The sequence below is a fragment of the Azolla caroliniana genome, unplaced genomic scaffold (genome assembly GCF_043228905.1).
Source record: "Azolla caroliniana isolate FFs.n. ecotype wild unplaced genomic scaffold, voAzoCaro1.0.p SCAF_11, whole genome shotgun sequence".
Lineage (NCBI taxonomy): Eukaryota > Viridiplantae > Streptophyta > Polypodiopsida > Salviniales > Salviniaceae > Azolla > Azolla caroliniana.
The window spans coordinates 14,525,224-14,587,433 of NW_028230446.1; the positions used below are offsets into that span (position 1 = coordinate 14,525,224).

The window sequence follows — 62,210 nt, forward strand, 5'->3', positions numbered from 1 at the left end:
CTGATCCCGGAGAATTATACTCGGTTTGGCCGCCTCACTACCCTCTTCTTGCAAAACAACTCGCTCTCGGGCACATTCCCGACCGCATTCTCCGAATTGGCCACCACTTTAGTTCGCTTCAATGTCTCCTACAACGAGGGCCTCGAGGGATCCGTCCCGGAGGCATTGCAAGAGAAGTTCGGGGCCTCGGCATTCTCCGGGACCCGAGTATGTGGGCCACCTCTATTTCCGCAATGTCCGGCCACTGCCCTGGCCCCGGCCCTGGCGCCTGGCGCTGGTGCACCGGTCCCGAAGAAGAAGAAACCCCGAAGGCTTTCGGAAGGCTACATAATCGCCATTGCGGTTGTCGGCGGGGTGATCGCCATTGCAGCTCTTGTGGCTTGCCTCCTTGTGCTTCTCGCCTGCTTCCGGAGGTCGAAGGCTCAGAGCACGGGAAAACTTGGCGGACAAAAGGGCGGACAAAACACCGAGGTACCGAAAGGAGGTGAGGGAGGGAATGGGAACGGGAATGGGGACTCCGCAAAGGATGACTTCAGTTCGGCCGCCCCCGAGATGGATCAAGCCAACAAGCTGGTCTTCTTTGACGACAACCGATACACGTTCGACTTGGAAGATCTCCTCCGAGCCTCGGCCGAGGTCCTCGGCAAGGGTAGCGTGGGGACGGCCTACAAAGCAGTCCTCGAAGATGGCGCGACCGTGGTCGTGAAAAGGCTCAAGGACGTGTCGCTACCTCGGAAGGATTTCCAACAACATATGGATGTCCTAGGGGCTTTCCGGCACCGGCATTTGCTCCCCTTACGGGCATTCTACTACTCGAAAGACGAGAAGCTCCTCCTCTTTGACTACATGCCCCTTGGAAGCCTCTCTACCGCCCTCCATGGTATGTCTACATTGATTGTTTTTGTCACTTGTTAAGTAGAACTACCCTACCGATGTGACCAAAGCTTACTGGTAAACTAATGATCGGTTCATGTCGAGACAATGTGTCTTGTCATGACCCCCTTATTATATGGATTAGGTTTGTTCACAACCCCAACCCCAACCCCAACTCCATCCCCCACTCCCCCAAAGTCAATGCCATGTGGGGAGGTTGGATCTTTCAATGGGACTACTCAACAACAAATATGGTCATATGAGATAACAGATCAACAAGAAAGAGTAGTTGTATAGCAATGAATGTTGCAATAGCACAATAGTGACACATTCATTCCTTGGGTCTAGGGCCACACCATATAGCCTCCATACTACGACTAGGTCGTAGCCGTCTCGGGTGCATTTGGTGAAATGTTGTCTAATAACTCATGCGCCTAATTTTAATAGACTAGTTTTAGTTTTAGGCTTAGTAAAATACTACTAACAAGTTTGCATGCTCTTCGAAATTAACGAAACCAATATGTTGTGTGTTTTTTAGGGAACAAAGGTGCGAACCGATCCTTACTGGATTGGGATGCCCGAGTTAAAATAGCAGCGGGGGTTGCGAAGGGAATTGCGTTCTTGCACGAGAAGGGTGGGAGCAAGTTCACACATGGGAACATCAAATCGTCGAACGTGCTCTTATCGAACGGCCACAACGCGACGGCTACTTCGGATTACAGCCTTGCCCCGATCTTCGGCTCTAGCCCAACTGCGTCTAGGATTGTCGGGTACCGTGCCCCCGAGGTCCTCCAAATGCGGAAGATCACGCAAAAGTCAGATGTGTATAGCTATGGGGTATTGCTCTTAGAGCTCCTCACTGGCAAGTCACCTACAAACACTGCGACCGGAGAAGGCATGGACTTACCGACTTGGGTCCAGTCAGTGGTTCGGGAGGAGTGGACCTCAGAAGTGTTCGATGTGGAGCTCATGCGGTACGAAAACATCGAGGAAGAGTTGGTTGAGATCTTGCAGATCGCGATGGCTTGTGTCGCTGCATCGCCAGATCAACGGCCCACGATGGCCCAAGTCGTGAAGATGATCGAGGAGGTCAAGCCATTTGAGATGTCCGATGATGATGTGACCCGAAAGTCGTCATCAGACAAGTCCAAAGATTCAAATGGGACTCCCCCTAGGGTGACCCCAATGGAGTCTTTGACTACTCCACCCGGGTCCCATTGACATGACCTCACATAGCCTCTCTTGAACGTAGATTCCAAAACATCCTCCTTGACTCTAGATTCTAATTTATGATTCCTTGACTAGGTCTAGATTCTAATGTTCATCTCAAAACCCTTTGTTTTTCTTCTTTTTTGTTGAGAAATTGTCTCCTAAGAATTGGGCTATAAAAATGAAGGGGGAAAAAAATTCACTTGTTTTTAAAATATTCAATTGAAAAACAAAGAGCTCTCAACTTTTTCTTTATTGAGGAAGCCCGATATCATTTGATCATTTTTGAGCAAACAGGTTTTATTTTGCCAAATTGACCAACTATTCAAAATCTTAGCAACTAATTGGGAATGTAAAAATCTGTCATTAATTAGGCAACATTAAAGGGGGCCCAATCAATAAATAAATGCTTCATTTATTGCAAATCAAGGGAGAGATTTGGGATGTGATCCAAGTCAATGGAGTCCATACATTCTAGTAATTACAACACATAAATGAGAAACCATTAATACCTAAGCTCTTGTTCCCAACATTTTATGGTCCATTAATTTGAAGCTAGGGTTTGTGCACACAAGCACATGTACCTACACATCTCTCTACAAAACAAATAAAGTGAGCTTCAATTGTAGTTGTCTACAGAAGATGATGCCGATGTGTCAACTCTTGCAATCTAAAACCCATGGGTGGTGCTTGCACTCTTTAAAGGATTATTAAGTGAAGGCCATAAGTTCACGTGTTCTCTCCTTTGCTCTTCAAAGAGGTGGTGGGGAGATAGATAGATTCTATTGCCGTTTTCCGAGGTCAAATATGACCTATGAGACCAAAAATATTACATTTGAAGTAATCCATGTGAAAGAGACATAGAGAGAGAGAGAGATCACTAGTTTGATATACATCAATGTTCTGTATTTTAAGAGAAGTGAATGGAAGTCAACATTTGAGGTCATGTTTTTGTATTGATAATCAAATAGCTTATGTGCAAGGTCAATACCTACTTATACCATATCATCATGCATTACACCTACACAAAGTGTTAGTAAGTAGGTGCCATTTGGAACCAAGTCGACTGGACAATGGACATTAAAATTAAACAATCTAAAAACTGGTGGGATTGTGTATAGGCAAAGCCTATCGCATAACCTTGAATTTTTCTTTGTTCTCCAAATGAGGGTTAAGTTATTTTTCAATATGGGAGTGGCTTATATGACCATAGGACTTTTTGAGTCTCATTTTAAGGTTACGGTTTTAGTCAATTAGGAGAGTATTCTTGAGGACATCATACAGATATGATAGGTACACATAAAAGCACTAATTTAAAATCCACCATAACCCATAGAAAAAGGGTTATCCATACTTGAGACCTTTTAGGTTTTACACAAGTAGGTCCCATTTGTTCAAGTATTAATGGTTCAATGTGCTCTTCAAGGGTCATACACCATAGAAAGCTAAGAAAAGCATGACTAGCTTTCTTAGATACATTTATCAAGAGAAAGATGTCTCTTTATCATGTAAGTAAAATAGCGAGCCATATATATCTGAAACTAAAGCAAATTTATAAAGAGCCTTGATTAATATGGTTCTCCCCTAGTAAGTGTACTCTTAGAGTACTCGTCGATGGAGGTATGGAATTAAATATAGCATAGCATATCAAAAGAACCGAATGAAATACAAATGATCCAAATCTATGGTGAATTTCAGTTACTTGAATGAATTTATTATCGAAGGTTCTTAAAGATGAAAGATTGGAAAAGCAAATTGAACTTTATGGCACAACAAGAAAAAGAAGTATACCAATATCTCACTAGAATCATTAATTTGATTTGATCTGGAAACTATGTTGTTGGATTGCGAGAAACATTACCTACAATGATGAGGCCATAGCTTATTATATGGAAGGGTAGTGTCAACAAAAAGAACATTTCAATTTCACCAAAGCACATTCAGCTATAAACTTACTGGAAGAGTAAATTACAAGTAAATTATGTATGGTCCATAGTCAAAAAATCAAGGAGATTAGTAATAGGTTACCATTTTGTTAACTTCATTGATCAAAGTTTCAATGCCTACACCCTTGGACATATATCATCAACCTATTCTACAAAGAAGTACTTCATCATTTGATTTATCTTCTCAAATGGAGAGAATACTTTTGGTAACATATGTTAGAAGGCAACGATTTACAAGGAGGAAGGATGTTACTTACACTAAATAATGTTGTGTAGATAAATGAGAAGTTTTTGGAGTGAGGATTGATATTGTGGCTTGTAGAGCTCAAAGAGTAATGGCTAAGTACAAAGTACCTATAGGATTGAAGATAGGCACATGGATAAAGTGTGATTTTTGTAGATCATTACAAATGTGGGAGAACTTATACGTGTGAACAAACAAGGTAAGATCAACATATATGATAACGGTTATATAAAAGACACATACAACATGTTCCCCCCCCATAAAAAGTGAGGATATAGAGCATTCACTTTAGACACTTGCATGAAAAATTACCTCGCAACAAACACTGTGCAAATTACCTTAGCAAGATACCCAATCTCCAAAAAACTGACTAGATGATTGGGTGTAGTTGTCAGATTGTAGATCTAATGGATGATGCATGTCTTTTGATTGAGTCTATTACCTAGTCTCTTGCCTTACCACCTTTATAAAATGTGAGTTCTAAACCAATAATGTAACCTACTAGGTAGTCACCAAGGAGCGTATTATTTATTTATTTTATTAAAATATCCTAAGATATGTGGGTATGCCTCTTCCCCTATACTACAAGTTAAAAAAACTTTGATTAGTTTTATGAGGTTGAAATCACAATTGTGGTATCATAGTTAGGTGGAAAGCAATAATTTCAACAATGTTTTTGTAGTGAATTAATCATTTTTCATTATGGACCATGGTATATATATGTATTTGTTCCATTCAATAATGTTAGAAGATGGTTTACAACTAGTGATCAACCCCAATACGAAACAATATATAATGATGTGGATTGAAACTTGTACAAACCCAAGACAAGGGAATTGTCCCCTAGGGGTGTGAGAGAGGTTTTTTTAATGTCATCATACAAAAAGGTTATGTATGTACCACCATCAGTAAAAAAAGAAGAGTGAGTCTGGTTTGCCATAAGAGGTTAGTTGGTGGTGGTCACCTTAGAAGTTCAACACTAATGAGAGAGTGAGAGACAAAAGAGAGTTCTATGTATTTGCATTCATTCAATACAAGTAAACAAGTCATGACTTCTATATGCGATACATGAATTATTAATTTTGTGAATAGCTAACTCTTACATGTATGAAGTTTTGTTAGGGCATTTATATCGCCTTTTTGTAGTTTAGTCTAATGGTGGTAATACTTCAAACCTTTTGAGGATTTATATGGTAGGTGAATTGTGAATTGATTTGCAGGAATCGTACAAAGGCACTTTTTCATTTATTGTAGTCTTCTATATGTATAAGTGATGAGCTATAGACTTTGCCTCTCTGTTTGCGGCTAATATCAAAACTTATGTTTGTTAATATTGAGAATATAAATTCCTCCCCTCCTAAAAAACAAAATTTAGGTAGTCTAGTTTAATGATAATCACACCATGATTATTTGTTCTCTCTCTCTCTCTCTCTCTCTCTCTCTCTCTAGGCCTCAAACGTTTCACCCTTCTCTCTTCTAGACTTAATAATTTTCCCAATTCTCTAAAATAAATAAAAAATCGCTCTTTGTATTTGCCAAAAGTTTCATAGCAAATCATGAGGACTACATGTTGATATTGTGCTGGAAAAACTGCACAAATTATGCTACATGTCCTATGTAATGGTAAAGACCATACAACTATGCAAATGATTTAGTTGTTACATTGGCTTATTTGAACAAGGGAATAAAATAAGGTAGAAAGCCTAAAGTGGGAGTCAACTACACAAATTGTAGTCATCCTATCTAATAGTATTGAAGTGTTCCCTTGATCTTGGGAACTAAATATGGTGGTACATTCTAGAAACCAAGTGATGAATTGTACCCATATCATTATTTAGTGATTATGTTAACCAATCTATAGTCAACTTCTTGCAACCATTTTGGATGTTAATGTCAATGCATGAGGGGTTGGCAAGTGGGTTTCTAGCCAAAAAAATTCTTGGAATGACCACTTCGTTACTATCAATGCAATGATGGATCCTCTTATTAGGAAGGGGGAAGCTTTATTGCAACCTTTGTGGAATTTTGCCATGATGAATAGGAAGAATTTATGTGAAAGGATGAATAACATAGGCGTATCTATGTCATTTATGTTGGTTTGAATGAGCCAAACACCCTCTTAATTGTGCTCACATAGAAAGTGGTTTAGGTAATGAATTAGGGTTAACAAACAAATGTCTTGTAGGAAATTAAGAGTGGGTTCTAAGATTAGTTGTCATTGCAAATGATTGAGTTATATATACATGTGCTCATTTAGAGGACCATATGAGTTAGATGTCTTGTTGTACCATTCCCAATCTTTAACACATTTCAATACTTTAATCAAATCCTTTTCTTCTCCATTTCTTTATTTGTTAGTGAACTAGTTGTGCATTCTCAAACTTTTACGCACCATATTGACTAGTATAAGATGCGTAGAGATATTGTGTTAAGGATACAATTAATGATGAACTAATAGACAAGCAAATAAAGAAAAGAAATGGATTAGGAAGAAACTATCACGGACACACTGAGTTCGAATCTTGACAGAAACAAAGATTGACCTTAAACACCATTGGTGTCCCATATCACCAAGTTTGTCTAATTAGATTGTACCTTGGATGCAATCAATCTAACACTTTGATTGCTAGACCCTCGATGCACCATTGGTGTCTCACAAGTCACAACGTCTCGATAGAGAATATTGTCCCATTCTCTCAATCAAGTTCGATACACATTATATAATTGCAGACACCACATGTTGCCACATGTTAGGAGTCGGGACCTTGTGTGAATTGTAAAAGACTTCTTTCAACAAAAATTGCACATATATGATAAAATTAGAAGTATATTTGTGGACTACATTTGGTATAGATGAGTGCGAGATTCTATCATATGGAAGTTGTGGCACATGCTCTTTACGGAATTTAGTTTCTTGATCTTGCAAATGATGCAATTTGACAAGCTGGTACATGACATGTGTGGATTGATTGAAGTGTTTCAGAACTGTGAGTCTCTTATGATGGGCAAGCAACATTTGAAGTCTTTACCTTACGAGGCCAATAAGTGTCCTCTAGAGTTGATCACATCAAACTAAAAGATGACAACAACAATGATGGGTAAATCGAGCCACTTCTTCCTAAAATTGCATATGATTTCAATATGATAAATGTGGGTATATTTTTTGAAAGAAATGGTTGAGGCTCTTAGGAGGTTTATAAAATGGCATTGGATGATGAGAAGCATTTAGACCTTAAAGGTGAAATAACTTTGAATTGATTGAGGAGAATTTCATTGGAATTATAAGTTTAAGGAGTACGGCTCATTTAAATTATATGTTACTTGAAGGACATGGTTAGATTTCACTTAAAGTTTGGCTATGAGATAAAGTTGGCTTAGATACTACAATTATAACTAGTCTAGACATTTGGATTTCCATAAGGTTTGAAATATTTTTGATAACATATGGGAAAAACCTTTTTTTGGTTGACATACATGTGCTTGGGGTGTTGTTGAGTCATATTTAAACACCTTTGGCCAAACCTTCACTCTTTTATGTACATATCCAAAAGAGACATTGCATTATCTAGTTTTATAATACTTTTTAAAGTGTTTGTGATAACCATTGTTGTATGCGCAAGTTTTTTCTTTATTTTTCACATGCCCACCAATGTACAACCCTTGTATCCACACACAACAACATGCCTTTAAGATTCCACAAAAGTATCTTCCTAGTGAATGGCTTCAAACATTAGGGTAGAAATCAAGGGCATCTTAATTTATCATAAGTTGTTGGATGCATGATGTATTATTCAAGTGACATGATCACATGAAAAAGTAGAGTCGTTACATGTATTTGCTTGAATATGTGGCATAATGGTATACCTTTTTGCTAATACATTTCATGTTCATATCCTCCTTCATGTTACAAACTCTATAGAGTATGCATACTTTGGTTTTGGAACTCAAGACAAGCGCCTTCATACTATTTGACCTAACAATTATGTATGTACTTGTAACTCCATCCCTTTCTAGACAACATCACAAGTGGTCAATAATCAATGCAACACATGGTGACCCTTTTAAAGTGGGTCTCTTAAAGAACCATACCCACCACAATGGTGTTGTAGCTTGAGCCACAACATTACATTCACTCGCCTTCTATCCATTCAATGTTTTCATTCCCACCTCCCATGCCCTAGTGTTATTCCTTAGTGTCACACATGCAGACAATTATATATACATTAAACCCGGCAAGTGGTTAAGATTCATCTTATCAACTAAAAACCTTACGTACTTTCTTTTCAGTGCTTTGAATTACAAACCAGATTCCCTAGAAATATGTTGATTTCAATTTGATGCTAGGGCATCTTACTCATTGTACTTGTGGATTTTTACCATCAAGTTAATCTAGGTACCCTACACTTTATGCTAAAAAAGTGATATCATACGACGTTACATGTGTATGTATTAAAAACAATAAAAATAAGAAACGAACAAAAGTTGGTTGGAAGTGACATGAGATAAAGAAGAGTACTAGGGCATCAAACACTTGTTGGGATATTAGACATTTTATCAATGGCCTGCCTAAAGGGGAGCAAAAGAGGGATTTGTAATTAGTTTTTTGCTACACGTTAGTGTTCCAATATGCATGTTAGGTTTTTTTAACCGATTAATCCTATGTTCGAGAGACCTTTTGAAGCAATAAATAACCTCTTCTGAAACCTTTTCACACAAGAAAAAATGAAAATCCCAACACCTACCTAATAAGTTCAATGGAATACCCCACGTTATCCTTAAGGTTGTTCTAGGTATTTTGAAAGACCTTTCAACCTCCAACATCTAGACAGTTTGTTAAGTTGAACGTAAGTTACCAAATATGAATGCTAGCCCTAGGAAATCATCAAGACCTCCCCTCATAAATTACATGGTAATATTGGTTCTACCTCATTATATATTATATGTAATATTGGTCCTATGGATAAAACTTGGGCTCTTACATATTGGTCCTATGGGTAACATGCTCTCTACACCTCATATATTCATGTAATATCAGTTCCACCCCTCATATTTCCAAAAACTTCACTTAATGCCCTTGATCAAAAAGTAGATATGTTCCACATGCTTAAAATTCCATTTTGAAACATTTGTTATATCACCACATGATCATGCATTAGGAGGATGTAGCAACCACGATTGTAAACTACATTTAGATCAATGTCAATAACATTGTCTGGCATTATGATTAGTACTAACAATTAGCATCATGATTAAGGTATTTTGCAATTGTAATTAGCATTAATTTCATATAGCTAGTATTTCAATTAATGTAGCATTCAGATTGTTATGACAATGCTTGTAGCTCTAATTAACTCATTAATCATAATGGCAATTCCTACATATTAAAACTAATCACTCCTAAATTACTTTGTTTTTAGCGGCAACAAATTCGAGAATATTCTTGCAATGGCGAAATGACTTTGCAAAATACTAAAAATGTGTTTCCTTAATACTTTTGAAATACAAAGGGTAGGCCCAATATTAGCCATAAGACAGAAGCAATAATATCAATATTTCCCAAATGCGCCATTACTATGTTTGTTCATTCCGCTCAAATCTTTTTTGCTCAACTCCCATGTAATTTGTCTCTCGTCTCTCTTACTACTCTAATCCTTCGTTACATTGTTCCTAACATCCGCCATCATCACAGGTACATAATATTCTTGATGATCTTTTCTTTTTTTCCAAAAAACTATTCTTGATGATCTTTGTCATTGAAGAATCTAAAATGCAAACATTGAGACCTTTCGCATTTACATACCTTTACTATAAGACTAATAAATAAAAAAGAAAACCATCTTACAATTTGCTTTAGGAATTGCTTTGTGCACAAAAAGTGATAAACTCCCATGTCAAATAATGTGTGTTGAAAAACACATTTTACGATTGGAGCCCCATCTTCATGAACCTTCAAAAATCATATAGGTACACACACACACACACACATACACATATATATATATATCGTACAAGCTATAAGAGGGTTTACATGCCCTCATGGTTGAAAACAATGCACGCACGAAGTGAACCTTGTGGCGAGGTTGGGATGAAACAAATATCTGAAGGAGAAGTTGTATGGTTGCCATTCAATACAATGAGATGCATTCTTATTTGGCTTTGATCTGATACAGTCGAGCAATGTCTCCTTTTCGTTCTTGTCATCGAGATATTGACTAAACCACCCAAGAAGGTTACTTGCTGATATTGATGCTTCTCGTATGTACCACTCTACGATCTTGGGTAGGAGGACCTTATCATTTCGGAATCCGATACTCGCTTGTAAGAACTCTTGCTTTGCGGCATCAAGTTCTTTGTGCACATCCTTTGCCGTGTACACTCTTATCTAGCAACCCAAAAACCTCACAATTACATTGTTTCATGAGATAACAAGAAAATAGCAAATATGTTCGTCACATTGAGTCCAATGTTGTCAGCCTATTAGACAGATAACGCTATACAAGAACTATGCTTTGCTAATAAAAGTACCAAAATTTACCACCATTTAATTATCAAGCATACCGCGGGATCCGATCGACCACCGCAACATAATGCGAAGCATACACGAGGCTCCTCATTCTCGATGGCATACGACCGCCTTCCATCACCAGATTTAAACTTGGGCCCCGTCGAGAACAAGTTCTGCAGCCACCAAGTTCGCGAAAACAAATTTAATGATAAACTTTGGGCCATTCAACCCAAGCTAATTATGTTCTAGTCACCAATTTCTCATGTGTATAGCTAATCATTTTACCAAGATTGTTACATATACATAGTGTTTAAGGAGTTTTGATAAGGCAAAAGGATGGCTAAGGATACAATCTAGATAGTGTTGATACATATACATATACATAGTGTTTAAGGAGTGTTGATAAGGCAAAAGGATGGCTAAGGATACAATCTAGATAGCTATGGTCTCGGCAATATCTTATGTAAGCTATATTACTGCCTCTTTTGGTTCTCGCACCTCCATCGGAAGTCCACAACATGAACCAATGGGTACAATCACTAGCCTTTAAGCTTTACAAATCAATGATTCAATATTTTGTCCTTATTCGGATCCTTTTTATGTGAATGTCGACATCATAAATGACATACCTCCCAATATAATGCGTTTACCTTCATCGGACGATGTGGCCGACATCCCAAAATAGACATTTCAATAGAATAAGCATTTACAGATCGACCCCCAATTTTATAAGCAGCCTGTATGGCAAAATATGTATTAGGATGGTGCATCACAAAGCTGCAAAAATATGTATTAGGATGGTGCAAAAATAATGCTCATCAAACAAACGGTGCATCACAAAGTTGCAAAAATAATTCTCATCAAACAAATTCATTGGCATAATAACTCATCCATAATGTGAAGTTTTCTTTTGTATATACAAATGAAGGCTTTTGACATAGAAACATGGTATCAAATTCCAAAGCAGAAAGAGAGAACAAAAGCTCTGGTTTCTTACACGTTGAAGAAGAGTCGTCCGTTTTACGTTGTTTTGAGGTATTCCATATGCTAGATATGCCTGAGAAGAATAAATTAATAAAAAACTTATCTTGAGGGTTGCATGATAAATTACAATACTTGCCATATACTTAATAGGTTTTACAACTAGAACTCATAATTTTGCATTACATGCATCAAAAGGGCGTTATAGATGTTGATCCAAAACGCCAGCTTTTCATCATGCTTGAGATGACTGGGATCCACCTTTTCCAGCTGCTCAACCATTGACCTGGAATGTTTTGCAAAATTTCTTTTTGTTCTCACTTTTGCCTTGTTATACATCGTATTTATCTATACAATGAGTTTCTTGATTCAATAACATCATTCGTCAAATCACCTGAAACCACGGAGCATATGTGCCACATAGCTTATTCTCTCCTTATCCACAGAGATCCATGGAACTTCTACCATGTGTCTATAAGTCCCTGATACTCCACTTTTACCTTTTACTTGAAAGGGGTCGACCAATGATGCGTCATACGAATATTCTCCTTTCTTGTGTCCAGGTGACCATCCATCACTAAGAATGCCGAGTATCGAAGACAAGGTTGTTGATGAGGATCTAGTGGACGATGGGGACTCTGGTGCTCCAAGATGTTCCAATGGGGGGTCCGAAAGTGTGCAATAGATAGTCACCATGCACCGAATCAACTCTTCTGACAGCTTGTTCGGTGTTTGATATAAATAGTCTCTCAATGGACGGGGCTCTTTCTCATTAAGGGAGTTTGTGTTCTTCATAGTGAAGGTCTGCAAGAAGAATCACATTTCGTAATTTTTCTTTTCTTTTCAGAGGGTTTACAATACAATTTTGATTTCTATTAACTCAATAACTACTGACGGCCAAAGATAATAGAAGAACTTAACCTGACCTATGGCTCTTCAGACAAGGACCCTGAACCCCAATCAGAACAAATTTTCCAGCTCTAATCAATTGCAATAAAATTCATTTGCATGAGAAGATACGTTTACCCTTATGGAAATCCTTCTATGAAGAAGAGAAGGTTCAATCTCCAGCCTATTTATTTGTGTAAGAGTTAATGCATATGCTCAGAACATGACTTAACACTACCTTGGAGTGCATCTGATTCCGGGTGCTAGAAAGCTCGACCATACTCACTGCTTCGCTGACTTTAATTCCATAACCTAATTTTTCTTGGATGATGAAAGAAGAAGCTTCAAGAGCATCAGCTTCAGGTACATTGCCTCGATATCCTTGTATTGGTTTTTGCTCACTACTTGATTTTCTCGTCTTGCTCAGGTCCATCTGAGATTTGCAATATTGCTTATGATGAGCCTCATCATACGTTATGATTTGACTCTGACATTCATTAGTTTCCCGACCATTAAAGACCGAAGAGACCAAGGAGCACGAGAAGAAGCGAGTGAAAAACTGCCTGTAAAGGGCAAGAAGTTGGTGCTCGAGATCACCCACCTCTTCCTCGAGGGCATTTATCTCGTTTAAAAGCTCTTTGGTCTAAACAAAAGACAATCAAGTCCAGGAATAGGTTTAATAAATCTTGCCTTGTTTTAGTGAGTTATTAATCCAGCAGTGGACTTGATTATAAGAGTTACTTTGTTTCTTCACCTGAGGCATAAGGTGCTGACATCCAGTGGAAATAGATGGTGTACACCGGCCCACCACAGCTGTTTCAAGAGTATGCCTCGTAGCTACTTCACTCTCAAGCTGACTTTGAAGCTCTGAAACCTAAGTGCAAGCATATACATATGTGCAGTGCCATTAACATCTTGATGGCCCACATGACATTATATGTAAAGCACCAATTTTATGCTGGTAAGTGTACAGTATAATCATTCACATTGATGTAGTCCCTTAGATTTAACTGAGTCCAGTAATGTACGATTGTATGTATGATCATAACAAACCCTACAGCATAAACCCACAAAACTTTGCATACATTTTTATTGTTAAGAGAAACCCTCAATATGCTCACTTAACTTTTGTTGTCTAGAGTGCCCCACCCGATACGATACAAAAAAATTGCCTATATTTTGTCCTAGGTAAACCCTTAAAAAACATTTCACTTACAATTTTCGCTCTAGAGAAACACACACAAGAAGATATTTGCTCACATTTTGTTCTAGAGAAGCTCTCCGATCTCGTAAACGGCAATGGGGCCTCTCTATATGCCCCTCATTTTGCAACGAGGATAGCTGAAAGGAAATATGGCATCATCAGTGTATGTCAAAAGGGGTTTAAGTTCAGGAAAACTTTCATTTTTTCATGATATCCACACTAACCTTCATATGTCGGAAGCCTAGGTTGGATGATAAACCCCCCTCCTCAGGAGCACTATTGAAAAACACAGAGAAAAGTGCAATCTACTATAACATCATTTACCATTGCAAAGTATTAAGGAAAGGGTGACTTAATAAGAGAATATGATATATTACAATGACATAATTACAATTGGAAAAAGACCATGCTACTTCGAATACAGAAGCGTTTTAACATAGAAAAGGGCAGTCATTATATAATACCACTTGCCATTGCAAACGAAGACAATGGCCTTCATTCTAATATAACATCATTTTCCATTGCTGGAAAAAAGTGCTTGACAGTCTATTATAACACCATTTTCAATAGCAAAACACAGAAAAAATCAAGTGTTTCTCAGCATAGAGACTAACAATTCCTATAGGAAGATAGACAATAGAAAAAGACGAAGAAAACGTGAAAGAAAATGATCAAACAATGCCTGCTAATTACTCGAGCCAAACACAAACATTATACTGAAAATGATTACACGTAGGAAAGGGCAAACTATGATACAATTTCCATCGCAAAGACCCAAAACCAGAAGAAAAAAGTGAAAGCTAACGGAAAACAATGAATCCGACGATGGGCACTAATATAGCTCATGTTTACTTCATAAATCGAAAAGGGCAGACTAGGGTACAAATTCCATTGCAAAAATTCAAAACGGAACAGAAGTGAAAGTAAAAAGAGAAACTGAACCAAACCATGGTTACTAATACTGCAAATCAAACATCATCCATCCTATGAGACAGTCTCCATCGCCAAAACAAAGAGATGAATGAATCAATCAAGAGAGGCTTAAAGAAAATTAGCGTTCTTTGTTTTTTCCTTTCTTTTTTACTTTTGCATAAAGAAAATATGAAAAGATTAAATTTTTAAAAAAAAAACTAAATCAACAATTCTACCTTTTGGATCTAGAATGCTTTGCAGGAAGTGGTTGTGGGTGTCCATAAAGCATCCTTTAAAACCATACAATGAGAGAGATGATGATAATGATGATGATGATGATGATGAAGAGGAGGAAACAGGGGAGGGAAACAGAGTAGAAGAAGAAGAAGAAGATGATGATGAAGATGAAAGCCCCAAGCAACAGGGGATTGAAGAAGCAAAGAAGATAAGTTGGGCTTCTTCTCTGAGAGGAGGAGGAGGAGGGCCAGAGAAGGAGTAGAGATGGAGAGAGAGAGATTGTTTGCTTTCAAGCATTAAATGGTGATGGAAAGGAGAGCTACTGTATGTATGTATGTATGTATGTATGTATGTATGTATCTAACCAGGTTTTCTATGGAAGTGGCAAAACAGAGAGGATCAAAAGAGCTACTATAGAGCTAGAGAGAGAGAGAGAGAGAGAGAGAGACTGAGGAGAGGAAAGGAGGAGTCAGGGATCCCCGAGGGCCGGGCCCGGCACGGCATGGCCACCATTCAGAGTGGGCGGGCTAATGACCATGGGCCACGGGATGGACGAAGTCGCAATGTGTTCTTCTAGGCCTGTCTCCTCCGACCCATAAGTTGTCCTCAATTCTTCGATACATCTCTCTCCGACACTTTTGACACTTCGCCCTAGTGCCAATCCAATCTTCCCTTTCGTGATCTCTCTCTCTCTCCTCCACGAACCTTTTACCCCATCATTTTCCAAGCCCCGTAACATCATCTTACGGATCAGACCTCTTTTAGGAGACCCATGGCTTGGCTTTTCTTCTTCTTCTTCTTCTTTCTTTTACTACCAAGTTTTTGTAATAGGTTGGCTTGCTTCATCTTCTTGTTCTTTGTTTTTATGCCGCTAGCTTTTTGTGTGTGTGTATATCCTCCAGAGGCTTTGTGTGTGTGTGTGTGTGTATCCTCCAGAATTTGGGCACTCGGCAATTCCGATGAATGTTGCGCACGGTAAATTTTGTGAGAACCTTCATGTTTGCGGGAGACAGGGAGAAAGCCAAAATAAGGATCATCTAGACATTGCATTTAGCATTAATTCAAGTGAACTCGCATTTTGACATAGGATATAGAGTAAAGAGAGATGGTTGGTGCATTGAACTTGATTTTGAGAGAGAGAGAGAGAGAGAGAGAGAGAGAGAGAGAGAGAGAGAGGGTGCATGGTGGTGGTGGCTTTTACTTTTGTCTTTTTTGTTGACAGAGAATTTTGCAGGATTGTGTTTAATTATTGAGTGTGCTTTAGTGGGGCTTGTACCTTGTACCACCCCACCCCATATTGTCAACTTGTCATGTGATTAAGGGAATGTATGGCCTCCTTTATGTACATACATACATATTATACCTCTTTTACTAGTCTCTCTTTCACCACCTTCATTCGCACATCACATCACAATTGATCGGGGAAGTAAATCAAAATGCACCAACCGGTGGGGATGTATTGTTGTATAAACGTCTTTTAGTAGACAAACTTGGCCTATCGGATCCCACCCATGAGGTTACAATCGGAAAGTGTTCTTTATCAACGTTTCTTCTAGATACATATATAGAATTTACTACCGTGCTATGAGGTCAAATATGATCTATGGGAGCAAAAGTTACACACGTTCGCATAGTATGTTTGGCATCGAGTCGTGTATCTTTGATGTTGTGATTGAGAGTGCACATTATGATTTCTGGGGGAAATGCATGCATGGATTGAACCTAATTAACAACATACGTAAAGCAAACTTAAATATGGTCGAAGATGGAGCCTTGTATCAAAGTGTGATAATCGAACTCACAAATTCTTTGGCTGAAAACTTGCATAGTTAACACCTCACCTCAACATTGAAGATAATGTGAGCTAAGCCAAATTGAAGCAATGGCAAGGATGGAGAAGAAAGGAGTGATAGGCTTTAATATCTATGGATGAGTATGGTTTCCGTTTTCAAAGACAAATATGGTCTTGTCATTTGGGGCAACATATAGTGTAAAATGTGTGCATCTACATATCTCGGCAAGTTGTGATACATTGGCATTGCAAAAAAACCTATTCATTGAGGGATCTATTGACAAACCAGGAAACAAGTTGTGGGTTTCCATTTCTAGACCATTTCTTCACACTTACTTCCATCCGAAACTCAAATTTTTGCTTTTACATGTGTTTTGGAATATTTTCACTTGTTTCCCACATGATACATCTACGGAGCCAATAGGGAAGGGTCTTTTCTCAACATATATGCATGCCTTCAACCACACTTTCAATGCCCATAATCTCAAAGGGATCTAGTCTCAAGACGTTGTTTTTGGCCGTAAGATGTTCAACTACATTGGGCATTGTGTCATTCTTGAATCGAAGTAGACATGTTAATCAACTTTGAGATCTCCATTAGTCTAAGGTTTGATAATATGTCGACCCACCTTGCTAGAATAGTGAAATGAGTCCATTGGGCTCATGACCCATGCATAGTTTTTCAAAAACTCATTGTGATGAGGGTTGATCATTACAACAATTTTGAGCTTCAACAAGAAATTGCAACCATTGTCTATGAAGGCAAGGAGTAATCTCACTTGTAATTTAGTTTTCATTTGAGGAAAATGATCTCGAGCTTTCACATGAAAATGATCTCGACCTTTTATCTTCTACAAGTGGGCGGAAAAAACATTTTTTCTCTTGCATTCCTATTCATGCGACCTCATTCAAAAACGAAACCATCAACATTATCATTTGAACCAATGCTCAATGCAGTAAGCAAATTTCATGAAGTTCCTTTGATGCCAAAAATCCAAACTTGGCTAAGGGGGAGATGGGTATAACCACTCCTTGTCTTATGACGAGCTCTTAATGTGTCATTGTGCAACCATAGAAGTTAAAGTATACACAAGTAAATTGGGCATTTTAAATGACCTAAAGACAATTTAGTATCTATTAATTGAAGTGTTGAGATTTTTTCGGGATTTAGCTTTGGTGTTCCACATGTGCATATCTTGAGATTGGAAGATGCGATGACCCTAATGAAGAAGCCAACGAGCTTCCACTTTGTAATTGAAAACCCTTTGTAGCCCATTGGTTTGTTATAGTAACCAATACATGTGCATGATATCTTATTCACAATCTTTTTCTTAATAATTCTATGAGCATATTAACTATGGATAGTGGCTTGGCATATCCACCATAACCTGCATTAAATATGTAAAACTTAAACAAATTGCCCATCTTTGCATCCAGATCTCGAGGAGTTAAAGCACAATTCGTGTGGGACATTGTAAAAAAGAGCTCTCAATGTTGGAGTGTCTAATATCCATTGGGATGAAATGCGATGGCATTTTTGGGCCATGGATCTTTTAGGTGGATAAGTTATAAATGCAATGAGCACCATTTTTAATTATGCCATATAGGTCACGTAGCGAGGACATCTCCTATGGCTCTTTATCATTTGAGCAAGGGGAAGTAGTAAAATGATGTAAACAAAGTTGTTGATAACGAGGTTACATTGTGAGGTAAATGTTTGGCATCATAGGCAATTGGTTGGATCTTGGATCAATATAAGTGAGTGCTGCTTTGATCTATATGCAAGTAATGTTGTAATTGTTAGGTTGGTAACCCATGGTTTTTGTAGTTCAAATTGACTCAAATTGAACAAGTGTTGATTGCCAAATATCATCCAAAATATGTGAGAGAAGGAACCTCATCTTGTATATATTTTGGAAATAATGTTGCTACTTAACGTTAAAACACAATATTAATCCATCGTAATTTAAAGAAGTGAAGTTTATCCACTTAAATTACAAGGTTAATCCATACATATTAATTCACATTGTACTACATAAAATATCTTCCTATTTAACTATTGTGATGGGGGTTTACCTCATCAAATTGCCATCGAGGAGTTCATGTGGTTTCTTCATGCATTTTCAAAGAAGTAATTAAGCCACTTTAGCGAGCCTTTTAATACTATCCACTCTCCTATCCTTAAGTCTTAGTTAATGTAAATGAAACAAGGCAATGTCATCATTTACACTAATCCATGAAAAACACAAAAACAATTAAAAAACCACCACACTTTATTATCATGAGAGGTTTGAAATGCACTCAATACAAGAGGAACTTGAGAGGAATGTCTAAGGTTCAACCCCTTGTAATACATAAGTAGCATTGTAATGCGGAAAAGTTCATACAATATCCAAGACGGAAGTAATTATGAACTACCTATCATGTGTTGATCTGGCTCCTTTCTCTCTAGTATCTCGACTCTCAATGTGTTTAATTTTGTAACAAAACATATTTGATATTGACATTTTATATTAGATGTTAATACACCTAGGATGAAATAGTGGGAGTTGTTTGGAATCAACATGATTAATTGCATCATTATTGAATTACTCTTTATGATTAGGTCTCATGTTACCTTCACTTGTATGTTTGAGAATGTTGATACATAATGTGTGCAATTATGAAAATAATCGTTGAAAGAGTAGGATTCATCAAGTTGATGGCAAAGATTTATCAAGATGAAACATTCACATCGCAAAATATATATTAGAGGGACGATGAGCCTCTCAACCAATATTATAACATTTACTTTGACTTCTCCAAGTGAATCATATAATGAGGGAGAGATTCATCTCAATTTTAAATTCGATCTTATAGCAACACATTAGTACGACCAACTTTCATACTCTATGTTTGAAAAGAGAGGCTTGAATATGATGATGTGGAGCACCATCAAAATGGTGATTTGGACACTATGCCACTTTATAATACGAGCACACAATTGGTCAATTTGGCGTATATATACATACATATACACATATACGTATACATATACATACACACACACACACACACATGTATATCGATCGGGCCTTGGCTGACCATCTTTTCAATGATCGATAGATACTTAAGCCAATCTCAGGAGAGGTGTGTCACGAGTCCATACACGAGAGACTGATAGGTAACCAAGCAGAGTGTGAGAGCAAGTCATGGTGTGAAGAGAGAGAGAGAGAGAGAGAGAGAGAGAGAGAGAGAGAGAGAGAGATTAACGTCTTCTAAGGCCAAAATTGGCCCATGAGACAATTGGTGTACAACAAAATGGAGTTTTTATCCAATCATCAGAACTGATAATAATAATAATAATAAATAAAGTAAAATAAAATTAGTACTTAAGTTAAGAGAGTTCTAGTATTGACTTTGCACTAAGCCTAATTTCATTTCCACCCAAGCCTCTCGAAAAAAAGTGGGAGGTCAAAGGGTTTCAGTGTGGGTGTGACTTGTAGTTCCGGTGTAGAGAGGGCCCTAGCCATGGCTTCTAGGCGGTGTAGCTCACGTTCCCTTATTTTCTTAATTGCTTCTACACCACGTCGAGTTGCTTTGAAACTTGGCATTCAAGGGCATTTGGTTCTTCTTTGGTTTTCTGCTTCATCAAGGAAGAGGCCAAGTGGTGTAGGTGTGTTGACCATCGTTGTCTCCCCCTGTTCCTGAAAAACTTCATTTGTTGCATGTTAGTAAATATTAAAAACATTATTGTCAACATTTTGTAGCTTATTTTCTCTATGTTGTTTTAGTTCTAGGATATATCTACCTAATTTCTTTATATTTAGAGTATCTAATAGTTTCGGGAGGGTGGGAGAGGGACCGAGTATGTTTAGGTATTTTGCCCTTATCTCGGCGTAAGTTGGGCACTTGCATGTAAAGTGGTACTCATCCTCGATGTCTATGTGACATATTCTACATATCCTTTCCTCTCTAGGAACTCCATTAATACGACCACACTCAATCTCAAGTTGGTGAGATGATATTCTAAGTTTTCCAATGGCAACCCTTAGTGCATTTGGTAAGAATGCATCTAGGTATTTTGGTCGTGTAATAAAACCTAACTTAGAGAAGTGCATGACGTGTTCCTTATAGTACACCATTTTATATGGGAGTGGTTGTAATGGGGTGATCCATTTATAGTGAGTGTAAATTTGCCATATTTCTTGGCGTATTACTTTATTACGATCCTCACGAGAGATTAAAGTGTTGTCAAATGCGTGGTTGTACCTAAGGGGAGGTAGGTTATTAATGTCTAGACCGTTTGCAATTAACAATCGACAACGGTTCGGTTCGGTTTGAGAGGGTTCAAACCGAACCGTTTAAATATTTTGAAACCTAAACCAAACCGAACTAAACCATGAAACCGTTAAACTGAACTGTTAAACATTTTTCAAACCGTTAAACCATTAAACCGTTAAAACCGTAGTTTCGTGGTTCGGTTTCAGTTTTCAACATAGGTCTAATTTATAATTTATAATTTTTTAAAATTTATAATATTTCCTTTTTTTAAAATTTTTAAAATGTTTAAGATGTTCCTAAAATGTGAGAATAAGGTCTAAAAATGAAAAGATTGTTTAAAAATAAAATTTTAAATTTTTTAGAATTTTTTTAAATTTTTAAAAAATAAAAAATAAAAAACCATGAAACCATTTAAACCGCGGGTTTTGACTGTTGAAATCGAACTGAACCGTTAATAAAAACCTAAAACTAAACTGAACCGAACCGTTGAAACTGTTAAGCCGTTAAACTGCGGTTTCGCGGTTGGATTCGGTTCAAACCGAACCGTTGCCGATTGTTATTTGCAATAAGCCAACTCACCATCATGCCATACCATGAGCTAATATAGTCGGACTCATGCAGTGATCGAGAGGCCTCAAAGGCTTGATAGGATATCCTATCATGTGGTTGGCCATGTATCCTATGAATAAGGACTACAAGTTGAAAAAGTGCCTCTACTCGCATCAGGGGTAAAGTGAACTCAGCTCTAATAATGTCATGTGGTACTGTCAATTTGCTTCGGAGTTGGCGTGATAACATCATCACCAATGGTCTCTCTAATTGCGTCCACATGAAAGATGGTAGCCCTGGAGCCCAAACCACTGATGCATACATGAGAGAGGGGGCTACTAATGAGTCAAAGAGCCACCCCTTAGTCCGTGGCTCTTGGAAGTATGCTTGGTGACATTGTCTCTCAAGGAGTGAGAGGGATGCATGTCCACTAGTAAGTCTATCCTTCGCTGCCAATGTCATTGAAAATTTACCTGAGTGGGCATTGAAAGTGACACCGAGATAGACATATGATCCAACCACCTCAACTGGGCTATGGGAGATGGTTAGGTAACATTTAGCTCTAACTTGGGCCGTTGTGTGAAAGATAAGGACTTTAGTTTTCCCTAGATTTACTACTGATCCTTGTTGTGTGCAAAATTCATCTAAGGCATTTAGGTGCCTTTGTAGGTCGTGTTCAGATTTAGAGAGCAAAACTATGTCGTCTACATAGAGCATGAAATGAACCTACGTATTCCCAAGGACTACTTTGTTGCCTCCCTTACGAGTGATAAAATCTGTGATCTCATCAATGTAGATCCCAAAAAGAGTTGGTCATAGGGGCCAACCTTGTGTTACACCAATAGTGCTAATGAAGCAATTGGATAGGCCACTTGGGCATCTGACGCACCCGGAGACTTGCTCATATAGCGCGTAGATGGCCCAAATCATGTCATATGGTATCCTCAAGCTTTTAAGCCTATCAAACAACCGCTCTCTAGGAACTGTGTCGAATGCTTTGCGGAAGTCCACAAAACAACAATATAATTTCTTCTTGCGAGCCTTAGTCTGATCAATAAAGCATCTAATTGTGAAGATACGATCAATAATAGAAAAGGCTCGTCTAAAGCCAACTTGTTCAGGTGCGTGAAGATTTAGGGTCTCCATATAATCGTTAAGCTCTGTTTCCATTACTACACCATATAATTTAACAAGTGTATGACCTATCATAATGGTCCTATATGTATTTGGGTCCATGGGGCCGCCCTCTCCTTTATGTATGGGGGTCACTGTGTTCATAGTCCATTGTGGTGGAAAACCCTAGACTTACAAAGGGAGCTAGGTACTCTTGCGCATATATGATGTGTTCTACTCGCAGTCTTGTGTGGTTCATGGACTTCCTATGTTGTAATTTCTTTATGACCTTCAAGACCCTAGAGGTCGTGAAAAGCGTCCCCATGGTAGGCTGGGGTGTAGAAGGCATCAGAATGGGTGGTTGGTTTGGGACTTGGTAAAGTCTCTCTATATATGTGTGCCACGTGTTGGGATCCTCGATGGGTGTTTGTGGTCTTGGTTCCCGTAATCTCTTCCATGCAGTGGCACAATCTCTACTCATGAGCATATGGTGTCCCAATATTGGGATGCCTCCCACGCTCGTCTCTTACAACGTGTCATCTCGCGCATTTCTTTGCGAGCTTGTACTGAGGTAATAGTACCACTGAGTTGAGATACTTTAAGAGATAGATTATATTATCGTCTTCGGAGGTCAAATATGACCTATGAGACCAAAAATATTACATTTCACGAAAGTGAGTAGTGACTCTCGATGTTCAAGAACTTTACCAATGAATGTTGCAATCGAGAGTGCACATTCTGGTTGTGAGAGGAATTCATGCAAAGATTGGGCTCGATCGAACAGATGTGGAAAGCATGGTTGAATATGATCAAAGGTAGAGCATTGTATCAAAGTGTGATACTCAGACTCGCGAACTTGTTTAGGGCAAAGTGTGCATAGCCGACCACTCTCATCACTTGTGCCCCAATGCCCTGTTTCACATCGCAATGCATGTGAGCTAAGTCGCATGGAAGCAATGGTTCGAATGGTAGATAACGGTATGGGCTCTAACATGTATCGATGTGTATGATTTCCCCGTTCCGTAAAGAATATGGTTTTGTAGTTAGGTGCAACATGTGTAGTATAATGTGTGAAGCGCGAGCCTCCACATTTGTCCCATGTCATGATACATTGGCATTGCAAGAAGGCCTCATTTATAGAGGAATCTAATGACGCATCATGAAGCAAGTGTCTCGCATCCCATCTAACAAACCATTTTTTTATATCTTGTATCCAACCGGAACACAAAATTTTGCTTTTATGCGTCTTTTGGATCTTTTTGTTTGCTTCCCATGCAATTCTAGGAAGTTGATGTGAGGGACTTTTTTGAACCTTAAGCATGTATTCAACAACCCTTTCCATGGCCATGATCTCAATGGGAAGCGATCCCGTCTCAAGGAGGAGGAGGGTGTAGGGCGTTCGTTTCTTAACTTGTAGAAACTTTGTAAGAGAATGTTTTTGGACATTTTCAAACTCTTTCCACATAGATTTAGGGATGCTACCGCCCCATACTTCCACCCCATAGAGAAGAACCAGTGTCACCAAAGTGTCGAAAAGATATTTCTTGAGGACCCAACACTTCATATATCTTCAAGATTGCATGTGTTCTCAAATGCATAGTATGCTCGCTTACCCGCCTCTAAGCGGCGTGTAGCACATTCATTCCATCTATGATTTGAAGGAACTTCAAGGCCAAGATATTTGAAGCTTTCCACAAATTCAAGTGGCTCATTGCTGTACATAATGCATGGTTTATCTCTTTTTTGGCTCTTCACAAGCATAATCTTTGTTTTAGAGCTATTGACACTTAATTTAGTATGCATGCAAAAAATTTCCAATGCCTTCATAAGCTTTTGTGCATCTCCTAAAGTATTTGCAAAAAGCATTACATCATCTGCATATAGCAAAAGCATAATCACAACATTCCCAATGGTAACTTCTTCAACTCATTCTTCCTTTGCAAACTTGGTAACCATTTCTTCCAATTCATCAATGCATAGACCAAATAGTGTTGGTGAGAGTGGGCATCCTTGCTTAACACCAGTAGTGCTTTTGAAAAAATCTGAAAGTTTATCTCTCATGCGCACACAACATATAACCTTCTCATAAATTCGGGAAATTGCAAGCATATATTCACTTGGCACCTCAAGTTCTTCCATTCGCCTCCAATGATGCTCACGAGGTACCATATCAAACGCTTTCTTGAAGTCTACAAAGCAACAATATAAACCTTTACCTCTAAGGCAACGTTCCTCCCTTAATACTCGAAGGGTGATAAGGTGATCAATGGTGCTATGATGTTTCCGAAAGTCAGCTTGTCCATAAGCTCTCTTACCACTTTTTTCAGCACATACACTTATGTTTGATTCCATTATACATCCAAATAGTTTTGCCATTAATGAGCCAACCATGATGGTTCGATAATTGTTTACATTATTTATATCTCCACCTTTATGTAAAGGTTTGATCCAATTTGTAGTCCAATCGTATGGCATACCATGTTGCAATGCATCATTAAACATATCGCTTATCCATATATGTGCTTCCTTTCCCGTCCATTTGAGCATTTCAGCCTTTATACATTGAAGATTGCTTGCCTTTTGAGAGGCCATTTTCTTAAGTCCTATGCATATATCTTCAATTGTAAAGAAGGGAGACATATGTGAAAGAGAACCATAACACATCATCTTTCTGGCAAGAGATAACTTATATAAATTCTTACAATGCATAGATAAATCGTGAAGAGTTAAGTCACCAAAACTCTCAACACGTTTCCCCTTTAGATTTCCCCAAAATGTAGCACATGCATGTGCTTTCTCTTGCGTTTGGATAAATTGTTGAGTAACTTCCCATATTCTTCTCTTTCTTTGAATAAGCCTTTTATACTCATGCAAATGCTTTTGGTAATTCTCTTTATCCTTAACTACATCCAAAACCATAAGGCACTTTCGAGGTTCACGACATTCTTTATCAAACCATTTTTTCTTAAGCTTCTTGGTGCATTTCCAAGATGTATGGTTGGTCGAAAAACATTTGTTTGTACAGGAGAGAATAACTTTCTTGAAAGCTTCCCATTTGCATTCAAGTGTGGCACCATGTTGTATCTTTGTCATTTGTAACATATCCTCAACCATCTTGGAATACATGGGTGCTCGCTTAAGGTTCATGCTCAGGTGCGGTTGTTTATTATCTTCAATAGCCTTCTCACAATCAAACCTATGCATACATTTGAGATCAATACATAAAGGCCTATGATCGGATTCCAGTGTCCATTCACCAAGTGAGAATTTATGTAAACGATCCAAAATACCTTCGGAAAGTAGCACATAGTCAATCACACTATTTCCGTTGTGTTTTCTACATGTAAAATCATTAGTGTTGGGCCATAAGAAACTTCCATTTGCAATAAGCAATCCGGTACTATTGCACATTTGTAGGAGTAACTTCCCAAATTGGTTCGGATCTTTTTCATCGCTAGAAGAGCAGCTATACATTTGGATATCCTCTTGCATCCTTGAGATATGTGGCATGAAAGATTCTTGTGAATCAAGTTGGAAACTTCTTGTACGAGCATTCATGTCACCAAAGACAATAACTTCCCCTTTGGATTTGAAATAAGTAATATTATCTTCTAGAGTGGCAAACGGTTTATCTTTATCCAAACAACATAAAAGTTAGAATCTTGATGGGGAATGTAACATCCAACTACAAAAAGGGGCAAATCGTTAGGTGTTTCTATTTTGAGCCATATGTAGCATTTATTTTCATCATTTTTTATGATTGACACATATTTCTCTATTTCCTTCTTAATCAAACATGCCACGCCTCCTTGTCCTCTTCTTTGTCTTGGATTTTTCTTCCATATTAAAGAGTGTACATTATAGTTTCCTAAACCTTGAATCCTTTGAGTATCATGCTCCCATGTTTCAACAAGAAGTGTGATATCCGAGTCATCGGTGAACTCCTCTATGCCAAATCCCGCATTCCATGGGTATCCATTGCAATTCCAAAAGCATAGTCGTAAAAGGCGTGGGTTAGTCTCATAGATCACGTGTCCCTATTTGCCTACATTTCCATCTTTAGGCACACCCTTACCCTTGTTTTTCAATCTTTCTTCATATGCTTTACGATGAGCATTTTGTTGTGAGATAGTACGATCTTCACTCACAAAGCATTGTGTACCTTTGAGGTATACCCAACTATTTTCGAGTATGATCCGCCGCTTTGTATCATCTGTCATTGTGCATACAATAGGCCTTTCTCCAGAGCGAGTAACACCATGTTTCCCAACTCGGTGTGCCTCATATACATTCACATTTGACATCCCATAATGCATGCTAAAAAATTCATTAATGGCCTTTCCAAGGGATGCGGGTGTTTCCATACTCTCTTCTTTAATCCCACGGACGACAATGTCTTCTAAGGCCAAAATTGGGCCCATGAGACACAATTGGTTTACAACGAAATGGGTATTTATCCAATCATCAGAACTAAAATAAAAGTTTTTATTTTTGTTATTATTTTTTCTGAAAGAAAGAAAGAGATCATGGAGGGGCCATTCTCGTAATTTCCTCATAAGTCAAAGATTTTGCGGGTTCTCTGTGCAGAGCAAAACTGCTTCTCCCTCCCAACAGAGAGAGAGAGAGAGAGAGAGAGAGAGAGAGAGCAGGACAGAGGTCGTGGCTATGGCTATGGCTATGGCTATGGCGATGGAGCGGCCATTCACATCGCAATCGCCCATCATCCCCCTCCAGTCTCTCTCGCTACATCCGCCACGGAATAGCCCTCTCCGAACCCAATCTCCGTCAGAGGTTTCACTCTGCTCTCTCTGCTTTTCTACGATTTTTCTCTTCCACTTGGCTTTAGGAAGAGAGTAACTTCTTTTGGTACTTAATTACTTGCCGAGAAAGGTTAGAACATATTCTCGGTTTTATCATTAGTATTATACTTTTCACAATGAGTGGAAGAAGCATTTTGCTGAATTTGTATAGAAGAAGAGGCTGTATTCGGACTAGTCTTATGTGTAAAACAGATAATGCAATATCTCGTTTTTGTAAGAATGCTGCTATAGATACCCACACTAGTTTCCTTTTGAATGACGCTCACGTAGGTAGACCTATCCTATCATACTTAAGATTGTTTAGTGTGGATATTTGCTTAAACCCAATAATACCTCAATGTGATAATAATGATGATGGGTCCTCTTCAAAGTTAGATTTAGGCTCTGAAGACAGAGCAACAGAGAGAGTTTCTAGCAGACAAAAAGGCTCTAGTAGAAGTCCTAGGAAGCTCAAAAAGAATGGCATTATCAATGGTAATGATGGTGAAACAGTAGTAGTCTTCAAAAGCCTGGTGGAAAATTTAGATAAGCAGAAAAGGGATGGGGTGGTAGTAGCAGAATCCAATGATTTAGCGAATTTAGATACAAATGTTTCTATAGAAGAAGAGTCTTTGCAAAATAGGGTAGATGCTGATATATTAGGCCAACATTCAGATGAATCGGGAAAGTATGGAAGCCATCGAAGGCACAAAGAAGTACCTGAAGAAGCTGAGAACCATTTGATAAATTCAAGTCTATCTAATTCTGTTGAGGAAAGAGGAATATTAAGCCAAGATTCAGATCAATTGGAAAAGTATGGAAACGGTCAGAACCACAAAGGAGAAGGTTCGGAGGGCTCCAGAAATATTTGGAGAAAGTTTGATCAATTCGAGAGTCATGAATTAGGGAAGCATTCAGCTCGATCAGGGAAGTATGGAAACTATCGAAGCTACAAAGAAGAAGGTTCAGAAGAAACAGTGAATCCTTCGGCAAAGGTTGACCTATTTGACCCTCTTCAAGTATTTCAGTGTTTGGTAATATCAAGGCCACCTGGCATGCTAAAACATGAAAGGGATGCTTTAGCACAAATTTTTAGGCATTTTCTCGAGGATGGATGGGCACTACAACAAGCTTTATTTCGGTGCTATGTTAGCTCAGTTGTGTTTCCCATTGCAGTTTCTCGCTTCCGGAAATTCTTCTTTTCCAGATGTACTCCAGATATAAGGGCACATTTACTAGAACTTGGGCCATCAGAAGAAGGAGACGAGTTTCTATTTCCTCTATTTTCGGAGTTTTCTAGGAGAGAATTTCCTTCAGAAATTGCTAGGTACAAGGCATTAGTTGAAAGAGCAGATCTGACCAAGCCACACACATGGTTCCCATTTGCCCGTGCTTTGACACGGAGAATCATCTATCATTCAGGTCCTACAAATAGTGGCAAAACATATAATGCAATACAAAGGTTTAAGGCTGCAGGTTCAGGTATCTATTGTGGCCCTCTTCGCCTACTCGCCATGGAGATATTTGATAGTGTTAATGCTGATGGAGTGTATTGTAGTCTGACCACAGGACAAGAGAAGAAAGAAGTTCCATTTGCAAATCATGTTGCTTGCACAGTGGAAATGGTTTCCACACAAAAAACATGGGAAGTAGCTGTAATAGATGAGATTCAGATGCTAGCTGATGAATTTCGAGGGTGGGCGTGGACCCGAGCTTTTCTTGGTTTGCAAGCAAATGAAATTCATGTGTGTGGTGACCCTACTGCCCTCCGTCTAGTAAGAGATATATGTGCCATCACTGGGGATGAAATGGAAGAATGTCATTATGAACGATTTGATCCTTTATCAATAGATCAACACTCCCTTGAAGGGAAATATGGAAATATATGCCCTGGAGATTGCATTGTATCATTTTCGAGGAAGGAAATCTTCAGTATAAAGAGAGCAGTGGAACTAGCAACATCAAATCGGTGTTGTGTCATTTATGGAGCATTGCCTCCTGAGACCCGACGACACCAAGCTAAGCTTTTCAATGACCCAAATAGTGGGTATGATGTATTAGTTGCCACTGATGCAATAGGTATGGGTTTGAACCTGAATATAAAGAGGGTTGTCTTTCATTCTCTAGAAAAGTACGATGGCAAGACACAGATAAAAGTATCTGCATCTCAGGTGAAGCAAATAGCCGGAAGAGCAGGCCGAAGGGGTACACTCTACCAAATTGGAACAGCAACCACATTCTATTCTCGGGATATTCCTTATTTAGTACAATGCATGGAAGAACCATTTTCAGCAACTTCCAGTGCAGGCCTTTTCCCTATGTATGAACAAATCGAGCTTTTTGCAACACAAATGCCAGAAGCTACTTTCTCGAAGCTTCTTGACCGATTTGCAGAGACATGCCAACTGGATGGATCCTTTTTCCTTTGCCGCAATGACAACCTTAAGAAGGTCGCTGGAATTATTGATAAAGTGAAGGGATTGACCCTAGAGGATAAAATGTCATTTATTTTGGCACCTGTAAATAGCCGAGATCCAAGAGTTATTAATGCACTTCTCAGTTTTGCACTTGCTTATAGTAAGAAGCTTCCAGTGCATTTGGCGATGGCAACACCCATGGGTTCTGCCAAGAGTATTGTTCAACTCATGGATCTCGAAACTCGGCATCAAATTTTGTCTCTTTACTTATGGTTAAGCCATCATTTTCCTGAGGAATGCTTTCCACAGAAAGAGCAAGCAGGACAGATGGCAGCTGATATTGCACTTTTACTTGGGGAGTCCTTGGCTCAGCAAGACATTCGGATTGTTCAGAAAGACCATGAAGGCAATCTAAGAAAACGAGCTACTAGAAGACCTTCGAGGTTTACACTAAGAACTTAACGATAATTTCAAGACTCGGGCAATAAGATCGACTATCTCACTTGGCAGCTTGCTTGTGTCAATTCATTTTGAGTATACAAAATGTTGCATTTTGATAATGGCATTGCTGTACTCACCATATCATAGAGCTTCATCCAATTTGCATAGTTTGCCAACTTTTTGGTGATTATGTGAAGTTGACAACTAATGGTACTCGAGTGAACATTCTTTTTAAAATGTTGGAAAACAAAATTTAAGTTTTAAGTATTTTGAAGAGATTGTATTGGAGGAATGTAGTCAATATTGTTACATTTTGGAGAAAGATATACGTACATGTAGTTTGATGTCTATTTGAAACCCTCTTGGATTGAAGTGAAAATAGAGGGATAAACCAAAAGCAGTATGTACATTGTGGCAAGTTTTAAAGGTAATTGGCCATGTATTCATATTGACTTCCTCTATATCTCATCATTGTTTTCAAACATTTCTTCTGAAATTAGACCTTGCATGCCAAATTTTCTTTGCTTCAAATAAGTAATTCTTGTATCATGGCATGATGTATTTATTTGAAAGGAGTATATCTGTTGTTGTCCTATTAGGTGATTTCATGTTTACAATTCACAAGATTTTTCCCACATGGGCAAACCACATTCCAAATCATGACTATTTCATTGGTACATGGATACGAGTGGTTAGAACTATTCGTCCTAGAATATCTCAATACTTTGTGGCCTTTTAAAAAAATCTCAAATATATTTTCAAATCTTCTCCTCTCAATGGTAATAGATTCTAATTGTAAAGATTTGATCATGTTTAGGTAGTTTTTTTGGGGGATTATCATTAAGTTTAAAAATAATTGGAATCCATCATCTACAAAATTTTGACATAATTCCACTATTCTAGAGACTATAGGATATTTCAAAACTGCAAGTGTAAGTTGTAACAGGTCTTTTCTTTGCATATGATGTATAATTTTATACCTTTGTTGTATGATTCTTCATCAAATGGAAAACGCTTGCTTTTCCACTCATAGAACAGTACTTCAAATACTCTTTGGTCAACAGGATATTTGATATTGCATGGTTATGTGAAGAAAATGTGTTTTTTGAGAAGAACCTTTTTAGTCTTCCAGACTTCTTTTTACTAATTCATCATGCAATTTTGAGTTAATAGAGGAGCTATCTTTATCATTGTTGATAAAAAATAAAGGGACAACATCAACATTACAAGTTACAACAAAGATATTCATTGAATGATTCCTACTCATTGTATGAAAACATGTTTTTTCCTGCCATGGATTCCCATTGTTATTCTTGCATATCCAAGGACATGCACTCTCAAATAGAATGATTACTATCAGCCAAGGATAGATAGCAGAGAATTTATGATGGCTCTTCATCGCTGTTATCTTATTACAAAGAAATCCATAAATATGTAAAAAAAAATGTATAAATGATAACCCTGATTTCACAACATAATCAGCTGAAAATGGTCTTATTGTTGATTTATAACGTGAAATGGAATCACTTTTTCGATCCTTCGATAAGGTACACACTATCCAGAAAGGCAAATCCTGCTGCAACCCCACCTTCATCAGAATCTGATGCCTTTGTCCTCAACAAGTAGCCAGTCTGCTCATTCAATATAACTTTCTCCTTGTTTCTGTGCACAAATGAAGTTTCAATATTCCAAAAAAATAAAATAAAATACAAATCGTATTTCATAAAAGGACTAGCACATTGGTAAGTTTTACATTTTTGCAAAATGTATCATACACAAAGATTATAGGAGTGCATATTTGTTTGTTATTGTAACTCACCTCACATACGTAGCAAAGATGCCCAACTCTGATACTGCTCCTTGTGCATTCAGTTTACCATTGCGCAACATATAGGTTATATGAACCGGAGGAAATATCCTCTGCATGAGAATATAGGCGGCAAAGGAATCATCTGTGGATCCCTCTTTCAATTCCAGAAGCTTCTTTTTTATGTCTCCGCCAAATAAGTTGTTTCCTGTTAAAGAAATTCAAATTTCTATGCCTGTAATGAGAAAATGATCTATTTGTTCAAGAAATGCTTGCACGAAATCCCCCAAGAAAAGGAATTGAATTCCTCTTCCTTAGCTCCTATCCCCCTTCCAGGACTCTAAGAAATTCTACTAATATGAAATTCTGGCAACCCCAAATTTCTTGTCTGTATCTATATTTTAAACAGATGAGAGTATCCATTTATATAAAAGTAGATTTTTGTGAAATTTATCTGCATAAAGAACTGGTTCAGATTCGAAGAAACTGGCTATTAAGTATTCTGATTGGTTAAAAAGTTTTTTTGTATTACAATGTCTATATTATCCAAGAAGAAGACGAGAAAAATTACTCACCGCCTCCTTCTCTTTGAGGCTTTAGCACAAACCCCTCTGGTTTTGAAATAGCTTGATTGAAAATCTCCGATTCACCTTCGTCATCAAGTCCCCACAGTCCAGCAAAGCTTTTTTGCAGCTTCCTTACTGCATCTGCATCCTGAACAAATCTATGGACCCATCGAGAAAATATTCTCCATTAAACAAAGTAACTTGACCCTGAAATTGTTGGGGGGTGAGGAAAGGAAGAAGCAGCCGAACAGCTGTTATCCCTGCAGTAAAACAGTAGACAGCAGAGAACAAGGAAGACAGAACGCACATAGCTCACAAACACTTTTGGCCGCACACATTATGCATGAATCTCCCACCAAAGGCCAAAAGAATCGGTGAAACTGACGGGAAGATTGTACAAGACCTGAATCTCCTACCTGTTGAACATGTTACACAATATACATAAGACAAATAGTGTAACCTTAAGAACTAAGTAATTCCCATCAGTTTCGCAGATTCTTTTGGTCTTTAGTGGGAGATTGATACATAGTATGAAAGGCCAAAATCATAAATCCCACTATTCATTAGGACGTATATAGCTCAACATATCAAAAGGGTTTTGTGTGCCACCAAAGTTATGTTTTGAGCCATGTGCGTTCTGTTTCTTGTTCTCTGCTGTCTACTTGTTTTACTGCAGGAAAAACAGCTATTCGGCCGCTTATTCCACACCCTCAACAGAAATAAATACTCCACCTCTGTAGTCTTACCTTTCAAGCACACTTGTCTTGGCAAGTTCCTGTTGAACTTTCTTGGTCCCAGCCAGATGATATCCTATGTTTGGGCACTTAATTGCATTTGATCTCTCGATAGAAGTCCTTGCAGCCCACTCCTGCAGAATCAAAACTTAAATCTGCAAAATGAGCATAAAACTTTTTTGGATTATTATTAGTAAATTTTCACTGAAGACACATTTCTCAGCATCAAAGTTTCAGAACGTTTACATCCTCCGTAGGATAGTCCTTCGGATCATATCCAGCTCGGTAGTAAACAACAGCTACTTTTTGCCCATCACTGATGCATGACACCAGAAAACCGCCCAATATTTTGAAATGTAACAAATAAAGAAAAGAGCCTATGACAAAATGCCAAAGATGCCTCAACGAAAATTCATCTATGCTTACATGAGAAATGTGCCATCTGGATGAAACACTCCTTCAGTGTGGACTTCTGCAAGTGTCTTCCGAATAACAAGAATTCCATATGTGACATTCAGTTAAGTGAAAGGTTTTGCACCATTAGTAACTATGTACACAAAAACAAATTTAGCCATTAAAATTTAATCAGGATATTGTTCAGTAATCTTTGTGCTTAGCCAATACTGATCATACATGTTCCTTTCTTCTGGCTGTACAACCATAAGCACAATGGCGCTGGAAAACCAAAGGCACCATTAGAGAATGAAGTGTATGATTTACCATTTTCATGCACTGTGTTTCTATTGAACCTACCAACCACAAAGAAAGAACCATAGAAGATATTTTAGATAGCCCAGTCACTCTCCCATTGATTATGTACTTAGAATGATCCTAACTTCTAGATATGATCATGGGCATGCCCTATATAAGCCAAGATCCTTCTAATATGTCTAATGTTGACTATAATTTATTCATTCTTATTATAATCCTCCTAATTCTTCACATCATAATGAATATAACTATTTATCTTTGGTGTGTAACTTAGTCTCTTTCTCTAGCACATTGATTCACATTTCACATACTTTGTATCTCTCTTGTTTTCTCTCAACTATTTTATGGCAGATAAATCTCAAGATGTTGTACTACGTTTATAAACTGCATTTAGTACTACAAAGCAGTTGCTCCAATGACCTTTTCTTCACTTATCAAAATTTACAAAATTTATTCTATTTTGTTGAGTGAGATTTCAATAGTAGAAGCACTTTGTCAAGTGTGTGACACTAACATAATGGTCACATGTTACAAATCACCTTAGGTTGCTTTATAAATTATCAAAAACCAGAATGTCATTAAAGGCAACCAAGAGAACAAAGTGATCTAGAAGTTTGTCAAAGGAGCCAATGCCTTCACATGTTGACAATCATTGAGAAACTAAAAGCAAGACCTTTGCAGCAAACCACATAAAAGCCCTGCTTTTCATATCAAGGAGAATTTGGGGTATCGATGGACAACAAAAGGATAGTGATCCATGTCCTGCTGTCCCTTGATATTATTTTTTACCTCAGTCAGTCTTATATATGGACTTTGGAGAACACATGCCATTAATAGCAGCATATGAGGAGTTGTGGTCTGTTTCTTCTCATTGTTTTTTGTGATGTTACATATGGCAACCATATCAAACTTGATATTTAAATTGTTTTCAATCCAGTATCCTACAGCACCTTGGATCATACAAAGAGGGGAATTGAAAACACAACATTGCAAGAGTAAACATGAAGAAAATAGAGAAAAAAGGGCCAAGAATTGAGAACAAAATAGATCCTAAGAATTTGGAGAAACAATAAAGAGTTTCAGGACAAGTAATGTTTTACATGCGGAACACACATCACATGCGCCTACAAATTTACATTACAAAAGAATTCACCAGTATGAAATGTGTACCAAGGTTCCCCGAATTCTTTGAAAGCAAGAGAAATGGCTTTTGCAAGCCCATCTGCAGCCCGGTTCTCCGGAACATTCTTTGAACACAAATCACTGTGGTTTTGGATGGATTCGAGCAAGTATCTACAAATGTGACGTGAAGTATAAGCAAGCATTTTAGATCCAATATAGATTCATTATTTGGGAAAGTCATTTAACTTTCTTACCGATGCAACTGACTAACTTGTGCACCTAAGCCACCGAAAGAAGAGGAAATAGTGTTTATTTCAATTTGAAGGAGATCACCAGAAAGCAGATCTGCCATATAGTCTGATCGATGTAGCCCCAAACGGACAGCCTAACACACTCCAAGTAATTTAAATAGGACTTTCATCTTATGAAAATATATTAGCTACAATCAAGGGAAATCCAAGAAACCCAAGGTAAATAGAACCACACAAAATAAATCTTCAACTTAATCATACAGGACATGATTCTAAAGTCAACATTGCAGACATGTTGTCAATGCACAAGAGTAGCATAATTCATATATCAGCATCCATACTGAATAATTGTTAAATACTAGATCAAATGTGATGAGGACAAATTCACTCACGAGAGGGAGAAAATTGTGCATATCAATTATCTACATGGATATTGTGTATTAATAGCTTGGAATGATGTTGGGACATGTGTATAAAAATGATGCCTTAGGTGGAAACAGTTTCAAATTTTAAAAAGAGATGTACATAGCAACAAGGATATGCTTCCAAAATGTTACCATCAAGGAACGAGAACTGAGTACAAACAAAGATAAATTCGATATGTCAGCCTTAATGAAAAATGTGATAATACCATCAAAACAATGGGAAATCTTAAACTTTCCTTTAGTCTTTCCCTTTTCTATTATTCCATCTTGTTAGATAAGGGCTTTCAAAAACATCACTTCTTTATAATCAACAATGTTGAAAGAGCAACAGAATGTGCTTCGCACATTTCTCAGAGAGTAATATTGTATGAATATATTCAAAATTTCTCCAAGAGTCAAAGAGATTCACCTCATGTAGGTATTGTCTAAATCTATACGCTCATTGTTTTCCTAATCCACAACTTTCAGGTCTCCTAAAGCTATGTGTTTCTGCATCTCAACTAACTGTAAGTTATCATCAAACTGGGCCAATATGCAGCAACATCTGAATTATCAAGCAAGTTTGCAATGTATCCTTGAATTATCATCAAACAAGGAAAATACATGGCAGCCCCTGATTTGTTAAGCAGGGTTAATGCATTATGATATTAAGTTCATGCTTCAAAAATGAAGTTGAGCTGAGTTCGGTGTCATCTATTCCAGTGCTGCTCTTTATTAAGTTGCAAAACTTCTAACATGAAAATGGAAAGACATTGCCGTATTAAGTTTTCAAGAAAACCAAACTGACTCAATTTTCAGATGAATACTGAAACATATGTAGTCTAACAATGCAATGAGTATTAAACTCTTCAATAAATCTACCCTACCTGTTTGGTTCCCTCCTTTATGACCATAGAATGAATATCAAGAAGCCTTGCTGTGAAATTATCTGTTTTCCTTGTCCTGTATAACCGCAAGTTGCCAAACAAAGTTTGAGTATTAATCTATACATATGCCAATTCATAACATTAATAATTTGGTCTTCAGGAAAGTATGAACACGTTGAAAAAGATTGAAACCAAAACCTGGATAAAGTTTCCTGTAGGAAGACATGGTCCAAGCTTACAGCATCAATAAGCTCATTGAATAATGGAGCAAGCTCAATTGCTTGCTTAAATTGCTCATCCGAGAATGGAGAGGGTAAAAGACAAATGGGAGCATGAACCAGCCCTACTCCAGGAATCTTTCCTGAATTCTGCAATATGATCATCGAAAATCTGAGTCTGTTACATATGCAGACCCTTGACTGAAAGACTACAAAGTTCAAATGATTAAAGATACCATGTATCTATTATCCAGAAGATATATCAATATATGTGAATTAAAAACTTGTTTTTCATATCTTAAAACGAAATGAGCAAAAGTTGGTTTTCCAAGGCTGCCTTCTTGGGACTCAACTTTTTTTTTAAATAAAACATGTACCTGTTACCGAGAAGATATATCAATATATGTTCATTATAATAACATACTTTCCATAACTTCAAATGAAATGTGCAAAAGTTATTTTCCCAAGACTGCCTCGTCTTTGAGGCTCTATTTTTTACCATTAGCACCGATCATTGTCACTTCATATGGATGTTCTCCCTAATGAATGGAAAATACACTTGGATTGTCACTGACAAATGGTTTGGAGTTTGTCACATTGAACTATATTGATGATTCATTCATTCTGCCAAAGAAAGACATTCCTAGTCTCACTTGCACTGTGAAGGTTTTACAGCTAGTTGGAGAAGCTACATTCAAATTCATTTTTGGTTAGCATATATCAGTCCAACTTTCCTTAAACTTCAATGATTGGCAAAAAAAAAGTTTCCAAATGACAATTCCTCCACGTAAGATTGGGAGATGTTCAAGTTATCCACTTGCATGGAATTGATTGCAAGAATGTAGTTATTGGCATCAAGTAAAAAAAGGGTTGTAAGTTAATAGTGACTAACATGAAATTTGAATTACATTTCTTTTCCTCAGACTCCAGCACAATTTATTATACCACCAAATAATATGTCATTGGCATGAACTTCGTGAGGAAATGAACCCAAATCTCAAATAAATAAAAACAACAAATATGATCTTACTTCAATTGTCCTATCCCCCATTAGAATTCCATGTATGGATGCCCATGCAAGTGCATCAGGTACTATACGCTCAGCTACCGAAAATGGGACAATGCCAGTTGTCTCCAGTGATGTGTCTGATTTGAAAGGCTCCATGCACGATGTATAGACAGATGCTCGATCGTTGGATGAGCACTGAATACACCCGATTTTTAAATTGAAAGCAAAAGCAATGCTCTTTGTTTCAAAGACAGTTCCTGTAACAATCTCCAAAAACGAAGTCTTAAAGAAAGTAAATAAATAAATAAATCAAATAATTAAAAAGATGGAAAGAGTATGGCAAAGTACCAATGCCAAAGTGCATAGAACTGAAAATTTTTGTGGGTTCAAGTGATGGGGTCCTAATTAACCAATGAACCATATTTTTACTTTCTCAACCAAAGATGCTCAGCTCTCTAGCTGAAATATGATGATAATAATAAATCAGACAATGTGGGAGTGAGTTGAGAACTTAGGTTATTGGATCTTCAAAAAAGCACAATCAATATCCATACACATGATATGACAATATTGTGAATTAATATGGATTGGATCCAATTGCAAGATCCAGTAAATTGTACCTTATAAATGGGTCTAGTATAAACATCCTCATATTTGGGCAACTAATTTAACAAGAAATTTATGCAATTTGATAGAACAAAAAATTAAGGGCGATCCAGCCTGAAAACCAGTAAAAAACTTTGCTTATTTTTTCCAAATCCAATACAACCCAACAAAGAGTATTGATCTATTTCAGATAATGAGTGGAAAAGGCATGGATTTATGTTCGTTATAATAATAATAATTTAGAATGTCTTTCAGCCAGTACTGTGTCGAATCTTAGGGTCCTCATGAAGTAATCAAAAGAGGAAATTCAACCGAAAAAACTGTAGTTTTCTTCGTGTGATTTTTCAAAGAAAATGCAAATCCAATAAAGAGTGTTGTATTATGCGTCCAGAATTAAGAGCATTTTACACATTCTCAAACTGCATTAGATGTTCATAAATTAAATCACAACTTCATAAAAACAAACCATAATATTATAACATTAACCAATGTATACATAACATAGTGTAATTAAAACAAAACTGAACTGAGTTCCATATTAAAATTTGCATGATCAAATCCAAAGTTCGATAATACATAGAATGCTCCTCAATCATAGTGAGAGCAACTTCATTGCCAATATTCCAACAAAAAACACAAAAAAAAGCAATGCTTAAGAAAGCAGAGCATTGCCGGAATATAATAAACAGAAATTTATTTGCAAAGAAGAAGAAGAAAATAGCATTTCCGAAATAAAATAAAACAGAAGATTAAAATGAAGAATGACAATAATAAAAAAACAAAACAAGAAAAAAAAACATTTGCAATGCTTAAGAAACAGAACATTTGATTGGAAATAGCAAACAATAAATAAATAAACCAAGAGAGGAGAACAGAGGGAGGGAGAGCATTTTACCTAAAGGGAAGGATAGAGTGGCAAGATCTACTGATCAATGGCTTTGATTTCTGAGAGCCAGTGGCTCTTTGGATACAGTGTTGATGAGGAAAGAGAGTTGAGTGGAATTTTGCATCTCCTCACACACACACAACATTGGGTGGGGGGTGGCCTGGTAATTTTGAAAACCTTTGGAGGGTTATTCTTGTAAATTCCAAAGCTCGCAAGCCTTTACTTTTACATTCTCTAGTGATTTGCACCGGAAATAAACCATCGAGAGAACACACGGGAAATTATTTCTGTACTGCGCAAGACCAATGACTCTCTCTCTCTCTCTCTCTCTCGAACATCGTCGATATTTTTATTGGACCTGCAAGACCAAACCATTTCGGCATGCTGCAAAGCTGCTAAACAGTTACTTGACCCCTCTATCATCATGCATGTCTTCCCTAGTGTATACTTCAGAACAACAACGAGGAAGAAAGGTCGTAAGAAAATGGCCCACTTAATTGGTTGATCCATGTTTAGGATCATGTTGCTTTGGGTTCCTAACTCATATGAGCAAGCTTGCAACATAATGAAGGGAAGGTTCATCATCTCAGTGCTTGTAGGAACAATGAATCAATACTTCTTTTTAGTACATTCGACAAAATTCAAGTTGCGAAGCAACACTCACGAGTGCCAACTATTACATTGCTTGAAAAGCAAATATAGGTGCAACTAAAACAATATTACCACCATCTATCCGGAATGGATTGAGTGATTCACAAAAAACCAATTTTTTATCACGAGCATGAAAAAGTAAATCTAATTGGTTTTGTTCAAAAAAGAAAGTCTAAAGTCTTACAAATTGTCCAATTGAGTTGAAGAAAAGGTTTGTAAATGAAGAGGGGTTATGAATAGTAAAATTCAAATTTATGTTGTGGTTAATTTCAGTTGTCTTGTATGTGCAATGGCTTGCAAGAACCACATTTGGTGCATCCACATAAATCTAGTTTAGAATAACCATAATAATCAAATAAATGTTTTTAGTGAAAATATATTAAAGTTGGTCCTATAATTTCTTGAGTTGTAATGATCGCCTAAATCAAAATGTAAAATCCCCACAAAGAGGGTGTTTTCCTAACCAAGCAAGTGATGCCTAAGACAATTGTTTGTGTTGGGATGAGAGATATTTTGTTTAATGACATTACACAACACATATCACGACATTTGGCAAGAGGACTTATCAACGATGAAGGAGGGGCAATGTCACAAACGGGGCCGGTGACGAGAAAACAAACTATGCTTTATATGTCTTCGTCATTGTGAGCATTGATTGGTCACTTTCCACGATGTTTGTGAATGTAAACGAGTTGCAACAAGTGATGTTTTTAGTGGTGCACTCAAATTTGTGTGTTGATCTTGTAGTCAAATTCTAGTGGTTGAACTTGATATATTGCAAGAATCCATGGCATCTACTAATGTTGTGAAAATAGGCTATTTGATTATGAAGAGCCATGGTGCAAAGAATGACCCTTGATGATAGAGAAGACATATCGAGTAGGATTTTTGGTTTCATCTAGCATCAATGTTTAGCCCATTAGCATTAACAACTAATTAAACACGCAATAGTTGTGACTTCTATTTGTGTAGCGGGAGGAGGTGATATATTGTGTGTATTCATATTAACTTGCATTCAAATCAATACGAGATGGCAATTATGTTTGTAGGGGTATTTCACAAACGAGGATAGAAAACTAGAATATCAATAGTTGATCTTTTAGTCACAACTTGACATTTGCTAATAATTCCGTAAACACAATGATTCACCATCACTTCCATTTGCAAATGACATACATTTCATTATTAACAATAAATTGCCAACCAAGCTATTACGTATGATGGAAGATAACGCTACCCTATCCATGTTGTCATCAACCTTAAACATAATTTTCATAGACCATAGTAAGAAACAACTCAAACATTGAAAAAATTGACTTGACTAAATGGATTTTTAATCATAGGTCGCATGAATATCATCACATCATGTAATGCATTTTCAAGGGTTCAATCATAGAGTAGATTTATTTTATCTCACACAATGCCACATCTGTAATTAAGTGTTACTTATAACCAATAACGTAAACTTAAACTTAACTAATCAGATGTCGCCCATGTTAAAATCTCAGGCAAAGATATATGTAGTACAAATGCATGACATGAGATTTGACCTTGTGACCTTAGTTACAATGTCAAAGACTTTATCAACTAGCCTTTCTTTTTTTTTCTTAAATAAATATGTAAAGACAAGATTAAATAAATTGTAATGGGGAGATAAAAAACACACTACACCACATGGCATCTTTCTCACACCTATACAGTAACCCTTCGGTTAAGTGTGCACTTTGAACACATGGGCAAAGTGCGCACTAAGGGGTTTGTTGAAAAAATTTAGGGTTTTTTGAAAAATTGTAGGGTTTCCTGTTGTGCTCTAATCATATGTTTCTTGATAAGAAAAGTGATCAATTTATGTGATATAATTGACTTGAAACGTTTTTGGTTTCAACATACTCTTCCTGAATATCATTTCTTTCCCGATTCCATATTAGCTTCAATTTTCACCTTTCTGCTAAGCCTACCTAATGAACTTCCTTGGATGCGATGAGATTTTTCCTTGCACAGAAAGGGAGGGAGGGAGAGAAAGAGAGAAAGAAAGAAAGAAAGAAAGAGAAAATTAAGGATGAATGAATTGAAGAAGGCAGGGGGAGGGTGAGGGAGAGAAAGAAAGGAACAAAATTAAGAATGAATGAATCCAGAAAAGGAAATGAATGATTGGGTTAAGTAGGAAAGTTTACTTTCTTTAATTGAGACATACAACACATAACACACACACAAACACTGCGATTGGAGAGATTGATTCTGAATTTGCGTTCTTTTTTTCCCCCCCATTTCTCTATGCGTTTTCAGTAGACCCCACCTACCATTGCGTAACAAATTCTTTTAATTATTATTTTTTTCAAAAACTCCTTTCTTTTATTGTTTTGCAAATGTTTGGAACATAGTCTTAATTTTGGTTTGATGTAATTTCATCATGAACAATGTAAATTTTTTTATCTGGATTTTGACCAAGGAGGAGGGCTCTTTGCTCCCAAGAGGTAGGGACACACCAGACAGGATCAAACGTTCTAAACTGTAGGACAACGAGGCATCAACACAGTGTAAGGCAATTCGAGTACTAGCATATATTGAGCATAAATGGATTGTAGATCCTGATCCGATCAAAGTACAACAAGATTGGCACATATGTACTCATGAAAACACTTGGCTACGTAAGGTCAGTTGGGACCCTTTGCAATGGACATGGTGTGATCCTTACGCGGGGCAAGGAAGCAAACCTATCCCTTTCTTTCAATTCACAACTAGATTGGGTCGCCATATTATAATCGCTCAATCTGCCCGAGATTCGGTTGCTGCAAAGGTATGGAAAACATATCATGTTCCTAACACAATTATCCCCAAGTTTTGGCAGAAACTCTGGAAACAACAACACACAAGGCGAATCACCACTTCTCTATGGTTGTTAATACATAAGTCACTACCGGTTAGTGCATGGCAGCATGGGAACCTCAACTCTCCTAATTGTGTAGCGTGTCCAACCGTAGTAGAATCAATACGACACACTCTATGGGACTGTCCAGAGTCCCATTGAATATGGCAAGGGGTTGGCCGCTTATTGCAATTATGCCAGGTGCAAGGCTCAATCAAGTGGGGGAATGTATGTTGGCTATCATGGCAGGCCCCAGTTGACCGATATGAGAATCAGGAAGAGGGGATGACTTTGGTTATAAAAGCACAAGAAGTTTTTTTCTCCACCATCGACAATGTCCACTCAACTCCCATCAATGTCAAATCTCAAGTTGTGTTAGAATTGGTCAGCCCAATAACTCTTTGGATTCTATGGAAACAATGGTGTAGATGGGTCTTTTCCAACCAATAGTGTTAATGCACAAGATATGGAGTGAAGTGGTAGCCACTCTAAAGAGCCAATATGATGGCCTCAAGGGTGACTCCAATGGAGTTCAAAGACAACGACTAGCCTTCATCCAACAATGGTCGTCCTCCCCCTTTATTGAGTTGGTGGGCATCCACATAAGATGGACCTATCGTGTCCCTACAGGGATTTGTATATACTAATCTCTTATGTAAAATTTTATAACTAATGGAAGGAGTTTTTTTTTGGAAAAAAAACACACACACACACACACTTAATAGAATGGCGCACTTAATAGAATGGTTACTATATAAGAAAGCCATTGTACCCCTTATTCCTCCTTAGTCTCTCTTCCACCTTATTACTTGAATTTTTGTTTCATTTATTTATTTTCTTATTTGATCTTAGAACCCTCTATGCATTGAGAACTATAGTTCTCTACATTGGTATCAAAGCGAACTTCATCATTGACAATCTTCAAGTCAAGGATAGGAAGTATGGCAAAGTTTTCTTCTTAGATAGAAAAGTTGGACAAGCACAACTATCAACCATGGAAGTTTCAAATGCGAAATTACTTGATTGGTAAGAATTTGTGGGGTTTCATTATAGGAACAGAAGTTAAGCCTTTCATGCATGCCACTAATCTGATAAAAGAACAAATAAGAAACTTTAATCGATGGAATGAGAAGAATAAGATGGTTATGTTGTGTTATCACAAAATATATCGAATTCTATGATTGGGCATATTTAAGATCTCAAGTCATAAAAGGAGGTATGGGATAGTCTTTAAAGATTATATACTTCTACGATGAAAGCTAGAAAAAATCCATTAAAAAATGAGTTGAATAATTAGAAGAAATCAACACCAATGTCAGTTAATGATTTTGTTTTGAAAATAAAATATGTGTCAGATACTTTATCATTATCATCTATTGGAAGTCTAACTGATAATGATGACTTTTACATTTACATTGAATGGATTAAGAGAAGATAATAAATGGCAGCCTTTCATTACTTCTATTTATGCTAGAGATGCATTACCAAACTTTGAACAATTAGTTTCACTTATGATTACAAAGGTATTGAACTTGCAAGGCTCATCCTCTCGTTTAGATCAATTGTAAGTGTTTTATGCAGGATCAAAAGGTAAAGGTAGAAATAATCAGAGGAAGAGGAAGGAATAACTCTTCACAATCATCGCAACATCGACTACTATCAACAGCAAAATCAACATCAAAACCAAACTCAAAATTTCAGAGGTGGTACATGACGGTTCTATGCTCAAAGAGGCGGGTTTGATGGAGGTGGGAATACATGTATGATGTTACATTTGTGGTAAGCTTGCCACTATGCAAATCAATGTTTTCATAGAAACAATCAAAAGAATAGTAATTGATACACAAGATGATGAAAAATTTACTTATCATGAGTCACATAGCAAGTAATAATGCCGATCAAGATAGAAATTGGTATATTGATAGTGGATGTTCATGGTTATTTTCAGATTGGTGATGATATTAAGCATAGTATACAACACATTGGTAATAGACCTTTACAAAGTGCTTATGATACAAGAAATTATTTGTTCGATGTGTTGCACGTTCCTACAATTACAGAAAATCTAATATTTGTAGGACAAGTTGTAGAATGAGGGTTGCAAATAAGATTCACACATAGAGGATGCTTTGTAGAAGATCGTAGTAAAGGATTCAAATTGATTGCTAAAGAAGACAAAGAAGGTAGATTGTTTACAATGGATGTTGATAGTTCAAATCCTTTTCATATGATAACAAAAAATTGCAAAAATAGATTTATGGCATAAACGAATTGGCCATGTTAACATATGTGCATAAATTGAAAAATATACAATCAAATGGTCTAGTTATTGGTTTGCCAATATTTAAGGATAAGAATATGTTATATATATGTGAAGCTTGTCAATTTGGGAAACAAGTGAGATTCTCGTTTAATAAGGAAAGTGTGAGGAGTACATATGCTTTACAATTGATACATACAAATGTAAGGGGCCCAACAAAAGAAACATCAATTGGAGGTAATAGATATTATGTTAAATTCATTGATGATTTTACAAGGAAAGTTTGGATTTATTTTATGAAGAAAAAGTTTAATGTATTACGCTATTCAAAAATCAAGAAACATCAATTGGAGGTAATCGATATTCTGTTAAATTCATTGATGATTTTACAAGGAAAGTTTGGATTTATTTTATGAAGAATTAGTCTAATGTATTACACTATTTCAAGACGATTCTCATGCACTCTTGTCTACGCCCTCCTCAACTTTGCTTTTTTCTTCATGTCTCTCGCTGTGAGTTTCAAAATCATGATTTTTTAACTCCATGTTATAGAGCATGTCATTAGTTTCAATTTGCATGTTTGAACACAAAAATCCGATATCACACGAGCCATGTATGAACATTTTCATTTAGTCATGCGTTCTTGTCTACGCCCTCCTCAACTTTGCTTTTTTCTTGATGTCTCTCGCCGTGAGTTTCAAATTCATCATTTTTTAACTCCATGTTATAGAGTGTGTCGTTAGCTTCGATTCGCACGTTTGAACACAAAAATCCGATATCACACGAGCCATGTATGAACATTTTCATTTAATCACACGCTCTTGTCTATGTCGTCCTCAACTTTGCTTTTTTCTTGATATCTCTCGCCTTGAGTTTCAAAATGATGATTTTTTAACTCCATGTTATAGAGTGCGTCGTTAGCTTCGATTCACATGTTTGAACACAAAAATCCGATATGACACGGGCCAGGTATGAACATTTTCCGATACTCACGCGCTCTTGTTTACGATGTCCTCAACTTTGCTTTTTTGTTCATGTCTCTTGCCCTAAGTTTCAAAATCATGATATTCAAAAATCAAGTTTAAAAGGAGTCTAGTGCAAACATCAAAATCTCGAGGTCAGATGGAGTGCATATAATAACACCCGAAGAAGAATGGTCTACTAGAAAACCAGACTTGTCACACTTAAGAATATTTGGTTGTGTATGTTATTTTCATATACCGAGTGAATTAAGGAGTAAGTTGATGCAAAGTTTGAAAAATGTATATTTGTTGGTTATTCCTTTGATCAAAAGGGATTTGGGTGCTATAATCCAATTACAAAAGAGCTTTGAGTGAGTAGAGATGTTGTTTTTGATGAGTTAGTTTCTTGGTATGAAAATCGTAACAAGTTGTAGATACATGAATTTGGAGAAAGAAAATAACCTAAAATTCAGGACCTTCCACGATAAAGCATAACCTTGAGTGGACCAAAGTATTAAAGTAGTTCAAGTAAAAGTAATATAAGCGATTGGACTAGTAAGTTAAGAAATTCTCTAAATGCCCAAGATGGCACAAATAAAGTTAGTGGTAAAGAGAAGATAGTTGCGGATGATCAACTATAGATAGAAATGCCAAGTAGAGAATAAGGGGGAGATACTACAACTCAACCTAGAAGTTAAACAAGAGCAAGACATCTTGTCCAAAGATTAACATATGATTAATCATTTTGCTTATATGTCCCAATTGGTGAAAATAAAAGAACCATCAACATTTGGTGAAGCAATAAAAGATGACAAATGGAGATTACCAATGGATGATGAAATGCAAGCACTATTGGAAACGAAACGTGGGTGTTAGTACCTAAGAAAGAGAATGTACACCAATTGGTTTCAAGTGGTGTATAAGGTAAATATAATTCTAATGGCTCAATTAGTAGACATAAAGTCAGACTAGTTGCTAAAGGTTATGCTTAGAAATATGGTTTAGATTATGAAGAGACATTGAGTCCAGTTGCTAGAATGTCAACAATTAGAACTATGATTGCACTTGCAACAAGTAAAAATTGGGATTTGTACTGGTTAGATGTAAAAAATGCTCTTTTGAATGGTGATTTACAAGAGGAAATATATATTGAACAACCAAAGGGTTATGAGCATCCTAAATATCCTAGTTATGTTTGCAAGCTACAAAAAACATCGTATAGCTTAAAGACATGCTTGTTGGAATTGTCTTGATGATGATGTGGAGAAATTTGATAACACATGCAAAGCAATGTACTGAGGGGAGAATGGAACTATTCGATTGATCACTGATAACAGTGCACCTACAATTAATGCCCAGAAGCACCTAGAAATTGTAGTGGATATACGGTGGCAGTATGTAGTACAGAGATGGTTGTTCCCCCCTCCCATTAGATGATAGAGGGGCGCGAATGACATGAGAAACATAGAGAACAAACATGTGGGCTATTGAGTGTAAGATAAATAAGTGATGTAGCCCATGTGGAAGTAGGTAATGACTAGCCGTTAAAGGGACTAAAGTTGTGTATTATATGTCATTTTAACTAATGGAGTATATTCTTATTTGGAAAAACAAGCACCTAGAGTATGGTATCAAAAATTAGTTGAATTCTTATCAAGTGCAAGCTCTCAAGAGCCAGATGTAGATCCATCATTGTTTGTAAAGCACAATGGAAAAAAAATGGTAATCAACTTGAACAACCTTCACAATTTATTGATTTTATCCAAACAATATTCTCCACAACCTAAACTTTGAATTATTCAATTTTTAGAGCAACCAAATAAGAAACTTTATTTGCTAATTAATGTATAACCATCCAAATGGAAATGTGATACTCGGTAAAATTTCGCAAACACTAGTTTGCAAAATTTTCCTGAATCTAGAATATGAATGATAATATGGCAACACCAATTTCAATAAAATATAATAAAAAATCGATAATGCTTTGGGCACTATTGATACCCATCAAATCCCTAAATGTGGTTTACGGGGCAAGAAAAAACTTTTCCAAAATAGTATGTTAGGTTTCATAGCATAGAAAGCACGTATATTCAATATACTTTAGAGTGTTGTTGGAGATTGTATTCATATGGAGGAAAGAATATATTTTGGTCCACGAAATAATTTCCTACCCAAAGTTGAAGACTCACACCTCATGTGTATCTTGGGCAATGTTGCCAATGTGAAGAGTCTAAGAGTTATTGATAGCTTATTACTAAATGCATGTCTACCCTTTTGTGGTGAATGTGGATTTTGATATGTAAGATGTCTTGCATATTGAAGAGACATTGGAAGATGAAGCAAGGTTTTTCTTGACATGCAACTCATAAAATGTATATTTTGATATGTATGATCTCTTGCATCTTGAAGAGACATCGCAAGATGGAAGTACTTATTAGATATTTGGAAAGTTTTAACCAATTGTTATTTGAGGTCTCAACAATGGATTTTTTCAAGATATGTTCAAAATGGTCCAAATGATGAGCGACATATATTGTTCCAATGTTTACGATATTGGGCATTGCAACACAATTGGAATATGCGTAATGCTTTCATGTTTGATGTTAGGCAAGTCTATATGAAGAAATTGAAAGGCATTCTTATGTGGATTTTTTGGATGTTAGAGCATGTGGGGATCATTTCCTCGAGTGCATATCCAGGTTTTCCAATGGTTTTAAAGGTCGTCCCTCTCCCTACATAGGCAGAGGATAGGGATAGGTAGGTAGAGGAGAGTCCTATAGTATGAACCATACGTGCATTCGCATTCGAGAATGGTTCAATCATTCTCGTAAGAAAAACACCCTCAACGAATGATAAATACCATACTTTTGGATTAACTATTTATTATGAGGTAAATAAACCTAAAAAATGAAAAAAAGGGAAAAAACAAAAAAAAAACACAAGAATGTTTGAATAACATTCGCATTCGTTTTCCAACGTAGGAAAACGAATGTCATGCCAGACGAACACGAATTTTACGTACTATGGAGGAGACTAAGAAATGTTGTTAACAAGTGGATTTTATATACAATTAATATAATTGTGTGCTTTGACTAGGTAGAGAGAGAGAGAGAGAAAGAAAGAAAGAAAGATATATTAACGTCTTCTAAGGCCAAATTTGGCCCATGAGACAATTGGTTTACAACAAAAGAGTTTTTATCCGGTCATCATAACTAAAATACAATTAATGGAGAGAGAGAGTAACGTCTTCTAAGACCAAAATTGGCCCATGAAGGGTTTGTGTTTAGGGTTTAGGGTTTAGGGAGGGAGCGAGAGAGAGTGCCATCTAATGTTGGGAGGGTTCATCGATATGTAGTTAGGGTTCATCGATAATGTTGGAGTCAAGAAGAAAGCCCCTTTCTTCATCCTGAAGCAGCCCCCAAGAAACCATGGCAACCTAGCTATTTTTCTGAGGTAAATCAAAATAACTCAATGAAAATCTTTTTTTCTGAGACCCTTTCACAACTTTCCCACATTGTCTTCCAAAAATGATACAATCCATTTGATTTCTCCTCTTTAATTAAGCCTTTGGATTCTGTCTAGTTTTTTTTTTTTTTTTTGGGGTGGGGGGTGGGGGGGTGGGGGGGCAATTCCCCTGCTTCTTCCTTCATCTAGTTGCTGTTCATGTTTGGTCGGCTCTTTTTTGTCCTGTTTTGGGTTGTTGATGGACTGTTGCTATCCTTTCTTGTAATCTCATCGATTGCTTAGTTTCTTTGTTTTATCTGGGTTTTGCTTTTGTGGATCAATTGATGCTCTGTTTTTGCTTGTTGCTCAATTGACACTAATGTCCATCGTCAGCTTTCTTATCTCCTTCCATTAATGCCCTGTTTTTGTTTTGTTGATGAATCGAAATACTATATATTTCTTCTTTCATATGCGTCGTTTTTGTTCTGTCGATGACTTGATTTACTATATATATATATATATATATACGTATTCTTTTCATATGCTACTTGTTTTAGATGAACTGATACTCTTTTGATTTTTATACTTGTGTGTCTGCACTTTCTGATCTCGATTTATCCTCTGTCGTTGTTATTAGCAATATGTATTTTTGACATTGTTTCTTTCTGTAAGCTTTAATTCAGAAAACATGGCAAATCAAAGCTTTGATTCTCATATCTTCACATTAACAATGTCATCATCATCACATAATTGTGATCATATACAAAGAGAAGAGAAGAGTTGTTGGGCCTCTATGACTCCAGACCTTTTGAGAGACATAATTGAGAGAGTAGAGGTGAGAGGAAAATCTTGGCCTTCTAGAAAGGATGTTATCTCATGTGCATCAGTGTGTAAATCATGGAGAAAAATCACTCAAGAGATCGTGGAACCTCCTGAGCGATGTGCGAAATTGACATTCCCTTCATCTCTGATGCAAGTAAGTGCCCATTTTTGTGGTTTTTTTATTGCGTTTAGATTCTTATTTGCACTTGAGTTGGAGAGGAGGCTAGAAACGTCTAGAAAGTGAAAAGATGTGGAATATCTTTTGAAGTGGCAAGAAGGCTCAGGAAGTCAATGGAAGCGAGATATCATCTAGAACTGCTAAAAGAATGTTAGTTCATGTGCTTGATTAGTGCGTAAAAAATGGAGACAGGTCATTCATGATGTTGTCAAATCTCAAGGATCGATACGGAAAAGCAAGCTAAGTTTGATTTTGGTAAATCAATTTTTTGTTGGACTCTAATTTATACTAGTGCTAAATAATTCTTGAAAGTCATAGGATATGGAATCTTCGAAAAGTATCCTAACCCACTTAACTGTAGGTAAAGAATTTTATTGATGTACAATGTGTAAATCATGGAAGGGAGAGCACAGAGCTAGGTGTAAATTTGACATTCCCTACATTTCATACGCGTGTAAATGTCTTTTACGCCATTTTTTCCCATTTTGCACACGGATACTTATTTTGTACTAGATTTTGAGAAGGTGAAATGGTTAGAAACTTGTAGAATATGTGGGAACTTGTATCTACTGAAAGGGTCAAAGAATCAGAAAGTTAAAGAGGTATAGAAGGATCAAAGGGTCCAAAAGTCAAAGGAAGCAAAACCCTGTAAAGAAAGATATATTAACATATTTTAAGATGCCAGAATGGCCAATAAGACCAAACAAGAGAGATTACATCTTAAAATGTTGTTTTGTCGTTGAAAATATCAAACCAAAATAAATATAACAAAGGAAAACATGTAAATAAAAATAGAAGTGACAAAAGAATCCTGTCATCTATACATGTCAGATTCTTAAGTCAGATAGACTGTATATTTTGCCTTCGAAAAATCTCTAGCATATGTTAATTCAGAATGGAGAGACCCCTGAAGTGAGAAAAGCACCTGCGATGACAGGGGGTGTTAGCCTTTTTCTGTTGATGACAATGGTGGTGAGACCATGGTCCATGAGGCCAGGGTCTACTTGCACGGAAAATTGCTATTTCCTGATCTAGAGAAGAGTCCTTGCCACCAATGTGTAAATCATGGACGGGATATCACAAAATTATGTACAGAATTGACATTCTGTACATTTCGTAACCATGTAAATCTCTTTTATGCCATTTTATCCCACTTTGCACTAGACACTTATTTCTACTAGGTTTTGAAGAGGTGAAATGGATTAAAACTTCTAGAATACAAGAAGTTGTAATCTACTGGAAGGGTCAAATAATCAGAAAGTCAAAGAGGTCTAGGAGGGTCAAAGGTTCCAAAAGTCAAAGAAGGCGGAACCCTAGAAACGGGTCAAAGCATTCAAAATTTGCCAGCTTTGATTTATACGAACTTTTGAAGATGTTCAAGTTGAGTGTCTTCAACCTTCTAGAAAGGCGGAGGTTGGAATTTGCAAGAAGGATCGAAGGATTGGAATTCATTTCCATTTTTGGAAAAAGGATATTACTTCATGTGCATCAGTGGGAAAAGCCTGGATGGAGATCAATGAAGAGGTTCTGAAACCTCCAGATGTAGAAAATGTGACATTACTTACATCTCATTAGAAAGCAGGTATATTATTTCTCATTTTGCGCTAGAATGTAATTTTTGGGCAGATTAAAAACTTTTAGGGAGGTAGGAAACTTAAAGAAAGGTCAAAGGATTAGTATTTGATGCTATTCCAAATGCACACTTGCTGGAAATAAGCAGGGTTGCTATATAGAGTAAACCATTGATGAGAACTTTGCGCTTGCAAGGTGATAGGTACCAAAATATTTTAAAGTTTAAAGAGCTTCAAGGTAGTCTGTAAGCGTCATTCCCTTGCGGATATACTTAAGAAATGGCATCCTCCTCAAAAATGAAATTCGAAAAAGATTTTCATTGGATAGAAGGACTTTGGTAGGCAAAGATTATGAGGAATATGTTACCACATTCACATGAAAATGGTTATCAAATTTGCAAGAAAAAAACATGATAGTTGAACATTTGATCAAAAACATGATTATATTTATGAGCCTGAACTATCAATTTCACGTAAGCGCTCATGTAATTCAGACTCATTAGATATCACCAGAATCCTTATTTTGCGTATGTGTGCCGTTGGAGTTCTCAAAGATAGCTATTAATAGCTTATATCACATGCTGATGTAAAATTATGAGGTTATAAACGGAGTGCTTCTAATAATTAGTTCTTGCATTATTAGTCAGCAACATAATCCACATTATTCTAAAGCTAAGAACAAAATATGATGTTTTGAAGTGCGATAGTGCAATTCGTTTCTAAAGAATTATAGTGGAAAAATACCTAATTTGCCATTTCTGTATGCAGCCTGGTCCTAGGAATTCAGTTATGTGGTGTTTTATTAAGCGGGACAGAACCACTTCAACCTATTGCTTATATCTTAGTTTGAACGGACCCAGTAAGTTATTTATTTCAATGCTTGTATTGGAAAAGTAAAATATATCACTTTGCCTTTTTGATGCTATATCAACTTAATAATTTTGAGGCAACAATTAAAAATAAAATAAAACCGTTAAAATCTGTAATCAACTTGATAGTTTTGAGGCAACAATTAAAAATAAGATAAAACCGTTAAAATCTGTAATCAACTTGATAGTTTTGAGGCAACAATTGCACAGAAGATGATATATCATTAGGATTCCACATTTCTCCTCTTAACATCTCAGGTACTCTGATTAAGAATACGTTATTCATCCTTAGCTATATATGTATACAACTTTTCTTGCATTTGTATCAAAAAATTTGCATTTCGTACATACACTTGGGAGGTTCTCAACTTTGTCAAAAAATATATTCTCTTGCAATGATGCTACATCAAACAAAATGTCCACCCAAGACAATTTGATCTAATATAAGAATGTATAAAAAGTTCAACGTTTCTTGAATCATACCACATATCTGTATAGGACTTTCTGGCTTTGGATTAAACTATATATACTTTATATAAGTAAATTTCATAAAATTAGGGAGCTTTGTTATTGATATAGCATGGGATGGGCTCTTTTCAAATTGTCCAGACCGTGGTTCTCTGTGCGTATATGTAATTGTATATATGAACTCTTTTACATAATTCTGAAAATGTTTCAGTGATGTAATGAATCATAGATTTCATGGCTGAGTCTACTTGTCACTATAGAAAAGCAATAGAAACTTGGTATATTTGTTCAAAGCTCATATGAACATTAGTATTTGAGCTTTTGACTACACTTGAGGTCGCACTGACATGGTTAAGGAGTCCATAGCATGTAGATTTCTAGTTCATGCTATGCATGAGAATATTAATTAATGTATATTCGTTCTTGATATATCAAAATTCATGTATTTTATATGTGAATTCTTGACTAATCTGGGTTATTGGTAACATTATTAGGGATGCGATAATATCTGATTCATGTGTTATGTTCATGTTGTAGAGGAGAATGGGAGCTAGCTTAGGACATAGTCCAGGGTCTGTGGTCAATGTTTGAGCACAGTGTGGACACACTTGGTCTTGTTGCTAGCAGATGCTATAGGATTTTGTTTATGGTATCAGAGTGATATGAAGCTACATGAATAAGAATATGGGCATACCTATATTGAAGGTAAATGTCGGGAATTTTTGTTTTTCATGAAATCTATTAGTTTCTCTTATTTGCTGTAAAATTGATTGGTTATAACCTGCTATGGGCAGTAAATTAGACATTATTTTTTCAAGAATATGAGAACATAATTTAATGTCAAAATTTACAATCATTGATATGCATGGAATCATTTATACAGGAAAAAGTTAATTTTCTTGATAGAGCTAAACTTCTAATACAATGTGGGGCTTGACTCAAAATTAATGACTACGAGCAAGTCATCTTTATTCCAAGTTCCAACCATATAAATGAGGCCCTTATTTTTTATTGTGGTTCCTCTCAGATTTAGCAGAGAATGGAAAGCTACTTTTGGTGGCACAGAAGTTTCAGGGAGAAACTACCCTAGAGTACATAATCTCTTTGCATGCAGACGATATGGTTTGGGGGGAAGAAACTTCTATAGGCAAATTACGGTTAGTCAATACACCAACTTATTCATTTTTATTGAGGGTTTCCTCTAAAATTAGACGCAGCACTTTTTTTTTAACTGGTTTTCTTTATGATTAGTTGTAGCTCATTTTTGTCATTTTATCACTGTGCATGATATCGATTCTATAGGACAAATGTTTTGGGAACAGAATTTGCAATGTACAAAAGCCATCCTTCTCAGAGTTGCTGTGATACTAATACTTCGATCAGTCAGTCAAGTGAAGAGAGTGTTCGAAAACAAAGTTTATTGGGTGTTGCTCACGTTTCATACGAGCTCAAGTCAAAGTCTAGGGGACCTAGACAGATGCGATGTACTCTTTACTCTGTGCCAGTGTCTGGTGTTGAAGAGGCTATTGCAATATGCTTAAGCAGCTTTGACAAAGATGCAGTAGACGAATAAAGAACAAATGAAAACATTACATATCTCTACAACGTACCTATCTTTGATGGATATGTGCACTCAAAAATTATGGATAGCTTTGGCTTTTAGGGTAAATCTTTGAAATAGCTTGGCTAGCAATGAGGTCATGAACTTTCCTCCTTACAGGCAAACTCTATGTTTTGCTGTAACTTGCAAATGGATTCGTGAATAAATGATCTGAGGTGAAATAAAAAGGAACACTTAAAAAACAAGAAGATAAATTCATCTTTTTAGGTTTCACTAGAAACATGAACTTCTTCAAATTTACATGTATACAACATACTCATAGCATTTCTAACATTCTTCAACCAGAATTGGAAAAATGTTGAAAGATCTTCAAATAGTTATTGACTTGCAAATCACATCTTGATACAATGCTGTGTCTTCAACCACATTCAAGCTTACTTTTCACACACATTTTATATCCAGACCAAGCCCAAGTCCAAGCCCTACCAACGTTGCTCTCACAATCACAATATGTATGCTCTCTCAATTGTTACATTCATTAGCAAAATCCTGAACCTCCTATAGTTACCATTCAATTCCACATACAAAATTCAAAAATGTTTTGCTTTGGGTTCGATATGTCATATTAGTGTTGTCTTTTTAACCCTAATTTGGTTATGACCATATCAATATCTAACACCCTCCCAAGTTTTCTCCATTAAAGCTTTCAATTTTCCGTTTCGTTCTCTCCCTTATGTGAAGTCCTGTGCTTAATTTGTCTCTGCTAATTTCCTCAGCATTATCCTGTTTCCACTAAAGCTTTAATTTTCTTTCCTGATATCTGTCCTTGATCCACCTTCGCTAATAATCTCTACCTCTGATTTTCCTTCATAACCTCATCATTGCCTTCAGTTGAGTTCCCCTGCACCCTTACCAAAAAAAGTTTTCATTACAAGCATTTTTCTTCTCTGTTTCTTTTCAGAAAACTTGTCCTTGAGCCATCTTCTCTAATAAATTCTCAATCTCTGATTTCCCTACATAACCTAATCATGACACTGTATTACATTTCAATGGATGTGTGGGTGTCTTCTGTGCCAGACAGTCATTGCCTTTTCTGTGTCTTCTGTGTTTTTCCTGTTCTCCTTTTGTCAGGTAAAACAAAGGAGAAGAATAAAGAGATGTCTCCCTTTTATTTGTTTATTTTTGTTTTCTTTAAAATTGTCGTACTTTCTAGTACTTCCTTTCTGTACCTTTGATTGTTGTCGTTGCTACTGTGGCATCATCGTCTCAGCTCATGAAATGAGGCGTCTTAGTCACACTGTATGTATTTAAATAGAAACCCAATTGATAATCTTAGAGGTGTGCTAATCAGGCCATTAAATGCCATTAAATCCTGATTAGTGTGTAGTAATCATGTCAGTGACTGCTATTAGAGTTGATTAATGTACTAATCATGTCATTCAATTAGCTTGCTAATTGTAAGGGCATTGATCTAAGACTAAGGGAAGAGGGAGCTGATGATTGTATGAGAAAAACATTCTGTACTGTTTTTTAGCTTCTTAAATTGACGGGTTAAGAGGCGTGTAGCAAAAACAAAAAAAAAAAAGGAAAAGATTGTGATGGTGACAAAATTCTGCTCGGCTTTATTTTTTAACCTTCAGAATTACTCTGTTTTTTTTCTTATTGTTTATTTACCTTCAAATTACTCTGTTTTTTTTTGTTTTATTTTAACTTAGTTAATTACTGAACCCAAATTCCTCTCGAGTCACTTCTTTGGCAGAAAGAAAAATCTGCTCTTTTTTTTTGTGGATGCTTATTTACTGAATCCATTTCCCTCTTTTTGATCCATGGCTAGGCCGAAAACTCTTGCAGCTCTGTTCTCACACTCTTCCTGAGGCTTGATTCACTCAGTTGACCTGCCCTAATTCGCTCTGTCAAGATGCTTAATTACACTATTTCAGCAGCATAATCAAGGCCTAATTTCTTTGTTTTTACCTTCTTAATCACCCAACCCAATTCCTCGTTAATCCTTTATTTCCTCTGCTATTCAAATTATCTGAGGATGGATTAATGAAGTGCTTCTGTTATTGAAATTTTTTAGCATCTTTACAATTGAACACATTTCCTCGTCAAATCCTGTCTAGGTTGAACTTGCTGCCTGCTATTTTTTTTGTTTTTGTTTTTTGGGGTCTTCTGTGTTCTTTTTTCTGAAGCATCTTAAATTAGGGTTTTGAGCTACTTCCATTACTGGACCCAAAATCAGATCCCCTCGCAATCCATCCCTAATACCACTGAGCCTCAATTTTGCTGTGTTGTTCCATGGGCCTGATTGGGGGATGATAAGAAGAAGCCATCCATGGTGTGATGGCCTCCGAGGGTAAAGAATCAGAGCCATGCTCACACAGGAATCTCAAGGAAGCTCAGAGATTCTGTGATCTCATCCTCACACAGGCCACTCTTGTTCAAGCATTCAAAGGGAGATGGATGGTCATTACGTCTCGGATCCGACAAATCTCCGAGTCTCTGCAATCTCTGCGGACCACCTCCGATTCGTCGACATCATCATCATCATTATCATCACCACCATCATCGGACCGCCTGCTCCTCCTCCGCCATACCTACATTGCCCATCTGGATGAAGCCATCCTACCTTCCATCATGGCCTGCTTCGAAGAATGCAGCATCCTCGTGCGGAAGAGCATCGATCTCACCTATGGCGGAAAGCTGCTGATGCAGAGCAACCTCGACACGCTGGCGGCAAGGCTGGAGCTGTGTGTTCGGGACCTCGAGCTCGTGGCGAATAGCGTACGGCAGGACGCGAGGGCTAGATCCATCTCCCGCCGCCACATAGCGCCAGATGGCAGCTCCTCAGGTGCTGGTGCTGCCATGTCAGCGCCTCACGATCCTCCTCCGAGTAGGAGGAGTAGGAGGAGAGGAGATAGCTTGCATGGTGGGGGATTCTTGGTCGATGCGAGAATGCTTGGAGCCGGAGACAATGAGGCGAAGAAAGCGGCATTGCAAGATTTGATCGATCAGCTGCTGGGAGAGGAAGAGGAGGATCCGGAGAAGAAGGCGGGAGGAAGGCGGGCTGAGCTCGTGGGCCCACTTGTGCGGTTGCTCGATTCGAATTCGCGAGCAATCCGGGAGAGGGCCGCGCATGCTGTGTCCCTCCTCCTGGCCACAGCCACCGGGTCCCACGAAGAATGCAAGGAGCGGCTCTTGCGGGAGGGGTCCGCCCATCGCCCGCTCGTCCGGATCCTCGAGTCCGGGAGCCCAGAGGCGAGGGAGAAGGCGGCCGTGGCCCTCTTTGAGCTCACTTTGTCTGTCCCTGAGAATGCCCACTCCGTCGCCTCCCACGGCGGCATCCCGCCCCTCGTCAAGCTCTGCGGGTCCGGCACCCCGCTCGCTGCCGCGTGCTCGGCAGGCACCCTCCGCAACCTTGCATCCCACGAGCACCTCCGTAGACCCCTCGCTGAACAAGGCTCTGTCGAGGCCCTCGTTCAACTCGTCTTGTTCGGTTCGTCTGGTATGTCCGGCTCGTCCGGTGCGTTCGGTACATCCCTCGCCCAAGAGAACGCTATCGAGGCCCTCCAGAACCTCGCATCCGGTAGAGATGGACGCCTCAAAATGGCCATCGTGCGAAAGGGCGGGATCATTTGCCTTATGAAGGTCCTCGAAAAGAGAGACTTGTCAATCCAATCCCGAGGGTCGGCGATCCGAGCCCTCTCGAACCTCGCCACCACGTCAGCCGCGGTTGCAAAGGAAATTGTGTCCGCAGGCTACGTGGCCGAACTTGCCCATCTTCTCGAGACTGGCCCGTCTGACCTCAAGCTAGCCTCGGCCTTGGCCATCAGTAGCTTGTCCCCATACGTAGACCTCAAGAAGGAGCTCTGTGAGACCGGGTGTGTAGCCTCCCTTAACAACATGTTGGAGTCCGAGCACAAGCCACATCATGAAGCTGCGAGTCAGGCTCTTTCTACTTTGTTGCTCGCGAATCGCAACCGCAAAGAGTTCGGGACAGACGAGAAGGGAATCTCGCGCCTCATGCATCTCCTTGACCCTAGGAGAAGTATCCTGGTAGCAAAACGGCTCCCGATGTCCGCCCTCTTGGCTTTCTCGGGTGGCAGTAATGCATACAGGAAAAGGATCACATCCGGACCTATCCTTCCTCCGACAGTGGTCGGGCTTGAGAAGTTGGCAAGCGTGGCCAAGAAGAATGCTTTGGATAAATTTGGGGGTGGGAAAAAGTTGTTTCGTATCTTCACACGTTCGTCATAGGGAATTTTCCATAATGTTATATCGACTTTGGGTATTTGTGCCTATCACACATTTATTGTATCATATATAATCTAGATCATTGTCTTTGTCATCAAAACTTTGTGTATGCATTTCACCACATGGTGTTTGTAACTTGCCCATCACAATCTCTCTTTAAGATGTGTTAGCTGAATGAGTGTCTATGTTTTCTTCACGATGTTTCTATCACATTTTATAGACAAATGATATGGCATATATGAGTTCTCTCTCTCTCTCTCTGAAAAAAATGGTAAAAGAGCTTATGGGCAAGCTGGTTTTCGAAAATACCATAGCACCATTGATCACCTTGTCACCCTTCAAGTACTAATGGAGGAAAGTCGCCTTAGAGGTAAAGATTTATATTGTTATTTCTTAGACTTTAACAAAGCTTTCAATATGGTACCTTGTGATTATCTTTGGAGGCAAATAGAAGAACTTAAGGTGCCAAGTGAATATATGCTTGCAATCTCTCGAATATATGAGAAGCTTATATGTTGTGTGCGTATGAGCGATAAACTTTTAGAATTTTTCAATAGCACTATTGGTGTGAAGCAAGGATGCCCACTCACCAACTCTATTTGGTCTACGCATTGATGAAATTGGAAGAAATGGTTGCCAAGTTTGTAAAGGAAGAAGGTGTTGAAGAAGTTACAATTGGGAATGTATTCATTATGTGTTTGCTATATGTGGATGATGTAGTGCTTTTTGCAAATACTTTAGGAGATGCGCAAAAGCTTATGAAGCCATTGGAAAAAATTTGCATGTAAACGAAATTAAATGTTAATAGCTCTAAAACAAAGATTATGCTTGTGAAGAGCCAAAAAAGAGATAAGCCATGCATTATGTACAATAATGAGCCACTTGAATGTGTGGAAAACTTCAAATATCTTGGCCTTGAAGTTCCTTCAAATCATAGATGGAATGAATGTGCTACATGCCGCTTAGAGGTGGGAAAACGAGCATATTATGCATTTGAGAACACGTGCAATCGTGGAGATATTAGGTGTTGGGTCCTCAAGAAATATCTTTTCAACACTTTGGTGACATCAGTCCTTCTCTATGGGGTGGAAGCATGGGGTGGTAGCATTCCTAAATCTACTTGGAAAGAGTTTGAAAATGCCTAAAAACATTTTCGTACAAAGTTTCTACAAGTTAAGAAACAAACACCTACATCCTCCTCCTTGAGACGGGATCACTTCCCATTGAGATCTTGGCAATGGAAAGGGTTGTTGAATACATGCTTAAGGTTCAAAAAAGTCCCTTAGATCAACTTCCTAGAATCGCATGGGAAGCAACCAAAAAGATCCAAAAGATGCATAAAAACAAAATTTTGTGTTTTGATTAAACACGAGATATGGAAAAATGGTTTGGAAGATGGGATGCAACACACTTGCTTAATGATGCATCACTAGATTCCTCTCTAAATGAGGCCTTTTTGCAACGCTAATGTATCATGACATGGGAAAAATGTGGAGGCTCACGTGTCATACATTATACTACAGATGTTGCACCTAACTACAAAACCATATTCTTCACGTAACGGGAAAACCGTACACATTGATACATGTTAGAGCCCATCCCGTTGGCTTTTATTCGAAGCATTGTTTCCATGTGACTTAGCTCACATGCATTGTGATATGAGATGGGGCATTGGGGCACAAGTGATGAGAGTGGTCGACTATGCACACTTTGCCCTAAACAAGTTCGAGAGTCTGAGTATCACATTTTGATACAATGCTCTGCCTTTGATCATATTTGACCATGCTTTCCACACATCTTCGACCAAGCCCAATCCTTGCATGAATTTCTCTCACAACCACAAAGTGCACTCTCGATTGCAACATTCATTGATAAAGCTCTTGAACATCAAGAGTCTCTACTCACTTTCACACGTATCACGTGAAATGTAATTTTTTTGGCCTCATAGGTCATATATGACCTCGAAGACAATAATATAATCTATCTATCTATCTCTCCATGACTTCTCCATCACAATTTTATGTCATTACCATATGGAGTGAATATGTTTTGTACTAAGGGGTTCTCCATCACATAGTGGTTGGGACACAATTTGTATGTGTGATTTTGTCTTCGTGTGTTCGTCCTCACGTTCTCTTCTTTGTTTTCTTTGTTTTTTGTGTAAGTTTACATCAGCGTTGATTTATCGTCAAGTGTGCAAAACTTGCATTTTCTCAAAGATGTAAACATGACTAATTTATGTGCATCTTGGAGCTTGATTGGATTCCATATGTAAAAGGGGACCTCAATGCCATAAAGTCCCAAATTGGCTTTTCAATGGAACTCCTATGGATAGAGACTTTCATTGTACATACAGAAGTGTTCTAAAGCTAGTGCAACCTTTTCATAATACCTTTTGAAAAAAAGTGATCAATATGTATTCATTAATGTATCGGTGCATATTTTCTAAATTCCAACATTTGGAAATCTTCAATATTTCCCCCCAAAAAGGTGCACAAAGCTTCCTCTTATAACATTAATAACGAGATCTATGGTAGTTAAATTGAAAGAACCTAAATGGTTTGGGCTTTTACTTTGGTATTTGGTAAAGGGATGTTTTGATGAACACACACATATATAATTAGGCTATTTTGACATGACATGAGCAACAAGACTTAGATATGTGTTGAGGTGAGTGGAGGATGAGTTGGTTGAGGAACATGCAATCCAAATATCCATGTCAAAATGACA

At 37.5% G+C, this 62,210-nt stretch overlaps 6 protein-coding genes across 8 annotated transcripts in view; 4 read left to right on the forward strand and 2 right to left on the reverse strand.

The window, feature by feature from the left end:
- Window positions 1–2,337, forward strand: part of LOC147857902 (putative inactive receptor kinase At2g26730) — a 2,957-nt gene extending 620 nt beyond the window's left edge. The window contains exons 1-2 of the mRNA XM_087326996.1: window positions 1–880; window positions 1,412–2,337. The exon at window positions 1–880 is cut by the window's left edge and continues 620 nt beyond it. Coding sequence (XP_087183122.1) covers window positions 1–880; window positions 1,412–2,094 — 1,563 coding nt within the window. The 3' untranslated portion in view covers window positions 2,095–2,337. The remainder of the gene's footprint in view (window positions 881–1,411) is intronic.
- Window positions 2,338–10,089: 7,752 nt separating this feature from the next.
- On the reverse strand, window positions 10,090–15,163 carry LOC147857903 (uncharacterized). Of its 3 annotated transcripts, XM_087327434.1 has the most exons (12): window positions 14,999–15,163; window positions 14,075–14,126; window positions 13,907–13,987; window positions 13,401–13,520; window positions 13,247–13,289; window positions 12,885–13,150; window positions 12,153–12,562; window positions 11,945–12,044; window positions 11,775–11,834; window positions 11,428–11,514; window positions 10,831–10,950; window positions 10,090–10,654 (listed from the first exon to the last, which is right to left on the reverse strand). In XM_087327434.1, exons 1-12 carry the CDS (start codon window positions 15,049–15,051, stop codon window positions 10,307–10,309), a joined length of 1,740 nt encoding a protein of 579 aa, XP_087183560.1. In that variant the 5' UTR covers window positions 15,052–15,163; the 3' UTR covers window positions 10,090–10,306. The 3 variants fall into 3 exon arrangements, with proteins under 3 accessions (XP_087183560.1, XP_087183559.1, XP_087183561.1); XM_087327433.1 differs by having other exon boundaries at window positions 12,885–13,289; window positions 14,999–15,162; XM_087327435.1 differs by lacking the exons at window positions 14,075–14,126; window positions 14,999–15,163 and having other exon boundaries at window positions 12,885–13,289; window positions 13,401–13,513; window positions 13,907–13,993.
- Window positions 15,164–27,362: 12,199 nt separating this feature from the next.
- Window positions 27,363–30,649, forward strand: LOC147857904 (DExH-box ATP-dependent RNA helicase DExH18, mitochondrial-like). Its single transcript, XM_087327150.1, has one exon. The coding sequence runs from the start codon at window positions 27,653–27,655 to the stop codon at window positions 30,392–30,394; it is 2,742 nt and encodes a 913-aa protein (XP_087183276.1). The 5' UTR covers window positions 27,363–27,652; the 3' UTR covers window positions 30,395–30,649.
- Window positions 30,650–31,532: 883 nt separating this feature from the next.
- GSH2 (glutathione synthetase 2) lies at window positions 31,533–39,709 on the reverse strand. Its single transcript, XM_087326923.1, is given in 13 exon segments — window positions 31,533–32,035; window positions 32,193–32,388; window positions 32,756–32,904; window positions 33,493–33,614; window positions 33,727–33,796; window positions 33,907–34,155; window positions 35,362–35,484; window positions 35,568–35,698; window positions 36,856–36,931; window positions 37,054–37,223; window positions 38,104–38,339; window positions 38,431–38,541; window positions 39,584–39,709. Coding segments are annotated over 12 exon segments (1,734 nt in total). The 5' UTR covers window positions 38,504–38,541; window positions 39,584–39,709; the 3' UTR covers window positions 31,533–31,896.
- A 10,663-nt stretch (window positions 39,710–50,372) lies between these two features.
- LOC147857906 (tubby-like F-box protein 13) lies at window positions 50,373–55,238 on the forward strand. Its single transcript, XM_087327574.1, has 4 exons — window positions 50,373–50,733; window positions 53,097–53,187; window positions 54,693–54,822; window positions 54,968–55,238. Exons 1-4 carry the CDS (start codon window positions 50,446–50,448, stop codon window positions 55,236–55,238), a joined length of 780 nt encoding a protein of 259 aa, XP_087183700.1. The 5' UTR covers window positions 50,373–50,445.
- A 2,275-nt stretch (window positions 55,239–57,513) lies between these two features.
- Window positions 57,514–59,735, forward strand: LOC147857907 (uncharacterized). The gene has a single exon (XM_087327140.1). It carries the CDS (start codon window positions 57,570–57,572, stop codon window positions 59,481–59,483), a length of 1,914 nt encoding a protein of 637 aa, XP_087183266.1. The 5' UTR covers window positions 57,514–57,569; the 3' UTR covers window positions 59,484–59,735.
- Window positions 59,736–62,210: the final 2,475 nt, after the last annotated feature.

Coding starts and splice junctions, on each gene's coding strand:
- LOC147857907 (XM_087327140.1), top strand. CDS start 57,570: ATGGCCTCCGAGGGTAAAGAATCAGAGCCATGCTCACACAGGAATCTC.
- LOC147857904 (XM_087327150.1), top strand. CDS start 27,653: ATGAGTGGAAGAAGCATTTTGCTGAATTTGTATAGAAGAAGAGGCTGT.
- LOC147857906 (XM_087327574.1), top strand. CDS start 50,446: ATGGCAAATCAAAGCTTTGATTCTCATATCTTCACATTAACAATGTCA. Junction 50,734..53,096: donor TCCCTTCATCTCTGATGCAA/GTAAGTGCCCAT, acceptor TTCTGTATGCAG/CCTGGTCCTAGGAATTCAGT. Junction 54,823..54,967: donor ACTTCTATAGGCAAATTACG/GTTAGTCAATAC, acceptor TCGATTCTATAG/GACAAATGTTTTGGGAACAG.
- LOC147857903 (XM_087327433.1), bottom strand. CDS start 15,051: ATGCTTTATGGACACCCACAACCACTTCCTGCAAAGCATTCTAGATCC. Junction 13,290..13,400: donor GTCAGCACCTTATGCCTCAG/GTGAAGAAACAA, acceptor TCTTTTGTTTAG/ACCAAAGAGCTTTTAAACGA. Junction 12,563..12,884: donor GGAATCAGATGCACTCCAAG/GTAGTGTTAAGT, acceptor TTCTTCTTGCAG/ACCTTCACTATGAAGAACAC.